General features: G+C 43.2%; 1 pseudogene; it reads right to left on the reverse strand.

The window, feature by feature from the left end:
* Positions 1–51196: 51196 nt before the first annotated feature.
* Positions 51197–60655, reverse strand: LOC148145392 (uncharacterized; annotated as a pseudogene).
* Positions 60656–60948: the final 293 nt, after the last annotated feature.

Here is a 60948-nt window from a genome sequence, read left to right on the forward strand (position 1 = left end):
GCAATACACACAGGGATAGGAATCAACAGCAATATATACAGGGATAGGAATCAGCAGCAATACACACAGGGATAGGAATCATTAGCAATACATACAGGGATAGGAATCAGCAGCAATACACACAGGGATAGGAATCAACAGCAATACATACAGGGATAGGAATCAGCAGCAAAACACACAGGAATAGGAATCAGCAGCAATACACACAGGGATAGGAATCAATAGCAATACATACAGGGATACGAATCAGCAGCAATACACACAGAGATAGGAATCAGCAGCAATACATACAGGGATAGGAATCAGCAGCAATACACAGAGGGATAGGAATCAGCAGCAATACACACAGGGATAGGAATCAGCAGCAATACACACAGGGATAGGAATCAACAGCAATACATACAGGGATAGGAATCAGCAGCAATACATACGGGGATAGGAATCGACAGAAATTCACACAGGGATAGGAATCAACAGCAAAACATACAGGGATAGGAATCAATAGCAATACACACAGGGATAGGAATCAGCAGCAATACACACAGGGATAGGAATCAGCAGCAATACATACAGGGATAGGAATCAAGAGCAATACACACAGGGATTGGAATCAGCAGCAACACATGCAGGGATAGGAATCAGTAGCAATACACACAGGGATCGGAATCAACAGCAATACATACAGGGATAGGAATCAATAGCAATACACACAGGGATAGGAATCAGCAGCAATACACACAGGGATAGGAATCAACAGCAATACATACAGGGATAGGAATCAGCAGCAAGACACACAAGTATAGGAATCAATAGCAATACATACAGGGATAGGAATCGACAGAAATTCACACAGGGATAGAAATCCGAAGCAATACACACAGGGATAGGAATCAATAGCAATACACACAGGGATAGGAATCAGCAGCAATACACACAGGGATAGGAATCAGCAGCAATACATACAGGGATAGGAATCAATAGCAATACACACAGGGATAGGAATCAGCAGCAATACACACAGGGATAGGAAGCAACAGCAATACATACAGGGATAGGAATCAGCAGCAATACACACAGGGATAGGAATCATAAGCAATACATACAGGGATAGGAATCAGCAGCAATACACACAGGGATAGGAATCAACAGCAATACATACAGGGATAGGAATCAGCAGCAAAACACACAGGAATAGGAATCAGCAGCAATACACACAGGGATAGGAATCAATAGCAATACATACAGGGATACGAATCAGCAGCAATACACAAAGGGATAGGAATCAGCAGCAATACATACAGGGATAGGAATCAGCAGCAATACACAGAGGGATAGGAATCAGCAGCAATACACACAGGGATAGAAATCAGCAGCAATACATACAGGGATAGGAATCAGCAGCAATACATACGGGGATAGGAATCGACAGAAATTCACACAGGGATAGGAATCAACAGCAATACATACAGGGAGAGGAATCAGCATCAATACACACAGGGATAGGAATCAACAGCAATACACACAGGGATAGGAATCAGTAGCAATACACACAGGGATAGGAATCAACATCAATACACACAGGGATAGGAATCAAGAGCAATACATTCAGGAATAGGAGTCAGCTGCAATACACACAGGGATAGGAATCAGCAGCAGTACACACAGGGATAGGAATCAGCAGCAATACACACAGGGATAGGATCAGCAGCAATACACACAGGGATAGGAATCAACAGCATTACATACAGGGATAGGAATGAGCAGCAATACACACAGGGATAGGAATAAGCAGCAGTATACACAGGGATAGGAATCAACAGCAATACATACAGGGATAGGAATGAGCAGCAATACATACAGGGATAGGAATCAACAGCAATACATACAGGGATAGGAATCAGCAGCAATACATACAGGGATAGGAATCAGCAGCAATACATACAGGGATAGGAATCAACAGCAATACATGCAGGGATAGGAATGAGGAGCAATACGCACAGGGATAGGAATCAGCAGCAATACATACAGGGATAGAAATCAGAAGCAATACACACAGGGATAGGAATCAAAAGCAATACATACAGGGATCGGAATCAATAGAAATTCACACAGGGATAGGAATCAGCAGCAATACACACAGGGATAGGAATCAGCAGCAATACAAAATGGGATAGAAACCAGAAGCAATGCACACACGGATAGGAATCAGTAGCAATACACACAGGGATCGGAATCAACAGCAATACATACAGGGATAGGAATCAAGAGCAATACACACAGGGATAGGAATCAGCAGCAATACACACAGGGATAGGAATCAACAGCAATACAAACTGGGATAGAAACCAGAAGCAATACACACAGGGATAGGAATCAGCAGCAATACACACACGGATAGGAATCAGCAGCAATACACACAGGGATTGGAATCAGCAGCAACACATGCAGGGATAGGAATCAGTAGCAATACACACAGGGATCGGAATCAACAGCAATACATCCAGGGATAGGAATCAAGAGCAATACACACAGGGATAGGAATCAACAGCAATACATACAGGGATAGGAATCAACAGCAATCCACACAGGGATAGGAATCAGCAGCAATACATACAGGGATAGGAAACGACAGAAATTCACACAGGGATAGGAATCAACAGCAATACATGCAGGGATAGGAATCAATAGCAATACATACAGGGATAGGAATCAATAGCAATACATACAGGGATACGAATCAGCAGCAATACATACAGGGATAGGAATCAACAGCAATACATACAGGGATACGAATCAGCAGCAATACATACAGGGATAGGAATCAACAGCAATACATACAGGGATAGGAATCAGCAGCAATACACACAGGGATAGGAATCAAGAGCAATACATACAGGGATAGGAATCAGCAGGAATACACACAGGGACAGGAATCAACAGCAATACATACAGGGATAGGAATCAGCTGCAAAACACACAGGAATAGGAATCAGCAGGAATACACACAGGGATAGGAATCAATATCAATACATACAGGGATACGAATCAGCAGCAATACACAAAGGGATAGGAATCAGCAGCAATACATACAGCGATAGGAATCAGCAGCAATACACACAGGGATAGGAATCAGCAGCAATACACACAGGGATAGGAATCAGCAGCAATACATACAGGGATAGGAATCAACAGCAATACATACAGGGATAGGAATCGACAGGAATTCACACAGGGATAGGAATCAGCATCAATACACACAGGGATAGGAATCAACAGCAATACATACAGGGATAGGAATCAGTAGCAATACACACAGGGATAGGAATCAGCATCAAAACATACAGGGATAGGAATCAGCAGCAATACACACAGGGATAGGAATCAACAGCAATACACACAGGGATAGGAATCAGCAGCAATACACACAGGGATAGGAATCAGCAGCATTACATACAGGGATAGGAATGAGCAGCAATACACACAGGGATAGGAATCAGCAGCAATACACACAGGGATAGGAATCAAGAGCAATACATTCAGGAATAGGAATCAGCTGCAATACACAAAGCGATAGGAATCAGCAGCAATACACACAGGGATAGGAATCAGCAGCAATACACACAGGGATAGGAATCAGCAGCATTACATACAGGGATAGGAATGAGCAGCAATACACACAGGGATAGGAATCAGCAGCAATACACACAGGGATAGGAATCAGCAGCAATACATACAGGGATAGGAATCAGCAGCAAAACATACAGGGATAGGAATCAGCAGCAATACACACAGGGATAGGAATCAACAGCAATACATACAGGGATAGGAATGAGGAGCAATACGCACAGGGATAGGAATCAGCAGCAATACATACAGGGATAGAAATCAGAAGCAAAACACACAGGGATAGGAATCAAAAGCAATACATACAGGGATCGGAATCAGCAGCAATACATACAGGGATAGGAATCAATAGAAATTCACGCAGGGATAGGAATCAGCAGCAATACATACAGGGATAGGAATCAGCAGCAATACAAACGGGGATAGGAATCGACAGAAATTCACACAGGGATAGAAATCAACAGCAATACATACAGGGATAGGAATCAGCATCAATACACACAGGGATAGGAATCAACAGCAATACATACAGGGATAGGAATCAGTAGCAATACACACAGGGATAGGAATCAACATCAATACACACAGGGATAGGAATCAAGAGCAATACATTCAGGAATAGGAATCAGCTGCAATACACACAGGGATAGGAATCAGCAGCAGTACACACAGGAATAGGAATCAGCAGCAATACATACAGGGATAGGAATCAGCAGCAAGACACACAGGGATAGGAATCAATAGCAATACATACAGGGATAGGAATCGACAGAAATTCACACAGGGATAGAAATCCGAAGCAATACACACAGGGATAGGAATCAATAGCAATACACACAGGGGTAGGAATCAGCAGCAATACATACAGGGATAGGAATCAAGAGCAATACACACAGGGATTGGAATCAGTAGCACCACATGCAGGGATAGGAATCAGTAGCAATACACACAGGGATCGGAGTCAACAGCAATACATACAGTGATAGGAATCAATAGCAATACACACCGGGATAGGAATCAACAGCAATACACACAGGGATAGGAATCAGCAGCAATACACACAGGGATAGGAATCAGTAGCAATACACACAGGGATCGGAATCAGCAGCAATACACACAGGGATAGGAATCAGTAGCAATACACACAGGGATCGGAATCAACAGCAATACATACAGGGATAGGAATCAGCAGCAATACACACAGGGATAGGAATCAACAGCAATACATACAGGGATAGGAATCAGCAGCAAGACACACAGGGATAGGAATCAATAGCAATACACACAGGGATAGGAATCGACAGAAATTCACACAGGGATAGAAATCCGAAGCAATACATACAGGGATAGGAATCAGCAGCAATACAGACAGGGATAGGAATCAGCAGCAATACATACAGGGATAGGAATCAGCAGCAATACACAGAGGGATAGGAATCAGCAGCAATACACACAGGGATAGGAATCAGCAGCAATACACACAGGGATAGGAATCAGCAGCATTTCATACAGGGATAGGAATCAGCAGCAATACATACGGGGATAGGAATCGACAGAAATTCACACAGGGGTAGGAATCAGCAGCAATACATACAGGGATAGGAATCAGCAGCAATACACATAGGGATAGGAATCAAAAGCAATACATACAGGGATACGAATCAGCAGCAATACACACAGGGATAGGAATCAGCAGCAATACATACAGGGATACGAATGAGCAGCAATACACACAGGGATAGGAATCAGCAGCAATACATACAGGGATAGGAATCAGCAGCAATGCACAGAGGGATAGGAATCAGCAGCAATACACACAGGGATAGGAATCAGCAGCAATACACACAGGGATAGGAATCAGCAGCAATACATACAGTGATAGGAATCAGCAGCAATACATACAGGGATAGGAATCGACAGAAATTCACACAGGGATAGGAATCAACAGCAATACATACAGGGATAGGAATCAGCATCAATACACACAGGGATAGGAATCAACAGCAATACATACAGGGATAGGAATCAGTAGCAATACACAAAGGGATAGGAATCAGCAGCATTACATACAGGGATAGGAATCAGCAGCAATACATACGGGGATAGGAATCGACAGAAATTCACACAGGGATAGGAATCAGCAGCAATACATACAGGGATAGGAATCAGCAGCACTACACAGAGGGATAGGAATCAATAGCAATACATACAGGGATACGAATCAGCAGCAATACACACAGGGATAGGAATCAGCAGCAATACATACAGGGATACGAATCAGCAGCAATACACACAGGGATAGGAATCAGCAGCAATACATACAGGGATAGGAATCAGCAGCAATACACAGAGGGATAGGAATCAGCAGCAATACACACAGGGATAGGAATCAGCAGCAATACACACAGGGATAGGAATCAGCAGCAATACATACAGTGATAGGAATCAGCAGCAACACATACGGGGATAGGAATCGACAGAAATTCACGCAGGGATCGGAATCAACAGCAATACATACAGGGATAGGAATCAGCATCAATACACACAGGGATAGGAATCAACAGCAATACATACAGGGATAGGAATCAGTAGCAATACACACAGGGATAGGAATCAGCAGCAATACACACAGGGATAGGAATCAAGAGCAATACATTCAGGAATAGGAAACAGCTGCAATACACACAGGGATAGGAATCAGCAGCAGTACACACAGGGATAGGAATCAGCAGCAATACATACAGGGATCGGAATCAGCAGCAAGACACACAGGGATAGGAATCAATAGCAATACATACAGGGATAGGAATTGACAGAAATTCACACAGGGATAGAAATCCGAAGCAATACACACAGGGATAGGAATCAGCAGCAATACACACAGGGATAGGAATCAGCAGCAATACATACAGGGATAGGAATCAAGAGCAATACACACAGGGATTGGAATCAGCAGCAACACATGCAGGGATAGGAATCAGTAGCAATACACACAGGGATCGGAATCAACAGCAATACATACAGGGATAGGAATCAATAGCAATACACACAGGGATGGGAATCAGCAGCAATACACACAGGGATAGGAATCAACAGCAATACATACAGGGATAGGAATCAGTAGCAATACACACAGGGATAGGAATCAACATCAATACACACAGGGATAGGAATCAAGAGCAATACATTCAGGAATAGGAATCAGCTGCAATACACACAGGGATAGGAATCAGCAGCAGTACACACAGGGATAGGAATCAGCAGCAATACACACAGGGATAGGAATCAGCAGCATTACATACAGGGATAGGAATGAGCAGCAATACACACAGGGATAGGAATAAGCAGCAATATACACAGGGATAGGAATCAACAGCAATACATACAGGGATAGGAATGAGCAGCAATACATACAGGGATAGGAATCAACCGCAATACATACAGGGATAGGAATCAGCAGCAATACATACAGGGATAGGAATCAGCAGCAATACACACAGGGATAGGAATCAACAGCAATATATACAGGGATAGGAATCAGCAGCAATACACACAGGGATAGGAATCATTAGCAATACATACAGGGATAGGAATCAGCAGCAATACACACAGGGATAGGAATCAACAGCAATACATACAGGGATAGGAATCAGCAGCAAAACACACAGGAATAGGAATCAGCAGCAATACACACAGGGATAGGAATCAATAGCAATACATACAGGGATACGAATCAGCAGCAATACACACAGAGATAGGAATCAGCAGCAATACATACAGGGATAGGAATCAGCAGCAATACACAGAGGGATAGGAATCAGCAGCAATACACACAGGGATAGGAATCAGCAGCAATACACACAGGGATAGGAATCAACAGCAATACATACAGGGATAGGAATCAGCAGCAATACATACGGGGATAGGAATCGACAGAAATTCACACAGGGATAGGAATCAACAGCAAAACATACAGGGATAGGAATCAGCATCAATACACACAGGGATAGGATTCAACAACAATACATACAGGGATAGGAATCAGTAGCAATACACAAAGGGATAGGAATCAACATCAATACACACAGGGATAGGAATCAAGAGCAATACATTCAGGAATAGGAATCAGCTGCAATACACACAGGGATAGGAATCAGCAGCAGTACACACAGGGATCGGAATCAGCGGCAATACACACAGGGATAGGAATCAGCAGCAATACACACAGGGATAGGAATCAGCAGCATTACATACAGGGATAGGAATGAGCAGCAATACACACAGGGATAGGAATAAGCAGCAATATACACAGGGATAGGAATCAACAGCAATACATACAGGGATAGGAATGAGCAGCAATACATACAGGGATAGGAATCAGCAGCAAAACATCCAGGGATAGGAATCAGCAGCAATACATACAGGGATTCGAATCAGCAGCAATACACACAGGGATAGGAATCAACAGCAATACATACAGGGATAGGAATGAGGAGCAATACGCACAGGGATAGGAGTCAGCAGCAATACATACAGGGATAGAAATCAGAAGCAATACACACAGGGATAGGAATCAAAAGCAATACACACAGGGATAGGAATCAGCAGCAAAACATACAGGGATAGCAAACAGCAGCAATACACACAGGGATAGGAATCAACAGGAAAACACACTGGTATAGGAATCAATAGCAATACACACAGGGATAGGAATCAGCAGCAATACACACAGGGATAGGAATCAACAGGAAAACACACAGGTATAGGAATCAATAGCAATACACACGGGGATAGGAATCAGCAGCAATACACACGGGGATAGGAATCAAGAGCAATACACACAGGGATAGGAATCAATAGCAATACATACAGGGATAGGAATCAGCAGCAATACACTCAGGGATAAGAATCAATAGCAATACATACAGGGATAGGAATGAACAACAATACATACAGGGATAGGAATCAATAGCAATACACACAGGGATAGGAATCAGTAGCAATACACACAGGGATAGGAATCAGTAGCAATACACACAGGGATTGGAATCAATAGCAATACACACAGGGATAGGAATCAATAGCAATACACACAGGGATGTGAATCAACAGCAATACACACAGGGATCGGAATCAACAGCAATACATACAGGGATAGGAATCATAGCAATACATACAGGGAAAGGAATCAGCATCAATACACACTGGGATAGGAATCAACAGCAATACACACGGGGATAGGAATCAGCAGCAATACACACAGGGATAGGAATCAATAGCAATACACACAGGGATAGGAATCAGCAGCAATACACACAGGGATAGGAATCAATAGCAATACATACAGGGATAGGAATCAGCAGCAAGACACACAGGGATAGGAATCAATAGCAATACATACAGGGATAGGAATCGACAGAAATTCTCACAGGGATAGAAATCCGAAGCAATACACACAGGGATCGGAATCAATAGCAATACACACAGGGATAGGAATCAGCAGCAATACATACAGGGATAGGAATCAGCAGCAATACACACAGGGATAGGAATCAGCAGCAATACACACAGGGATAGGAATCAACAGCAATACATACAGGGATAGGAATCAGCAGCAATACACACAGGGATAGGAATCATGAGCAATACATACAGGGATAGGAATCAGCAGCAATACACACAGGGATAGGAATCAACAGCAATACATACAGGGATAGGAATCAGCAGCAAAACACACAGGAATAGGAATCAGCAGCAATACACACAGGGATAGGAATCAATAGCAATACATACAGGGATACGAATCAGCAGCAATACACACAGGTATAGGAATCAGCAGCAATACATACAGGGATAGGAATCAGCAGCAATACACAGAGGGATAGGAATCAGCAGCAATACACACAGGGATAGGAATCTGCAGCAATACATACAGGGATAGGAATCAGCAGCAATACATACGGGGATAGGAATCGACAGAAATTCACACAGGGATAGGAATCAACAGCAATACATACAGGGATAGGAATCAGCATCAATACACACAGGGAAAGGAATCAACAGCAATACATACAGGGATAGGAATCAGTAGCAATACACACAGGGATAGGAATCAACATCAATACACACAGGGATAGGAATCAACAGCAATACATTCAGGAATAGGAATCAGCTGCAATACACACAGGGATAGGAATCAGCAGCAGTACACACAGGGATAGGAATCAGCAGCAATACACACAGGGATAGGAATCAGCAGCATTACATACAGGGATAGGAATGAGCAGCAATACACACAGGGATAGGAATAAGCAGCAATAGACACAGGGATAGGAATCAACAGCAATACATACAGGGATAGGAATGAGCAGCAATACATACAGGGATAGGAATCAGCAGCAATACATACAGGGATAGGAATCAGCAGCAATACATACAGGGATAGGAATCAGCAGCAATACACACAGGGATAGGAATCAACAGCAATACATACAGGGATAGGAATCAACAGCAATACATACAAGGATAGGAATCAAGAGCAATACATGCAGGGATAGGAATCAGCACCAAACACACAGGTATAGGAATCAACAGCAATACATACAGGGATAGGAATCAAGAGCAATACACGCAGGGATAGGAATCAGCACCAAACACACAGGGATAGGAATCAACGGCAATACATACTGGGATAGAAACCAGAAGCAATACACACAGGGATAGGAATCAGCAGCAATACACACAGGGATAGGAATCAGCAGCAATACATACAGGGATTGGAATCAGCAGCAACACATGCAGGGATAGGAATCAGTAGCAATACACACAGGGATCGGAATCAAAAGCAATACATACAGGGATAGGAATCAAGTGCAATACACACAGGGATAGGAATCAACAGCAATACATACAGGGAATGGAATCAACAGCAATCCACACAGGGATAGGAATCAGCAGCAATACATACAGGGATAGGAATCGACAGAAATTCACACAGGGATAGGAATCAACAGCAATACATACAGGGATAGGAATCAACAGCAATACATACAGGGATAGGAATCAGCAGCAAGACACACAGGGATAGGAATCAATAGCAATACATACAGGGATACGAATCAGCAGCAATACACACAGGGATAGGAATCAGCAGCAATACATACAGGGATAGGAATCAGCAGCAATACACACAGGGATAGGAATCAGCAGCAATACACACAGGGATAGGAATCAGCAGCAATACACACAGCGATAGGAATCAACAGCAATACATTCAGGGATAGGAATCAGCATCAATACACACAGGGATAGGAATCAACAGCAATACATACCGGGATAGGAATCAGTAGCAATACACACAGGGATAGGAATCAACATCAATACACACAGGGATAGGAATCAAGAGCAATACATTCAGGAATAGGAATCAGCTGCAATACATACAGGGATAGGAATCAGCAGCAGTACACACAGGGATAGGAATCAATAGCAATACATACAGGGATAGGAATCAGCAGCAAGACATACAGGGATAGGAATCAATAGCAATACATACAGGGATAGGAATCGACAGAAATTCACACAGGGATAGAAATCCGAAGCAATACACACAGGGATAGGAATCAATAGCAATACACACAGGGATCGGAACCAACAGCAATACATACAGGGATAGAAATCAATAGCAATACACACAGGGATAGGAATCAGCAGCGATACACACAGGGATAGGAATCAACAGCAATACATACAGGGATAGGAATCAGCAGCAAGACACACAAGTATAGGAATCAATAGCAATACATACAGGGATAGGAATCGACAGAAATTCACACAGGGATAGAAATCCGAAGCAATACACACAGGGATAGGAATCAATAGCAATACACACAGGGATAGGAATCAGCAGCAATACACACAGGGATAGGAATCAGCAGCAATACATACAGGGATAGGAATCAGCAGCAATACACACAGGGATAGGAATCAGCAGCAATACACACAGGGATAGGAATCAACAGCAATACATACAGGGATAGGAATCAGCAGCAATACACACAGGGATAGGAATCATAAGCAATACATACAGGGATAGGAATCAGCAGCAATACACACAGGGATAGGAATCAACAGCAATACATACGGGGATAGGAATCAGCAGCAAAACACACAGGAATAGGAATCAGCAGCAATACACACAGGGATAGGAATCAATAGCAATACATACAGGGATACGAATCAGCAGCAATACACACAGGGATAGGAATCAGCAGCAATACATACAGGGATAGGAATCAGCAGCAATACACACAGGGATAGGAATCAGCAGCAATACACACAGGGATAGAAATCAGCAGCAATACATACAGGGATAGGAATCAGCAGCAATACATACGGGGATAGGAATCGACAGAAATTCACACAGGGATAGGAATCAACAGCAATACATACAGGGATAGGAATCAGCATCAATACACACAGGGATAGGAATCAACAGCAATACATACAGGATTAGGAATCAGTAGCAATACACACAGGCATAGGAATCAACATCAATACACACAGGGATAGGAATCAAGAGCAATACATTCAGGAATAGGAGTCAGCTGCAATACACACAGGGATAGGAATCAGCAGCAGTACACACAGGGATAGGAATCAGCAGCAATACACACAGGGATAGGAATCAGCAGCAATACACACAGGGATAGGAATCAGCAGCATTACATACAGGGATAGGAATGAGCAGCAATACACACAGGGATAGGAATAAGCAGCAATATACACAGGGATAGGAATCAACAGCAATACATACAGGGATAGGAATGAGCAGCAATACATACAGGGAAAGAATCAACAGCAATACATACAGGGATAGGAATCAGCAGCAATACATACAGGGAAAGGAATCAGCAGCAATACACACAGGGATAGGAATCAACAGCAATACATACAGGGATAGGAATGAGGAGCAATACGCACAGGGATAGGAATCAGCAGCAATACATACAGGGATAGAAATCAGAAGCAATACACACTGGGATAGGAATCAAAAGCAATACATACAGGGATCGGAATCAATAGAAATTCACACAGGGATAGGAATCAGCAGCAATACACACAGGGATAGGAATCAACAGCAATACAAACTGGGATAGAAACCAGAAGCGATGCACACACGGATAGGAATCAGTAGAAATACACACAGGGATCGGAATCAACAGCAATACATACAGGGATAGGAATCAAGAGCAATACACACAGGGATAGGAATCAGGAGCAATACACACAGGGATAGGAATCAACAGCAATACAAACTGGGATAGAAACCAGAAGCAATACACACAGGGATAGGAATCAACATCAATACACACACGGATAGGAATCAGCAGCAATACACACAGGGATAGGAATCAGTAGCAATACACACAGGGATCGGAATCAACAGCAATACATACAGGGATAGGAATCAACAGCAATACATACAGGGATAGGAATCAACAGCAATCCACACGGGGATAGGAATCAGCAGCAATACATACAGGGATAGGAATCGACAGAAATTCACACAGGGATAGGAATCAACAGCAATACATGCAGGGATAGGAATCAATAGCAATACATACAGGGATAGGAATCAACAGCAATATATACAGGGATAGGAATCAACAGCAATCCACACAGGGATAGGAATCAGCAGCAATACATACAGGGATAGGAATCGACAGAAATTCACACAGGGATAGGAATCAACAGCAATACATACAGGGATAGGAATCAACAGCAATACATAGAGGGATAGGAATCAGCAGCAAGACACACAGGGATAGGAATCAATAGCAATACATACAGGGATACGAATCAGCAGCAATACACACAGGGATAGGAATCAGCAGCAATACATACAGGGATAGGAATCAGCAGCAATACACACAGGGATAGGAATCAGCAGCAATACACACAGGGATAGGAATCAGCAGCAATACACACAGGGATAGGAATCAACAGCAATACATTCAGGGATAGGAATCAGCATCAATACACACAGGGATAGGAATCAACAGCAATACATACCGGGATAGGAATCAGTCGCAATACACACAGGGATAGGAATCAACATCAATACACACAGGGATAGGAATCAAGAGCAATACATTCAGGAATAGGAATCAGCTGCAATACACACAGGGATAGGAATCAGCAGCAATACATACAGGGATAGGAATCAGCAGCAAGACACACAGGGATAGGAATCAATAGCAATACATACAGGGATAGGAATCGACAGAAATTCACACAGGGATAGAAATCCGAAGCAATACACACAGGGATAGGAATGAATGGCAATACACACAGGAATAGGAATCAGCAGCAATACACACAGGGATAGGAATCAGCAGCAATACATACAGGGATAGGAATCAAGAGCAATATCACAGGGATTGGAATCAGCAGCAACACGTGCAGGGATAGGAATCAGTACCAATACACACAGGGATCGGAATCAACAGCAATACATACAGGGATAGGAATCAATAGCAATACACACAGGGATAGGAATCAGCAGCAATACACACAGGGATAGGAATCAACGGCAATACATACAGGGATCGGAATCAGCAGCAAGACACACAAGTATAGGAATCAATAGCAATACATACAGGGATAGGAATCGACAGAAATTCACACAGGTATAGAAATCCGAAGCAATACACACAGGGATAGGAATCAATAGCAATACACACAGGGATAGGAATCAGCAGCAATACACACAGGGATAGGAATCAGCAGCAATACATACAGGGATAGGAATCAGCAGCAATACACACAGGGATAGGAATCAGCAGCAATACACACAGGGATAGGAATCAACAGCAATACATACAGGGATAGGAATCAGCAGCAATACACACAGGGATAGGAATCAACAGCAATACATACAGGGATAGGAATCAGCAGCAAAACACACAGGAATAGGAATCAGCAGCAATACATACAGGGATAGGAATCAATAGCAATACATACAGGGATACGAATCAGCAGCAATACACACAGGGATAGGAATCAGCAGCAATTCATACAGGGATAGGAATCAGCAGCAATACACACAGGGATAGGAATCAGCAGCAATACACACAGGGATAGAAATCAGCAGCAATACATACAGGGATAGGAATCAGCAGCAATACATACGGGGATAGGAATCGACAGAAATTCACACAGGGATAGGAATCAACAGCAATACATACAGGGATAGGAATCAGCATCAATACACACAGGGATAGGAATCAACATCAATACACACAGGGATAGGAATCAAGAGCAATACATTCAGGAATAGGAGTCAGCTGCAATACACACAGGGATAGGAATCAGCAGCAGTACACACAGGGATAGGAATCAGCAGCAATACACACAGGGATAGGAATCAGCAGCAATACACACAGGGATAGGAATCAGCAGCATTACATACAGGGATAGGAATGAGCAGCAATACACACAGGGATAGGAATCAGCAGCATTACATACAGGGATAGGAATCAGCAGCAATACACACAGGGATAGGAATCAACAGCAATACATACAGGGAAAGGAATGAGGAGCAATACGCACAGGGATAGGAATCAGCAGCAATACATAGAGGGATAGAAATCAGAAGCAATATACACAGGGATAGGAATCAAAAGCAATACATACAGGGATCGGAATCAATAGAAATTCACACAGGGATAGGAATCAGCAGCAATACACACAGGGATAGGAATCAGCAGCAATACAAAATGGGATAGAAACCAGAAGCAATGCACACACGGATAGGAATCAGTAGCAATACACACAGGGATCGGAATCAACAGCAATACATACAGGGATAGGAATCAAGAGCAATACACACAGGGATAGGAATCAGCAGCAATACATACAGGGATAGGAATCAACAGCAATACAAACTGGGATAGAAACCAGAAGCAATACACACAGGGATAGGAATCAGCAGCAATACACACACGGATAGGAATCAGCAGCAATACACACAGGGATTGGAATCAGCAGCAACACATGCAGGGATAGAAATCAGTAGCAATACACACAGGGATCGGAATCAACAGCAATACATACAGGGATAGGAATCAAGAGCAATACGCACAGGGATAGGAATCAACAGCAATACATACAGGGATAGGAATCAACAGCAATCCACACAGGGATAGGAATCAGCAGCAATACATACAGGGATAGGAATCGACAGAAATTCACACAGGGATAGGAATCAACAGCAATACATGCAGGGATAGGAATCAATAGCAATACATACAGGGATAGGAATCAAAAGCAATACATACAGGGATCGGAATCAATAGAAATTCACACAGGGATAGGAATCAGCAGCAATACACACAGGGATAGGAATCAGCAGCAATACAAAATGGGATAGAAACCAGAAGCAATGCACACACGGATAGGAATCAGTAGCAATACACACAGGGATCGGAATCAACAGCAATACATACAGGGATAGGAATCAACAGCAATACATACAGGGATAGGAATCAGCAGCAAGACACACAGGGATAGGAATCAATAGCAATACATACAGGGATACGAATCAGCAGCAATACACACAGGGATAGGAATCAGCAGCAATACACACAGGGATAGGAATCAGCAGCAATACATACAGGGATTGGAATCAGCAGCAACACATGCAGGGATAGGAATCAGTAGCAATACACACAGGGATCGGAATCAAAAGCAATACATACAGGGATAGGAATCAAGTGCAATACACACAGGGATAGGAATCAACAGCAATACATACAGGGAATGGAATCAACAGCAATCCACACAGGGATAGGAATCAGCAGCAATACACACAGGGATAGGAATCAGCAGCAATACATACAGGGATAGGAATCAGCAGCAATACACACAGGGATAGGAATCAGCAGCATACACACAGGGATAGGAATCAGCAGCAATACACACAGGGATAGGAATCAACAGCAATACATTCAGGGATAGGAATCAGCATCAATACACACAGGGATAGGAATCAACAGCAATATATACCGGGATAGGAATCAGTAGCAATACACACAGGGATAGGAATCAACATCAATACACACAGGGATAGGAATCAAGAGCAATACATTCAGGAATAGGAATCAGCTGCAATACATACAGGGATAGGAATCAGCAGCAGTACACACAGGGATAGGAATCAGCAGCAATACATACAGGGATAGGAATCAGCAGCAAGACATACAGGGATAGGAATCAATAGCAATACATACAGGGATAGGAATCGACAGAAATTCACACAGGGATAGAAATCCGAAGCAATACACACAGGGATAGGAATCAATAGCAATACACACAGGGATCGGAACCAACAGCAATACATACAGGGATAGAAATCAATAGCAATACACACAGGGATAGGAATCAGCAGCAATACACACAGGGATAGGAATCAACAGCAATACATACAGGGATAGGAATCAGCAGCAAGACACACAAGTATAGGAATCAATAGCAATACATACAGGGATAGGAATCGACAGAAATTCACACAGGGATAGAAATCCGAAGCAATACACACAGGGATAGGAATCAATAGCAATACACACAGGGATAGGAATCAGCAGCAATACACACAGGGATAGGAATCAGCAGCAATACATACAGGGATAGGAATCAGCAGCAATACACACAGGGATAGGAATCAGCAGCAATACACACAGGGATAGGAATCAACAGCAATACATACAGGGATAGGAATCAGCAGCAATACACACAGGGATAGGAATCATAAGCAATACATACAGGGATAGGAATCAGCAGCAATACACACAGGGATAGGAATCAACAGCAATACATACGGGGATAGGAATCAGCAGCAAAACACACAGGAATAGGAATCAGCAGCAATACACACAGGGATAGGAATCAATAGCAATACATACAGGGATACGAATCAGCAGCAATACACACAGGGATAGGAATCAGCAGCAATACATACAGGGATAGGAATCAGCAGCAATACACACAGGGATAGGAATCAGCAGCAATACACACAGGGATAGAAATCAGCAGCAATACACACAGGGATAGAAATCAGCAGCAATACATACAGGGATACGAATCAGCAGCAATACATACAGGGATAGAAATCAGCAGCAATACATACGGGGATAGGAATCGACAGAAATTCACACAGGGATAGGAATCAACAGCAATACATACAGGGATAGGAATCAGCATCAATACACACAGGGATAGGAATCAACAGCAATACATACAGGATTAGGAATCAGTAGCAATACACACAGGCATAGGAATCAACATCAATACACACAGGGATAGGAATCAAGAGCAATACATTCAGGAATAGGAGTCAGCTGCAATACACACAGGGATAGGAATCAGCAGCAGTACACACAGGGATAGGAATCAGCAGCAATACACACAGGGATAGGAATCATAAGCAATACATACAGGGATAGGAATCAGCAGCAATACACACAGGGATAGGAATCAACAGCAATACATACGGGGATAGGAATCAGCAGCAAAACACACAGGAATAGGAATCAGCAGCAATACACACAGGGATAGGAATCAATAGCAATACATACAGGGATACGAATCAGCAGCAATACACACAGGGATAGGAATCAGCAGCAATACATACAGGGATAGGAATCAGCAGCAATACACACAGGGATAGGAATCAGCAGCAATACACACAGGGATAGAAATCAGCAGCAATACATACAGGGATAGAAATCAGCAGCAATACATACGGGGATAGGAATCGACAGAAATTCACACAGGGATAGGAATCAACAGCAATACATACAGGGATAGGAATCAGCATCAATACACACAGGGATAGGAATCAACAGCAATACATACAGGATTAGGAATCAGTAGCAATACACACAGGCATAGGAATCAACATCAATACACACAGGGATAGGAATCAAGAGCAATACATTCAGGAATAGGAGTCAGCTGCAATACACACAGGGATAGGAATCAGCAGCAGTACACACAGGGATAGGAATCAGCAGCAATACACACAGGGATAGGAATCAGCAGCAATACACACAGGGATAGGAATCAGCAGCATTACATACAGGGATAGGAATGAGCAGCAATACACACAGGGATAGGAATAAGCAGCAATATACACAGGGATAGGAATCAACAGCAATACATACAGGGATAGGAATGAGCAGCAATACATACAGGGATAGGAATCAACAGCAATACATACAGGGATAGGAATCAGCAGCAATACATACAGGGAAAGGAATCAGCAGCAATACACACAGGGATAGGAATCAACAGCAATACATACAGGGATAGGAATGAGGAGCAATACGCACAGGGATAGGAATCAGCAGCAATACATACAGGGATAGAAATCAGAAGCAATACACACTGGGATAGGAATCAAAAGCAATACATACAGGGATCGGAATCAATAGAAATTCACACAGGGATAGGAATCAGCAGCAATACACACAGGGATAGGAATCAACAGCAATACAAACTGGGATAGAAACCAGAAGCAATGCACACACGGATAGGAATCAGTAGAAATACACACAGGGATCGGAATCAACAGCAATACATACAGGGATAGGAATCAAGAGCAATACACACAGGGATAGGAATCAGGAGCAATACACACAGGGATAGGAATCAACAGCAATACAAACTGGGATAGAAACCAGAAGCAATACACACAGGGATAGGAATCAACATCAATACACACACGGATAGGAATCAGCAGCAATACACACAGGGATAGGAATCAGTAGCAATACACACAGGGATCGGAATCAACAGCAATACATACAGGGATAGGAATCAAGAGCAATACACACAGGGATAGGAATCAACAGCAATACATACAGGGATAGGAATCAACAGCAATCCACACAGGGATAGGAATCAGCAGCAATACATACAGGGATAGGAATCGACAGAAATTCACACAGGGATAGGAATCAACAGCAATACATGCAGGGATAGGAATCAATAGCAATACATACAGAGATAGGAATCAACAGCAATACATACAGGGATAGGAATCAACAGCAATCCACACAGGGATAGGAATCAGCAGCAATACATACAGGGATAGGAATCGACAGAAATTCACACAGGGATAGGAATCAACAGCAATACATACAGGGATAGGAATCAACAGCAATACATACAGGGATAGGAATCAGCAGCAAGACACACAGGGATAGGAATCAATAGCAATACATACAGGGATACGAATTAGCAGCAATACACACAGGGATAGGAATCAGCAGCAATACATACAGGGATAGGAATCAGCAGCAATACACACAGGGATAGGAATCAGCAGCAATACACACAGGGATAGGAATCAGCAGCAATACACACAGGGATAGGAATCAACAGCAATACATTCAGGGATAGGAATCAGCATCAATACACACAGGGATAGGAATCAACAGCAATACATACCGGGATAGGAATCAGTCGCAATACACACAGGGATAGGAATCAACATCAATACACACAGGGATAGGAATCAAGAGCAATACATTCAGGAATAGGAATCAGCTGCAATACACACAGGGATAGGAATCAGCAGCAATACATACAGGGATAGGAATCAGCAGCAAGACACACAGGGATAGGAATCAATAGCAATACATACAGGGATAGGAATCGACAGAAATTCACACAGGGATAGAAATCCGAAGCAATACACACAGGGATAGGAATGAATAGCAATACACACAGGAATAGGAATCAGCAGCAATACACACAGGGATAGGAATCAGCAGCAATACATACAGGGATAGGAATCAAGAGCAATATCACAGGGATTGGAATCAGCAGCAACACGTGCAGGGATAGGAATCAGTACCAATACACACAGGGATCGGAATCAACAGCAATACATACAGGGATAGGAATCAATAGCAATACACACAGGGATAGGAATCAGCAGCAATACACACAGGGATAGGAATCAGCAGCAATACATACAGGGATAGGAATCAGCAGCAATACACACAGGGATAGGAATCAGCAGCATACACACAGGGATAGGAATCAGCAGCAATACACACAGGGATAGGAATCAACAGCAATACATTCAGGGATAGGAATCAGCATCAATACACACAGGGATAGGAATCAACAGCAATACATACCGGGATAGGAATCAGTAGCAATACACACAGGGATAGGAATCAACATCAATACACACAGGGATAGGAATCAAGAGCAATACATTCAGGAATAGGAATCAGCTGCAATACATACAGGGATAGGAATCAGCAGCAGTACACACAGGGATAGGAATCAGCAGCAATACATACAGGGATAGGAATCAGCAGCAAGACATACAGGGATAGGAATCAATAGCAATACATACAGGGATAGGAATCGACAGAAATTCACACAGGGATAGAAATCCGAAGCAATACACACAGGGATAGGAATCAATAGCAATACACACAGGGATCGGAACCAACAGCAATACATACAGGGATAGAAATCAATAGCAATACACACAGGGATAGGAATCAGCAGCAATACACACAGGGATAGGAATCAACAGCAATACATACAGGGATAGGAATCAGCAGCAAGACACACAAGTATAGGAATCAATAGCAATACATACAGGGATAGGAATCGACAGAAATTCACACAGGGATAGAAATCCGAAGCAATACACACAGGGATAGGAATCAATAGCAATACACACAGGGATAGGAATGAGGAGCAATACGCACAGGGATAGGAATCAGCAGCAATACATACAGGGATAGAAATCAGAAGCAATACACACTGGGATAGGAATCAAAAGCAATACATACAGGGATCGGAATCAATAGAAATTCACACAGGGATAGGAATCAGCAGCAATACACACAGGGATAGGAATCAACAGCAATACAAACTGGGATAGAAACCAGAAGCAATGCACACACGGATAGGAATCAGTAGAAATACACACAGGGATCGGAATCAACAGCAATACATACAGGGATAGGAATCAAGAGCAATACACACAGGGATAGGAATCAGGAGCAATACACACAGGGATAGGAATCAACAGCAATACAAACTGGGATAGAAACCAGAAGCAATACACACAGGGATAGGAATCAACATCAATACACACACGGATAGGAATCAGCAGCAATACACACAGGGATAGGAATCAGTAGCAATACACACAGGGATCGGAATCAACAGCAATACATACAGGGATAGGAATCAAGAGCAATACACACAGGGATAGGAATCAACAGCAATACATACAGGGATAGGAATCAACAGCAATCCACACAGGGATAGGAATCAGCAGCAATACATACAGGGATAGGAATCGACAGAAATTCACACAGGGATAGGAATCAACAGCAATACATGCAGGGATAGGAATCAATAGCAATACATACAGAGATAGGAATCAACAGCAATACATACAGGGATAGGAATCAACAGCAATCCACACAGGGATAGGAATCAGCAGCAATACATACAGGGATAGGAATCGACAGAAATTCACACAGGGATAGGAATCAACAGCAATACATACAGGGATAGGAATCAACAGCAATACATACAGGGATAGGAATCAGCAGCAAGACACACAGGGATAGGAATCAATAGCAATACATACAGGGATACGAATTAGCAGCAATACACACAGGGATAGGAATCAGCAGCAATACATACAGGGATAGGAATCAGCAGCAATACACACAGGGATAGGAATCAGCAGCAATACACACAGGGATAGGAATCAGCAGCAATACACACAGGGATAGGAATCAACAGCAATACATTCAGGGATAGGAATCAGCATCAATACACACAGGGATAGGAATCAACAGCAATACATACCGGGATAGGAATCAGTCGCAATACACACAGGGATAGGAATCAACATCAATACACACAGGGATAGGAATCAAGAGCAATACATTCAGGAATAGGAATCAGCTGCAATACACACAGGGATAGGAATCAGCAGCAATACATACAGGGATAGGAATCAGCAGCAAGACACACAGGGATAGGAATCAATAGCAATACATACAGGGATAGGAATCGACAGAAATTCACACAGGGATAGAAATCCGAAGCAATACACACAGGGATAGGAATGAATAGCAATACACACAGGAATAGGAATCAGCAGCAATACACACAGGGATAGGAATCAGCAGCAATACATACAGGGATAGGAATCAAGAGCAATATCACAGGGATTGGAATCAGCAGCAACACGTGCAGGGATAGGAATCAGTACCAATACACACAGGGATCGGAATCAACAGCAATACATACAGGGATAGGAATCAATAGCAATACACACAGGGATAGGAATCAGCAGCAATACACACAGGGATAGGAATCAGCAGCAATACATACAGGGATAGGAATCAGCAGCAATACACACAGGGATAGGAATCAGCAGCATACACACAGGGATAGGAATCAGCAGCAATACACACAGGGATAGGAATCAACAGCAATACATTCAGGGATAGGAATCAGCATCAATACACACAGGGATAGGAATCAACAGCAATACATACCGGGATAGGAATCAGTAGCAATACACACAGGGATAGGAATCAACATCAATACACACAGGGATAGGAATCAAGAGCAATACATTCAGGAATAGGAATCAGCTGCAATACATACAGGGATAGGAATCAGCAGCAGTACACACAGGGATAGGAATCAGCAGCAATACATACAGGGATAGGAATCAGCAGCAAGACATACAGGGATAGGAATCAATAGCAATACATACAGGGATAGGAATCGACAGAAATTCACACAGGGATAGAAATCCGAAGCAATACACACAGGGATAGGAATCAATAGCAATACACACAGGGATCGGAACCAACAGCAATACATACAGGGATAGAAATCAATAGCAATACACACAGGGATAGGAATCAGCAGCAATACACACAGGGATAGGAATCAACAGCAATACATACAGGGATAGGAATCAGCAGCAAGACACACAAGTATAGGAATCAATAGCAATACATACAGGGATAGGAATCGACAGAAATTCACACAGGGATAGAAATCCGAAGCAATACACACAGGGATAGGAATCAATAGCAATACACACAGGGATAGGAATCAGCAGCAATACACACAGGGATAGGAATCAGCAGCAATACATACAGGGATAGGAATCAGCAGCAATACACACAGGGATAGGAATCAGCAGCAATACACACAGGGATAGGAATCAACAGCAATACATACAGGGATAGGAATCAGCAGCAATACACACAGGGATAGGAATCATAAGCAATACATACAGGGATAGGAATCAGCAGCAATACACACAGGGATAGGAATCAACAGCAATACATACGGGGATAGGAATCAGCAGCAAAACACACAGGAATAGGAATCAGCAGCAATACACACAGGGATAGGAATCAATAGCAATACATACAGGGATACGAATCAGCAGCAATACACACAGGGATAGGAATCAGCAGCAATACATACAGGGATAGGAATCAGCAGCAATACACACAGGGATAGGAATCAGCAGCAATACACACAGGGATAGAAATCAGCAGCAATACATACAGGGATAGAAATCAGCAGCAATACATACGGGGATAGGAATCGACAGAAATTCACACAGGGATAGGAATCAACAGCAATACATACAGGGATAGGAATCAGCATCAATACACACAGGGATAGGAATCAACAGCAATACATACAGGATTAGGAATCAGTAGCAATACACACAGGCATAGGAATCAACATCAATACACACAGGGATAGGAATCAAGAGCAATACATTCAGGAATAGGAGTCAGCTGCAATACACACAGGGATAGGAATCAGCAGCAGTACACACAGGGATAGGAATCAGCAGCAATACACACAGGGATAGGAATCAGCAGCAATACACACAGGGATAGGAATCAGCAGCATTACATACAGGGATAGGAATGAGCAGCAATACACACAGGGATAGGAATAAGCAGCAATATACACAGGGATAGGAATCAACAGCAATACATACAGGGATAGGAATGAGCAGCAATACATACAGGGATAGGAATCAACAGCAATACATACAGGGATAGGAATCAGCAGCAATACATACAGGGAAAGGAATCAGCAGCAATACACACAGGGATAGGAATCAACAGCAATACATACAGGGATAGGAATGAGGAGCAATACGCACAGGGATAGGAATCAGCAGCAATACATACAGGGATAGAAATCAGAAGCAATACACACTGGGATAGGAATCAAAAGCAATACATACAGGGATCGGAATCAATAGAAATTCACACAGGGATAGGAATCAGCAGCAATACACACAGGGATAGGAATCAACAGCAATACAAACTGGGATAGAAACCAGAAGCAATGCACACACGGATAGGAATCAGTAGAAATACACACAGGGATCGGAATCAACAGCAATACATACAGGGATAGGAATCAAGAGCAATACACACAGGGATAGGAATCAGGAGCAATACACACAGGGATAGGAATCAACAGCAATACAAACTGGGATAGAAACCAGAAGCAATACACACAGGGATAGGAATCAACATCAATACACACACGGATAGGAATCAGCAGCAATACACACAGGGATAGGAATCAGTAGCAATACACACAGGGATCGGAATCAACAGCAATACATACAGGGATAGGAATCAAGAGCAATACACACAGGGATAGGAATCAACAGCAATACATACAGGGATAGGAATCAACAGCAATCCACACAGGGATAGGAATCAGCAGCAATACATACAGGGATAGGAATCGACAGAAATTCACACAGGGATAGGAATCAACAGCAATACATGCAGGGATAGGAATCAATAGCAATACATACAGGGATAGGAATCAACAGCAATACATACAGGGATAGGAATCAACAGCAATCCACACAGGGATAGGAATCAGCAGCAATACATACAGGGATAGGAATCGACAGAAATTCACACAGGGATAGGAATCAACAGCAATACTTACAGGGATAGGAATCAACAGCAATACATACAGGGATAGGAATCAGCAGCAAGACACACAGGGATAGGAATCAATAGCAATACATACAGGGATACGAATTAGCAGCAATACACACAGGGATAGGAATCAGCAGCAATACATACAGGGATAGGAATCAGCAGCAATACACACAGGGATAGGAATCAGCAGCAATACACACAGGGATAGGAATCAGCAGCAATACACACAGGGATAGGAATCAACAGCAATACATTCAGGGATAGGAATCAGCATCAATACACACAGGGATAGGAATCAACAGCAATACATACCGGGATAGGAATCAGTCGCAATACACACAGGGATAGGAATCAACATCAATACACACAGGGATAGGAATCAAGAGCAATACATTCAGGAATAGGAATCAGCTGCAATACACACAGGGATAGGAATCAGCAGCAATACATACAGGGATAGGAATCAGCAGCAAGACACACAGGGATAGGAATCAATAGCAATACATACAGGGATAGGAATCGACAGAAATTCACACAGGGATAGAAATCCGAAGCAATACACACAGGGATAGGAATGAATAGCAATACACACAGGAATAGGAATCAGCAGCATTACACACAGGGATAGGAATCAGCAGCAATACATACAGGGATAGGAATCAAGAGCAATATCACAGGGATTGGAATCAGCAGCAACACGTGCAGGGATAGGAATCAGTACCAATACACACAGGGATCGGAATCAACAGCAATACATACAGGGATAGGAATCAATAGCAATACACACAGGGATAGGAATCAGCAGCAATACACACAGGGATAGGAATCAACAGCAATACATACAGGGATAGGAATCAGCAGGAAGACACACAAGTATAGGAATCAATAGCAATACATACAGGGATAGGAATCGACAGAAATTCACACAGGTATAGAAATCCGAAGCAATACACACAGGGATAGGAATCAATAGCAATACACACAGGGATAGGAATCAGCAGCAATACACACAGGGATAGGAATCAGCAGCAATACATACAGGGATAGGAATCAGCAGCAATACACACAGGGATAGGAATCAGCAGCAATACACACAGGGATAGGAATCAACAGCAATACATACAGGGATAGGAATCAGCAGCAATACACACAGGGATAGGAATCAACAGCAATACATACAGGGATAGGAATCAGCAGCAAAACACACAGGAATAGGAATCAGCAGCAATACATACAGGGATAGGAATCAATAGCAATACGTACAGGGATACGAATCAGCAGCAATACACACAGGGATAGGAATCAGCAGCAATTCATACAGGGATAGGAATCAGCAGCAATACACACAGGGATAGGAATCAGCAGCAATACTCACAGGGATAGAAATCAGCAGCAATACATACAGGGATAGGAATCAGCAGCAATACATACGGGGATAGGAATCGACAGTAATTCACACAGGGATAGGAATCAACAGCAATACATACAGGGATAGGAATCAGCATCAATACACACAGGGATAGGAATCAACATCAATACACACAGGGATAGGAATCAAGAGCAATACATTCAGGAATAGGAGTCAGCTGCAATACACACAGGGATAGGAATCAGCAGCAGTACACACAGGGATAGGAATCAGCAGCAATACACACAGGGATAGGAATCAGCAGCAATACACACAGGGATAGGAATCAGCAGCATTACATACAGGGATAGGAATGAGCAGCAATACACACAGGGATAGGAATCAGCAGCATTACATACAGGGATAGGAATCAGCAGCAATACACACAGGGATAGGAATCAACAGCAATACATACAGGGAAAGGAATGAGGAGCAATACGCACAGGGATAGGAATCAGCAGCAATACATACAGGGATAGAAATCAGAAGCAATATACACAGGGATAGGAATCAAAAGCAATACATACAGGGATCGGGATCAATAGAAATTCACACAGGGATAGGAATCAGCAGCAATACACACAGGGATAGGAATCAGCAGCAATACAAAATGGGATAGAAACCAGAAGCAATGCACACACGGATAGGAATCAGTAGCAATACACACAGGGATCGGAATCAACAGCAATACATACAGGGATAGGAATCAAGAGCAATACACACAGGGATAGGAATCAGCAGCAATACATACAGGGATAGGAATCAACAGCAATACAAACTGGGATAGAAACCAGAAGCAATACACACAGGGATAGGAATCAGCAGCAATACACACACGGATAGGAATCAGCAGCAATACACACAGGGATAGGAATCAGCAGCAACACATGCAGGGATAGAAATCAGTAGCAATACACACAGGGATCGGAATCAACAGCAATACATACAGGGATAGGAATCAAGAGCAATACACACAGGGATAGGAATCAGGAGCAATACACACAGGGATAGGAATCAACAGCAATACAAACTGGGATAGAAACCAGAAGCAATACACACAGGGATAGGAATCAACATCAATACACACACGGATAGGAATCAGCAGCAATACACACAGGGATAGGAATCAGTAGCAATACACACAGGGATCGGAATCAACAGCAATACATACAGGGATAGGAATCAAGAGCAATACACACAGGGATAGGAATCAACAGCAATACATACAGGGATAGGAATCAACAGCAATCCACACAGGGATAGGAATCAGCAGCAATACATACAGGGATAGGAATCGACAGAAATTCACACAGGGATAGGAATCAACAGCAATACATGCAGGGATAGGAATCAATAGCAATACATACAGGGATAGGAATCAACAGCAATACATACAGGGATAGGAATCAACAGCAATCCAGACAGGGATAGGAATCAGCAGCAATACATACAGGGATAGGAATCGACAGAAATTCACACAGGGATAGGAATCAACAGCAATACTTACAGGGATAGGAATCAACAGCAATACATACAGGGATAGGAATCAGCAGCAAGACACACAGGGATAGGAATCAATAGCAATACATACAGGGATACGAATTAGCAGCAATACACACAGGGATAGGAATCAGCAGCAATACATACAGGGATAGGAATCAGCAGCAATACACACAGGGATAGGAATCAGCAGCAATACACACAGGGATAGGAATCAGCAGCAATACACACAGGGATAGGAATCAACAGCAATACATTCAGGGATAGGAATCAGCATCAATACACACAGGGATAGGAATCAACAGCAATACATACCGGGATAGGAATCAGTCGCAATACACACAGGGATAGGAATCAACATCAATACACACAGGGATAGGAATCAAGAGCAATACATTCAGGAATAGGAATCAGCTGCAATACACACAGGGATAGGAATCAGCAGCAATACATACAGGGATAGGAATCAGCAGCAAGACACACAGGGATAGGAATCAATAGCAATACATACAGGGATAGGAATCGACAGAAATTCACACAGGGATAGAAATCCGAAGCAATACACACAGGGATAGGAATGAATAGCAATACACACAGGAATAGGAATCAGCAGCAATACACACAGGGATAGGAATCAGCAGCAATACATACAGGGATAGGAATCAAGAGCAATATCACAGGGATTGGAATCAGCAGCAACACGTGCAGGGATAGGAATCAGTACCAATACACACAGGGATCGGAATCAACAGCAATACATACAGGGATAGGAATCAATAGCAATACACACAGGGATAGGAATCAGCAGCAATACACACAGGGATAGGAATCAACAGCAATACATACAGGGATAGGAATCAGCAGGAAGACACACAAGTATAGGAATCAATAGCAATACATACAGGGATAGGAATCGACAGAAATTCACACAGGTATAGAAATCCGAAGCAATACACACAGGGATAGGAATCAATAGCAATACACACAGGGATAGGAATCAGCAGCAATACACACAGGGATAGGAATCAGCAGCAATACATACAGGGATAGGAATCAGCAGCAATACACACAGGGATAGGAATCAGCAGCAATACACACAGGGATAGGAATCAACAGCAATACATACAGGGATAGGAATCAGCAGCAATACACACAGGGATAGGAATCAACAGCAATACATACAGGGATAGGAATCAGCAGCAAAACACACAGGAATAGGAATCAGCAGCAATACATACAGGGATAGGAATCAATAGCAATACGTACAGGGATACTAATCAGCAGCAATACACACAGGGATAGGAATCAGCAGCAATTCATACAGGGATAGGAATCAGCAGCAATACACACAGGGATAGGAATCAGCAGCAATACTCACAGGGATAGAAATCAGCAGCAATACATACAGGGATAGGAATCAGCAGCAATACATACGGGGATAGGAATCGACAGAAATTCACACAGGGATAGGAATCAACAGCAATACATACAGGGATAGGAATCAGCATCAATACACACAGGGATAGGAATCAACATCAATACACACAGGGATAGGAATCAAGAGCAATACATTCAGGAATAGGAGTCAGCTGCAATACACACAGGGATAGGAATCAGCAGCAGTACACACAGGGATAGGAATCAGCAGCAATACACACAGGGATAGGAATCAGCAGCAATACACACAGGGATAGGAATCAGCAGCATTACATACAGGGATAGGAATGAGCAGCAATACACACAGGGATAGGAATCAGCAGCATTACATACAGGGATAGGAATCAGCAGCAATACACACAGGGATAGGAATCAACAGCAATACATACAGGGAAAGGAATGAGGAGCAATACGCACAGGGATAGGAATCAGCAGCAATACATACAGGGATAGAAATCAGAAGCAATATACACAGGGATAGGAATCAAAAGCAATACATACAGGGATCGGGATCAATAGAAATTCACACAGGGATAGGAATCAGCAGCAATACACACAGGGATAGGAATCAGCAGCAATACAAAATGGGATAGAAACCAGAAGCAATGCACACACGGATAGGAATCAGTAGCAATACACACAGGGATCGGAATCAACAGCAATACATACAGGGATAGGAATCAAGAGCAATACACACAGGGATAGGAATCAGCAGCAATACATACAGGGATAGGAATCAACAGCAATACAAACTGGGATAGAAACCAGAAGCAATACACACAGGGATAGGAATCAGCAGCAATACACACACGGATAGGAATCAGCAGCAATACACACAGGGATTGGAATCAGCAGCAACACATGCAGGGATAGAAATCAGTAGCAATACACACAGGGATCGGAATCAACAGCAATACATACAGGGATAGGAATCAAGAGCAATACGCACAGGGATAGGAATCAACAGCAATACATACAGGGATAGGAATCAACAGCAATCCACACAGGGATAGGAATCAGCAGCAATACATACAGGGATAGGAATCGACAGAAATTCACACAGGGATAGGAATCAACAGCAATACATGCAGGGATAGGAATCAATAGCAATACATACAGGGATAGGAATCAACAGCAATACATACAGGGATAGGAATCAGCAGCAATACATACAGGGATAGGAATCAGCAGCAATACACACAGGGATAGGAATCAGCAGCAATACACACAGGGATAGGAATCAACAGCAATACATACAGGGATAGGAATCAGCAGCAATACACACAGGGATAGGAATCAGCAGCAATACACACAGGGATAGGAATCAGCAGGAATACACACAGGGATAGGAATCAACAGCAATACATACAGGGATAGGAATCAGCTGCAAAACACACAGGAATAGGAATCAGCAGCAATACACACAGGGATAGGAATCAATAGCAATACATACAGGGATACGAATCAGCAGCAATACACAAAGGGATAGGAATCAGCAGCAATCCACACAGGGATAGGAATCAACAGCAATACATACAGGGATAGGAATCAGCAGCAATACACACAGGGATAGGAATCAGCAGCAATACACACAGGGATAGGAATCAGCAGCAATCCACACAGGGATAGGAATCAACAGCAATACATACAGGGATAGGAATCAAGAGCAATACATACAGGGATAGGAATCAACAGAAATTCACACAGGGATAGGAATCAACAGCAATACATACAGGGATAGGAATCAGCATCAATACACACAGGGATAGGAATCAGTAGCAATACACACAGGGGTAGGAATCAGCATCAAACACACATGGATAGGAATCAAGAGCAATACATTCAGGAAGAGGAATCAGCTGCAATACACAAAGGGATAGGAATCAGCAGCAGTACACACAGGGATAGGAATCAGCAGCAATACACACAGGGATAGGAATCAGCAGCAATACACACAGGGATAGGAATCAGCAGCATTACATACAGGGATAGGAATGAGCAGCAATACACACAGGGATAGGAATCAGCAGCAATACACACAGGGATAGGAATCAGCAGCAATACATACAGGGATAGGAATCAGCAGCAAAACATACAGGGATAGGAATCAGCAGCAATACACACAGGGATAGGAATCAACAGCAATACATACAGGGATAGGAATGAGGAGCAATACGCACAGGGATAGGAATCAGCAGCAATACATACAGGGATAGAAATCAGAAGCAAAACACACAGGGATAGGAATCAAAAGCAATACATACAGGGATCGGAATCAGCAGCAATACATACAGGGATAGGAATCAATAGAAATTCACGCAGGGAGAGGAATCAGCAGCAATACATACAGGGATAGGAATCAGCAGCAATACATACGGGGATAGGAATCGACAGAAATTCACACAGGGATAGGAATCAACAGCAATACATACAGGGATAGGAATCAGCATCAATACACACAGGGATAGGAATCAACAGCAATACATACAGGGATAGGAATCTGTAGCAATACACACAGGGATAGGAATCAACATCAATACACACAGGGATAGGAATCAAGAGCAATACATTCAGGAATAGGAATCAGCTGCAATACACACGGGGATAGGAATCAGCAGCAAGACACACAGGGATAGGAATCAGCAGCAGTACACACAGGGATAGGAATCAGCAGCAATACATACAGGGATAGGAATCAGCAGCAAGACACACAGGGATAGGAATCAATAGCAATACATACAGGGATAGGAATCGACAGAAATTCACACAGGGATAGAAATCCGAAGCAATCCACACAGGGATAGGAATCAATAGCAATACACACAGCGATTGGAATCAGCAGCACCACATGCAGGGATAGGAATCAGTAGCAACACACACAGGGATCGGAATCAACAGCAATACATACAGGGATAGGAATCAATAGCAATACACACTGGGATAGGAATCAGCAGCAATATACACAGGGATAGGAATCAACAGCAATACATACAGGGATAGGAATCAGCAGCAAGACACACAAGGATAGGAATCAATAGCAATACATACAGGGATAGGAATCGACAGAAATTCACACAGGGATAGAAATCCGAAGCAATACACACAGGGATAGGAATCAATAGCAATACACACAGGGATAGGAATCAGCAGCAATACACACAGGGATAGGAATCAGCAGCAATACAGACAGGGATAGGAATCAGCAGCAATACACACAGGGATAGGAATCAGCAGCAATACATACAGGGATAGGAATCAGCAGCAATACACAGAGGGATAGGAATCAGCAGCAATACACACAGGGATAGGAATCAGCAGCAATACACACAGGGATAGGAATCAGCAGCATTACATACAGGGATAGGAATCAGCAGCAATACATACGGGGATAGGAATCGACAGAAATTCACACAGGGATAGGAATCAGCAGCAATACATACAGGGATAGGAATCAGCAGCAATACACAGAGGGATAGGAATCAATAGCAATACATACAGGGATACGAATCAGCAGCAATACACACAGGGATAGGAATAAGCAGCAATACATACAGGGATACGAATCAGCAGCAATACACACAGGGATAGGAATCAGCAGCAATACATACAGGGATAGGAATCCGCAGCAATACACAGAGGGATAGGAATCAGCAGCATTACACACAGGGATAGGAATCAGCAGCAATACACACAGGGATAGGAATCAGCAGCAATACATACAGGGATAGGAATCAGCAGCAATACATACGGGGATAGGAATCGACAGAAATTCACACAGGGATAGGAATCAACAGCAATACATACAGGGATAGGAATCAGCATCAATACACACAGGGATAGGAATCAACAGCAATACATACAGGGATAGGAATCAGTAGCAATACACACAGGGATAGGAATCAACATCAATACACACAGGGATAGGAATCAAGAGCAATACATTCAGGAATAGGAATCAGCTGCAATACACACAGGGATAGGAATCAGCAGCAGTACACACAGGGATAGGAATCAGCAGCAATACATGCAGGGATAGGAATCAGCAGCAAGACACACAGGGATAGGAATCAATAGCAATACATACAGGGATAGGAATTGACAGAAATTCACACAGGGATAGAAATCCGAAGCAATACACACAGGGATAGGAATCAGCAGCAATACATACAGGGATAGGAATCAAGAGCAATACACACAGGGATTGGAATCAGCAGCAACACATGCAGGGATAGGAATCAGTAGCAATACACACAGGGATCGGAATCAACAGCAATACATACAGGGATAGGAATCAATAGCAATACATACAGGGATAGGAATCAAGAGCAATACACACAGGGATAGGAATCAACAGCAATACATACAGGGATAGGAATCAGCAGCAAGACACACAGGGATAGGAATCAGCAGCAATACATACAGGGATAGGAATCGACAGAAATTCACACAGGGATAGAAATCCGAAGCAATACACACAGGGATAGGAATCAATAGCAATACACACAGGGATAGGAATCAGCAGCAATACACACAGGGATAGGAATCAGCAGCAATACATACAGGGATAGGAATCAGCAGCAATACACACAGGGATAGGAATCAGCAGCAATACACACAGGGATAGGAATCAACAGCAATACATACAGGGATAGGAATAAGCAGCAATACACACAGGGATAGGAATCATTAGCAATACATACAGGGATAGGAATCTGCAGCAATACACACAGGGATAGGAATCAACAGCAATACATACAGGGATAGGAATCAGCAGCAAAACACACAGGAATAGGAATCAGCAGCAATACACACAGGGATAGGAATCAATAGCAATACACACAGGGATAGGAATCAGCAGCAATACACACAGGGATAGGAATCAACAGCAATACATACAGGGATAGGAATCAGCAGCAAGACACACAGGGATAGGAATCAATAGCAATACATACAGGGATAGGAATCGACAGAAATTCACACAGGGATAGAAATCCGAAGCAATACACACAGGGATAGGAATCAACAGCAATACACACAGGGATAGGAATCAGCAGCAATACATACAGGGATAGGAATCAGCAGCAAGACACACAGGGATAGGAATCAATAGCAATACATACAGGGATAGGAATCGACAGAAATTCACACAGGGATAGAAATCCGAAGCAATACACACAGGGATAGGAATCAACAGCAATACACACAGGGATAGGAATCAGCAGCAATACATACAGGGATAGGAATCAGCAGCAATACACACAGGGATAGGAATCAGCAGCAATACACACAGGGATAGGAATCAACAGCAATACATACAGGGATAGGAATCAGCAGCAATACACACAGGGATAGGAATCATTAGCAATACATACAGGGATAGGTATCAGCAGCAATACACACAGGGATAGGAATCAACAGCAATACATACAGGGATAGGAATCGGCAGCAAAACACACTGGAATAGGAATCAGCAGCAATACACACAGGGATAGGAATCAATAGCAATACATACAGGGATACGAATCAGCAGCAATACACACAGGGATAGGAATCAGCAGCAATACATACAGGGATAGGAATCAGCAGCAATACACAGAGGGATAGGAATCAGCAGCAATACACACAGGGATAGGAATCAGCAGCAATACATACAGGGATAGGAATCAGCAGCAATACATCCGGGGATAGGAATCGACAGAAATTCACACAGGGATAGGAATCAACAGCAATACATACAGGTATAGGAATCAGCATCAATACACACAGGGATAGGAATCAACAGCAATACATACAGGGATAGGAATCAGTAGCAATACACACAGGGATAGGAATCAACATCAATACACACAGGGATAGGAATCAAGAGCAATACATTCAGGAATAGGAATCAGCTGCAATACACACAGGGATAGGAATCAGCAGCAGTACACACAGGGATAGGAATCAGCAGCAATACACACAGGGATAGGAATCAGCAGCATTACATACAGGGATAGGAATGAGCAGCAATACACACATGGATAGGAATAAGCAGCAATAGACACAGGGATAGGAATCAACAGCAATACATACAGGGATAGGAATGAGCAGCAATACATACAGGGATAGGAATCAGCAGCAACACATACAGGGATAGGAATCAGCAGCAATACATACAGGGATAGGAATCAGCAGCAATACACACAGGGATAGGAATCAACAGCAATACATACAGGGATAGGAATGAGGAGCAATACGCACAGGGATAGGAATCAGCAGCAATACATACAGGGATAGAAGTCAGTAGTAATACACACATGGATAGGAATCAGCAGCAATACAAAATGGGATAGAAACCAGAAGCAATGCTCACACGGATAGGAATCAGCAGCAATACATACAGGGATAGGAATCAGCAGCAATACATACAGGGATAGGAATCAGCAGCAATACACACAGGGATAGGAATCAAAAGCAATACATACAGGGATCGGAATTAGCAGCAATACATACAGGGATAGGAATCAATAGAAATTCACACAGGGATAGGAATCAGCAGCAATACACACAGGGATAGGAATCAGCAGCAATACAAAATGGGATAGAAACCAGAAGCAATGCACACACGGATAGGAATCAGTAGCAATACACACAGGGATCGGAATCAACAGCAATACACACAGGGATAGGAATCAATAGCAATACATACAGGGATACGAATCAGCAGCAATACACACAGGGATAGGAATCAGCAGCAATACATACAGGGATAGGAATCAGCAGCAATACACACAGGGATAGGAATCAGCAGCAATACACACAGGGATAGGAATCAGCAGCAATACACACAGGGATAGGAATCAACAGCAATACATACAGGGATAGGAATCAGCATCAATACACACAGGGATAGGAATCAACAGCAATACATACCGGGATAGGAATCAGTAGCAATACACACAGGGATAGGAATCAACATTAACACACACAGGGATAGGAATCAAGAGCAATACATTCAGGAATAGGAATGAGCTGCAATACACACAGGGATAGGAATCAGCAGCAGTACACACAGGGATAGGAATCAGCAGCAATACATACAGGGATAGGAATCAGCAGCAAGACACACAGGGATAGGAATCAATAGCACTACATACAGGGATAGGAATCGACAGAAATTCACACAGGGATAGAAATCCGAAGCAATACACACAGGGATAGGAATCAATAGCAATACACACAGGGATAGGAATCAGCAGCAATACATACAGGGATAGGAATCAAGAGCAATACACACAGGGATTGGAATCAGCAGCAACACATGCAGGGATAGGAATCAGTAGCAATACACACAGGGATCGGAATCAACAGCAATACACACAGGGATAGGAATCAACAGCTATACACACAGGGATAGGAATCAGCAGCAATACACACAGGGATAGGAATCAACAGCAATACATACAGGGATAGGAATCAGCAGCAAGACACACAAGTATAGGAATCAATAGCAATACAAACAGGGATAGGAATCAGTAGCAATACACACAGGGATAGGAATCAGCATCAAACACACAGGGATAGGAATCAAGAGTAATACATTCAGGAATAGGAATCAGCTGCAATACACACAGGGATAGGAATCAGCAGAAGTACACACAGGGATAGGAATCAGCAGCAATACACACAGGGATAGGAATCAGTAGCAATACACACAGGGATAGGAATCAGCAGCATTACATACAGGGATAGGAATGAGCAGCAATACACACAGGGATAGGAATCAGCAGCAATACACACAGGGATAGGAATCAGCAGCAATACATACAGGGATAGGAATCAGCAGCAATACATACAGGGATAGGAATCAGCAGCAATACACACAGGGATAGGAATCAACAGCAATACATACAGGGATAGGAATGAGGAGCAATACGCACAGGGATAGGAATCAGCAGCAATACAAACAGGGATAGAAATCAGAAGCAATACACACAGGGATAGGAATCAAAAGCAATACATACAGGGATAGGAATCAGAAGCAATACATACAGGGATAGGAATCAATAGAAATTCACGCAGGGACAGGAATCAGCAGCAAAACACACAGGGATAGGAATCAGCAGCAATACATACTGGGATAGAAACCAGAAGCAATGCACACACGGATAGGAATCAGCAGCAATACACACAGGGATAGGAATCAACAGCAATACATACTGGGATAGAAACCAGAAGCAATACACACAGGGATAGGAATCAGCAGCAATACACACAGGGATTGGAATCAGCAGCAATACACACAGGGATTGGAATCAGGAGCAACACATGCAGGGATAGGAATCAGTAGCATTACACACAGTGATCGGAATCAACAGCAATACATACAGGGATAGGAATCAAGAGCAATACACACAGGGATAGGAATCAACAGCAATATATACAGGGATAGGAATCAACAGCAATCCACACAGGGATAGGAATCAGCAGCAATACATACAGGGATAGGAATCGACAGAAATTCACACAGGGATAGGAATCAACAGCAATACATACAGGGATAGGAATCAAGAGCAACGCATACAGGGATAGGAATCAACAGCAATACATACAGGGATAGGAATCAGCAGCAATTCATACAGGGATAGGAATCAATAGTAATACACACAGCGATAGAAATCAATAGCAATACATACAGGGATAGGAATCAGCAGCAATACATACAGGGATAGGAATCAACAGCAACACATACAGGGATAGGAATCAGCAGCAATACATACAGGGAAAGGAATCAGCATCAATACACACAGGGATAGGAATCAACATCAATACATACAGGGATAGGAATCAGCAGCAATACATACAGTGATAGGAATCAACAGCAATACATACAGGGATAGGAATCAGCAGCAATACATACAGGGAAAGGAATCAGCATCAATACACACAGGGATAGGAATCAGCAGCAATACACACCGGGATAGGAATCAATAGCAATACATACAGGGATAGGAATCAGCAGCAATACACACAGGGATAGGAAAGAACACCAATATATGCAGGGATAGGAATGACCAGCAATACACACAATGAGAGGACTCAACAGCAATACACACAGGGATAGGAATCAATGGCAATAATATACAGGGAAAGGAATCAGCAGCAATACACACAGGGATAGGAATCATTAGCAATACATACAGGGATAGGAATCAGCAGCAATACACACAGGGATAGGAATCAACAGCAATACATACAGGGATAGGAATCAGCAGCAAAACACACAGGAACAGGAATCAGCAGCAAGACACACAGGGATAGGAATCAATAGCAATACATACAGGGATACGAATCAGCAGCAATACACAAAGGGATAGGAATCAGCAGCAATACATACAGGGAAAGGAATCAGCAGCAATACACAGAGGGATAGGAATCAGCAGCAATACACACAGGGATAGGAATCAGCAGCAATACATACAGGGATAGGAATCAGCAGCAATACATACAGTGATAGGAATCGACAGAAATTCACAGAGGGATAGGAATCAACAGCAATACATACAGGGATAGGAATCAGCATCAATACACACAGGGATAGGAATCAACAGCAATACATACAGGGATAGGAATCAGTAGCAATACACACAGGGATAGGAATCAACATCAATACACAGAGGGATAGGAATCAAGAGCAATACAATCAGGAATAGGAATCAGCTGCAATACACACAGGGATAGGAATCAGCAGCAGTACACACAGGGATAGGAATCAGCAGCAATACACACAGGGATAGAAATCAGCAGCAATACACACAGGGATAGGAATCAGCAGCATTACATACAGGGATAGGAATGAGCAGCAATACACACAGGGATAGGAATAAGCAGCAATATACACAGGGATAGGAATCAACAGCAATACATACAGGGATAGGAATGAGCAGCAATACATACAGGGATAGGAATCAACAGCAATACATACAGGGATAGGAATCAGCAGCAATACATACAGGGATAGGAATCAGCAGCAATACACACAGGGATAGGAATCAACAGCAATACATACAGGAATCGGAATCAAGAGCAATACACACAGGGATAGGAATCAGCAGCAATACACACAGGGATAGGAATCAACAGCAATACAAACTGGGATAGAAACCAGAAGCAATCCACACAGGGATAGGAATCAGCAGCAATACACACAGGGATAGGAATCAGCAGCAATACACACAGGGATTGGAATCAGCAGCAACACATGCAGGGATAGGAATCAGTAGCAATACACACAGGGATCGGAATCAACAGCAATACATACAGAGGGATAGGAATCAATAGCAATACATACAGGGATAGGAATCAACAGCAATCCACACAGGGATAGGAATCAGCAGCAATATATACAGGGATAGGAATCGACAGAAATTCACACAGGGATAGGAATCAACAGCGATACATACAGGGATAGGAATCAATAGCAATACATACAGGGATAGGAATCAACAGCAATACATACAGGGATAGGAATCAGCAGCAATACACACAGGGATAGGAATCAGCAGCAATACACACAGGGATAGGAATCAACAGCGATACATACAGGGATAGGAATCAATAGCAATACATACAGGGATAGGAATCAACAGCAATACATACAGGGATAGGAATCAGCAGCAATACACACAGGGATAGGAATCAGCAGCAATACACACAGGGATAGGAATCAACAGCAATACATACAGGGATAGGAATCAGCAGCAATACACACAGGGATAGGAATCAATAGCAATACATACAGGGATAGGAATCAGCAGGAATACACACAGTGGTAGGAATCAACAGCAATACATACAGGGATAGGAATCAGCTGCAAAACACACAGGAATAGGAATCAGCAGCAATACACACAGGGATAGGAATCAATAGCAATACATACAGGGATAGGAATCAGCAGCAATACACACAGGGATAGGAAAGAACACCAATATATGCAGGGATAGGAATGACCAGCAATACACACAATGAGAGGACTCAACAGCAATACACACAGGGATAGGAATCAATGGCAATAATATACAGGGAAAGGAATCAGCAGCAATACACACAGGGATAGGAATCATTAGCAATACATACAGGGATAGGAATCAGCAGCAATACACACAGGGATAGGAATCAACAGCAATACATACAGGGATAGGAATCAGCAGCAAAACACACAGGAACAGGAATCAGCAGCAAGACACACAGGGATAGGAATCAATAGCAATACATACAGGGATACGAATCAGCAGCAATACACAAAGGGATAGGAATCAGCAGCAATACATACAGGGATAGGAATCAGCAGCAATACACAGAGGGATAGGAATCAGCAGCAATACACACAGGGATAGGAATCAGCAGCAATACATACAGGGATAGGAATCAGCAGCAATACATACAGTGATAAGAATCGACAGAAATTCACAGAGGGATAGGAATCAACAGCAATACATACAGGGATAGGAATCAGTAGCAATACACACTGGGATAGGAATCAACATCAATACACACAGGGATAGGAATCAAGAGCAATACATTCAGGAATAGGAATCAGCTGCAATACACACAGGGATAGGAATCAGCAGCAGTACACACAGGGATAGGAATCAGCAGCAATACACACAGGGATAGAAATCAGCAGCAATACACACAGGGATAGGAATCAGCAGCATTACATACAGGGATAGGAATGAGCAGCAATACACACAGGGATAGGAATAAGCAGCAATATACACAGGGATAGGAATCAACAGCAATACATACAGGGATAGGAATGAGCAGCAATACATACAGGGATAGGAATCAACAGCAATACATACAGGGATAGGAATCAGCAGCAATACATACAGGGATAGGAATCAGCAGCAATACACACAGGGATAGGAATCAACAGCAATACATACAGGAATCGGAATCAAGAGCAATACACACAGGGATAGGAATCAGCAGCAAGACACACAGGGATAGGAATCAACAGCAATACAAACTGGGATAGAAACCAGAAGCAATCCACACAGGGATAGGAATCAGCAGCAATACACACAGGGATAGGAATCAGCAGCAATACACACAGGGATTGGAATCAGCAGCAACACATGCAGGGATAGGAATCAGTAGCAATACACACAGGGATCGGAATCAACAGCAATACATACAGGGATAGGAATCAAGAGCAATACACACAGGGATAGGAATCAACAGCAATCCACACAGGGATAGGAATCAGCAGCAATACATACAGGGATAGGAATCGACAGAAATTCACACAGGGATAGGAATCAACAGCGATACATACAGGGATAGGAATCAATAGCAATACATACAGGGATAGGAATCAACAGCAATACATACAGGGATAGGAATCAGCAGCAATACATACAGGGATAGGAATCAGCAGCAATACACACAGGGATAGGAATCAGCAGCAATACACACAGGGATAGGAATCAACAGCAATACATACAGGGATAGGAATCAGCAGCAATACACACAGGGATAGGAATCAATAGCAATACATACAGGGATAGGAATCAGCAGGAATACACACAGGGATAGGAATCAACAGCAATACATTCAGGGATAGGAATCAGCTGCAAAACACACAGGAATAGGAATCAGCAGCAATACACACAGGGATAGGAATCATTAGCAATACATACAGGGATACGAATCAGCAGCAATACACAAAGGGATAGGAATCAGCAGCAATACATACAGGGATAGGAATCAGCAGCAATACACACAGGGATAGGAATCAGCAGCAATACACACAGGGATAGGAATCAGCAGCAATACACACAGGGATAGGAATCAACAGCAATACATACAGGGATAGGAATCAGCTGCAAAACACACAGAAATAGAGATCAGCAGAAATACACACAGGGATAGGAATCAATAGCAATACATACAGGGATACGAATCAGCAGCAATACACAAAGGGATAGGAATCAGCAGCAATACATACAGGGATAGGAATCAGCAGCAATACACAGGGATAGGAATCAGCAGCAATACACACAGGGATAGGAATCAGCAGCAATACACACAGGGATAGGAATCAACAGCAATACATACAGGGATAGGAATCAAGAGCAATACATACAGGGATAGGAAACGACAGAAATTCACACAGGGATAGGAATCAACAGCAATACATACAGGGATAGGAATCAGCATCAATACACACAGGGATAGGAATCAACAGCAATACATACAGGGATAGGAATCAGCAGCAATACACACAGGGATAGGAATCAGCAGAAGTACACACAGGGATAGGAATCAGCAGCAATACACACAGGGATAGGAATCAGCAGCAATACACACAGGGATAGGAATCAGCAGCATTACATACAGGGATAGGAATGAGCAGCAATACACACAGGGATAGGAATCAGCAGCAATACACACAGGGATAGGAATCAGCAGCAATACATACAGGGATAGGAATCAGCTGCAATACATACAGGGATAGGAATCAGCAGCAATACACACAGGGATAGGAATCAACAGCAATACATACAGGGATAGGAATGAGGAGCAATACGCACAGGGATAGGAATCAGCAGCAATACATACAGGGATAGAAATCAGAAGCAATACACACAGGGATAGGAATCAAAAGCAATACATACAGGGATCGGAATCAGCAGCAATACATACAGGGATAGGAATCAATAGAAATTCACGCAGGGATAGGAATCAGCAGCAATACACACAGGGATAGGAATCAGCAGCAATACATACTGGGATAGAAACCAGAAGCAATGCACACACGGATAGGAATCAGTAGCAATACACACAGGGATCGGAATCAACAGCAATACATACAGGGATAGGAATCAAGAGCAATATACACAGGGATAGGAATCAGCAGCAAGACACACAGGGATAGGAATCAACAGCAATACATACTGGGATAGAAACCAGAAGCAATACACACAGGGATAGGAATCAGCAGCAATACACACAGGGATTGGAATCAGCAGCAATACACACAGGGATAGGAATCAACAGCAATACATACTGGGATAGAAACCAGAAGCAATACACACAGGGATAGGAATCAGTAGCAATACACACAGGGATCGGAATCAACAGCAATACATACAGGGATAGGAATCAAGAGCAATACACACAGGGATAGGAATCAACAGCAATATATTCAGGGATAGGAATCAACAGCAATCCACACAGGGATAGCAATCAGCAGCAATACATACAGGGATAGGAATCGACAGAAATTCACACAGGGATAGGAATCAACAGCAATACATACAGGGATAGGAATCAATAGCAATACATACAGGGATAGGAATCAACAGCAATACATACAGGGATAGGAATCAGCAGCAATACATACAGGGATAGGAATCAATAGTAATACACACTGCGACAGAAATCAATAGCAATACATACAGGGATAGGAATCAGCAGCAATACATACAGGGAATGGAATCAGCATCAATACACACAGGGATAGGAATCAGCAGCAATACACACAGGGATAGGAATCAATGGCAATACATACAGGGAAAGGAATCAGCAGCAATACATAAAGGGATAGGAATCAACAGCAATACATACAAGGATAGGAATCAGCAGCAATACACACAGGGATAGGAATGAGCAGCAATACACACAGGGATATGAATCGGCAGCAATACATACAGGGATATGAATCAGCAGCAATACATACAGGGATAGGAATCAGCAGCAATACACATGGGGATAGGAATCACCAGAATTTCACACAGGGATAGGAATCAGCAGCAATTCATACAGGGACAGGAATCAGCAGCAATACACACAGGGATAGGAATCAGGAGCAATACACACAGGGATAGGAATCAGCAGCAAACATACAGGGATAGGAATCAGCAGCAATACACACAGGGATATGAATAAGCAGCAATACACACAGGGATAGGAATCAGCAGCAATACACACAGGGATAGAAATCAATAGCAATACACACAGGGATTGGAATCAGCAGCAATACATACAGGGATAGGAATCAGCAGCAATACACACAGGGATAGGAATCAGCAGCAATACACACAGGGATAGAAATCAATAGCAATACACACAGGGATTGGAATCAGCAGCAATACACACAGGGATAGGAATCAGCAGCAATACACACAGGGATAGGAATCAACAGCAATACATACAGAGATAGGAATCAGCAGCAATACATACAGGGATAGGAATGAGCAGCAATACACACAGGAATAGGAATCAGCAGCAATACATACATGGATAGGAATGAGCAGCAATACATACAGGGATAGGAATCAGCAGCAGTACACAGTGGGATACAAATCTGAAACAATACATACAGGGATAGGAATCAGCAGCAATACGCACAGGGATCGGAATCAGCAGCAATACATTCAGGGATAGGAATCAGCAGCAATACACACAGGGATAGGAATCAGCAGCAATACATACAGGGATAGGAATGAGCAGCAATACACACAGGAATAGGAATCAGCAGCAATACATACAGGGATAGGAATCAGCAGCAATACACACAGGGATAGGAATCAACAGCAATACATAGAGGGGACTCGATAGTTCGTGGCACAGATAGGCGGTTTTGTGGGAACGAGAGAGACTCACGTTTGGTATGTTGCCTCCCAGGTGCAAGGGTACGTGATGTCTCTGATCGTGTTTTCCGGGTCCTGGAGGGGGAGGGGGAGCAACCCGAAGTCGTGGTCCACATTGGCACCAACGACATAGGTAGGAGGAGTGCTGAGGATGTTAGACAGGCTTTCAGGGAGCTAGGTTGGAAGCTTGGAGTTAGAACAAACAGAGTTGTTGTCTCTGGTTTGTTACCCGTGCCACGTGATAGAGATTCGAGGAATAGGGAGAGAGAACAATTAAATGCGTGGCTTCAGGGATGGTGCAGGAGGGAGGGGTTCCAGTTTTTGGATAACTGGGGTTCTTTCTGGGGACGGTGGGACCTCTATAAACAGGATGGTCTACACCTGAACCTGAGGGGAACCAGTATCCTTGGGGGGAGGTTTGCTAGTGCTCTTGGGGGGGGTTTAAACTAACTCGGCAGGGGCATGGGAACCCAGATTGTAGCTTCAGGGTGCAGGGCCTGGAGTGTAGGGAGGTGAGGAACATGGCATCAATTTCCAAGGAGGGTGCCTGTAAACAGGGAAGTTGTTTGAAGTGTGTATAATTCAATGCAAGAAGTATACGAAATAAGGTAGGTGAACTTGCAGCGTGGGTTGGTACCTGGGAACTTCGATGTTGTGGCTATTACGGAGACATGGCTAGAACAGGGACAGGATTGGCTGTTGCAGGTTCCGGGATTTAAATGTTTTAGTAGGTTTAGAGGTGGGGGTAAAAGAGGGGGAGGTGTGGCATTGCTTGTCAAAGATAGTATTACAGCGGTGGAAAGGACGATGGATGAGGACTTGCCATCTGAGGTAGTTTGGGCTGAGGTTAGGAATAGGAAAGGTGAGGTCACCCTGTTAGGAGTCTTTTACAGGCCTCCTAATAGTCCTAGAATCATTGAAGAAAGGATTGGGAAGGTGATTCAGGAGATGAGTGACAGTAATAGGGTGGTTGTTATGGGGGACTTTAACTTTCCTGATATTGATTGGGAAAGCTATAGCTCAAGTTCGTTAGATGGGTCAGTGTTTGTTCAATGTGTGCAGGAGAGTTTCCTGACACAATATGTAGACAGGCCAACAAGAGGTGAGGCCATACTGGATTTGGTTCTGGGTAACGAACCAGGCCAGGTGTTAGAATTAGAGGTAGGTGAGCACTTTGGGGATAGTGACCATAATTCGGTGATTTTTACACTCGTGATGGAGAGGGATAAGTGTGTACTACAGGGCAAGAGTTATAGCTGGGGTCAGGGAAATTATGATGCGGTGAGGCATGACTTAGGATGTGTGGCTTGGAAAAGTAGACTCCAAGGCAAGAGTGTAAATGATATGTGGAACTTGTTCAAGGGGCAACTATTGAGTGTCCTTGATAATTATGTACCTGTCAGGCAGGTAGGAAAGGGTCGTGCGAGGGAGCCGTGGTTTAATAAGGAATTGGAATCCCTTGTTAAATGGAAGAGGGCGGCCTATCTCAAGATGAGACGTGAAGGTTCAATTGGGGCGATTGAGAGTTATAGGGTAGCCAGGAAGGACCTGAAGAGAGAGCTAAAAGCAGCAAGGAGGGGACACGAAAGGTCCTTAGTAGATAGGATTAGGGAAAACCCTAAGGCTTTCTATAGGTATGTTAGGAATAAAAGAATGACTAGGGTAGGAATAGGTCCAGTCAAGGATAGTAGGGGGAAGTTGCGTGTGGAGGCGGAAGAGATTGGGGAGACACTGAATGAATACTTTTCTTCAGTATTCACTCAGGAACAGGGCATTGTTGTCGATGAGAATACTGAGGCACAAATAAGTAGAATGGATGGCTTTGAGGTATGTAGAGAAGAGGTGTTGGAAATCCTGGAAAAGGTGAAAATAGATAAGTCCCCTGGGCCTGATGGCATTTATCCTAGGATTCTCTGGGAAGCAAGGGAGGAGATTGCAGAGCCATTGGCCTTGATTTTTATGTCCTCTTTGTCTACAGGAGTAGTCCCAGAAGACTGGAGGATAGCAAATGTGGTTCCCTTGTTCAAAAAGGGGAGTAGGGATAGCCCTAGTAACTATAGGCCGGTGAGTCTCACTTCTGTTGTGGGCAAAGTCTTAGAGAGAATTGTAAGGGATAGGATTTATGCACATCTAGATAGGAATAATGTGATCAAGGATAGTCAGCATGGTTTTGTGAAGGGCAAGTCGTGCCTCACAAACCTTATTGAATTCTTTGAAAAGGTGACGAAGGAGGTTGATGAGGGGAAAGCGGTAGATGTGGTATATATGGATTTTAGTAAGGCGTTCGATAAGGTTCCCCATGGTAGGCTACTGCAGAAAATACGGAGATATGGCATTGAGGGTGAGTTGGAGGTTTGGATTAGGAATTGGCTGGATGGAAGAAGACAGAGGGTAGTAGTTGATGGCAAAGTTTCTTCATGGAGTGCCGTCACTAGCGGTGTTCCGCAAGGATCTGTTTTGGGACCATTGCTGTTTGTCATTTTTATAAATGACCTGGAAGAGGGGTTAGAAGGTTGGGTGAGCAAGTTTGCGGATGATACGAAAGTCGGAGGAGTTGTTGACAGTGAGGAAGCATGTGGCAGGTTACAGCAGGATATAGAGAAGCTGCAGAGCTGGGCAGAAAGGTGGCAGATGGAATTCAATGTAGCTAAGTGCGAGGTGATTCACTTTGGGAAGAATAACAAAAAGATGGGGTACTGGGCTAATGGTCGGATACTTGGTAGTGTGGATGAGCAGAGGGATCTTGGTGTCCATGTACACAGATCTCTGAAAGTTGCCACCCAGGTAAATAGTGCGGTGAGGAAGGCATATGGCGTACTGGCTTTTATTGGTAGAGGAATTGAGTTCCGGAGTCCTGAGGTCATGATGCAGTTGTATAAGACTCTGGTACGGCCGCATCTGGAATATTGTGTGCAGTTTTGGTCGCCATACTATAGGAAGGATGTGGAGGCATTGGAACGGGTGCAGAGGAGGTTTACCAGGATGTTGCCTGGTATGAAAGGAAAATCGTATGAGGAAAGACTGAGGCACTTGGGGCTGTTTTCACTAGAGAAAAGAAGGTTTAGGGGTGACTTGATTGAGGTGTACAAGATGATTAGGGGGTTAGATAGGGTCGACAGTATGAACCTTTTCCCGCGTATTGAGTCGGGTATTACAAGGGGGCATAGCTTTAAATTAAGGGGGGGTAGATATAGGACTGATGTTAGGGGTAGGTTCTTCACTCAGCGAGTCGTTAGTTCATGGAATGCCCTGCCAGTAACAGTGGTGGACTCTCCCTCTTTATGGGCATTTAAGAGGGCATTGGATAGGTATATGGAGGATAGTGGGTTAGTGTAGTTTAGGTGGGCTTGGATCGGCGCAACATCGAGGGCCCAAGGGCCTGTACTGCGCTGTATTCTTCTATGTTCTATCTATGTTCTATAGAGGGATAGGAATCAGCAGCAATACACACAGGGATAGGAATCAACAACAATACATAGAGGGATAGGAATCAGCAGCAATACACACAGGGATAGGAATCAATAGCAATACACACAGAGATAGAAATCAGCAGCAATACACACAGGGATAGAAATCAATAGCAATACACACAGAGATAGAAATCAGCAGCAATACGCACAGGGATTGGAATCAGCAGCAATACACACAGGGATAGGAATCAGCAGCAATACATAGAGGGATAGGAATCAGCAGCAATACACACATGGATAGTAATCAACAGCAATACATAGAGGGATAGGAATCAGCAGCAATACACACAGGGATAGGAATCAACAGCAAGACACACAGGGGATAGGAATCAGCAGCAATACACACAGGGATAGGAATCAACAGCAATACACACAGGGGATAGGAATCAGCAGCAATACACACAGGGATAGGAATCAATAGCAATACACACAGAGATAGAAATCAGCAGCAATACACACAGGGATAGGAATCAATAGCAAGACCACACAGAGATAGAAATCAGCAGCAATACACACAGGGATAGGAATCAACAGCAAGACACACAGGGATAGGAATGAGCAGCAATACACACAGGAATAGGAATCAGCAGCAATACATACAGGAATAGGAATCAGCAGCAATACATACAGGGATAGGAATCAGCAGCAGTACACAGTGGGATACAAATCTGAAACAATACATACAGGGATAGGAATCAGCAGCAATACGCACAGGGATCGGAATCAGCAGCAATACATTCAGAGATAGGAATCAGCAGCAATACACACAGGGATAGGAATCAGCAGCAATACATACAGGGATAGGAATGAGCAGCAATACACACAGGAATAGGAATCAGCAGCAATACATACAGGGATAGGAATCAGCAGCAATACACACAGGGATAGGAATCAACAGCAATACATAGAGGGATAGGAATCAGCAGCAATACACACAGGGATAGGAATCAACAACAATACATAGAGGGATAGGAATCAGCAGCAATACACACAGGGATAGGAATCAATAGCAATACACACAGAGATAGAAATCAGCAGCAATACACACAGGGATAGAAATCAATAGCAATACACACAGAGATAGAAATCAGCAGCAATACACACAGGGATTGGAATCAGCAGCAATACACACAGGGATAGGAATCAGCAGCAATACATAGAGGGATAGGAATCAGCAGCAATACACACATGGATAGTAATCAACAGCAATACATAGAGGGATAGGAATCAGCAGCAATACACACAGGGATAGGAATCAACAGCAAGACACACAGGGGATAGGAATCAGCAGCAATACACACAGGGATAGGAATCAACAGCAATACACACAGGGGATAGGAATCAGCAGCAATACACACAGGGATAGGAATCAATAGCAATACACACAGAGATAGAAATCAGCAGCAATACACACAGGGATAGGAATCAATAGCAAGACCACACAGAGATAGAAATCAGCAGCAATACACACAGGGATAGGAATCAACAGCAAGACACACAGGGGATAGGATTCTTCAGCAATACACACAGGTATAGGAATCAATAGCAATACACACAGAGATAGAAATCAGCAGCAATACACACAGGGATAGGAATCAGCAGCAATACACACAGGGATAGGAATCAGCAGCAACACATGCAGGGATAGGAATCGGCAGCAATACACTTTTGGATAGGAATCAGCAGCAATACACACAGAAATAGGATTCAGCAGCAATACATACAGGGATAGGAATCAGCAGCAATACATACAGGGATAGGAATCAGCAGCAACACACACAGGGATAGGAATCAGAACCAAAATACACACGGATACGAATCAGCAGCAATACATACAGGGATAGGAATCAGCAGTAACACACACAGGGTGAGGAATCAGCACCAATTCACACAGGGATAGGAATCAGCAACAATACACACAGGGCTAGGAATCAGCAGCAATACACACAGGGATAGGAATAAGCAGCAATATACACAGGGATACGAAAGAGCAGCATTACATACATGGATAGGAATGAGCAGCAATACATACAGGGATAGGAATCAGCAGCTGTACACAGTGGGATACAAATCTGAAACAATACAAACAGGGATAGGAATCAGCAGCAATACGCACAGGGATCGGAATCAGCAGCAATACATTCAGAGATAGGAATCAGCAGCAATACACACAGGGATAGGAATCAGCAGCAATACATACAGGGATAGGAATGAGCAGCAATACACACAGGAATAGGAATCAGCAGCAATACATACAGGGATAGGAATCAGCAGCAATACACACAGGGATAGGAATCAACAGCAATACATAGAGGGATAGGAATCAGCAGCAATACACACAGGGATAGGAATCAACAACAATACATAGAGGGATAGGAATCAGCAGCAATACACACAGGGATAGGAATCAATAGCAATACACACAGAGATAGAAATCAGCAGCAATACACACAGGGATAGAAATCAATAGCAATACACACAGAGATAGAAATCAGCAGCAATACACACAGGGATTGGAATCAGCAGCAATACACACAGGGATAGGAATCAGTAGCAATACATAGAGGGATAGGAATCAGCAGCAATACACACATGGATAGTAATCAACAGCAATACATAGAGGGATAGGAATCAGCAGCAATACACACAGGGATAGGAATCAACAGCAATACACACAGGGGATAGGAATCAGCAGCAATACACACAGGGATAGGAATCAACAGCAAGACACACAGGGGATAGGAATCAGCAGCAATACACACAGGGATAGGAATCAATAGCAATACACACAGAGATAGAAATCAGCAGCAATACACACAGGGATAGGAATCAATAGCAAGACCACACAGAGATAGAAATCAGCAGCAATACACACAGGGATAGGAATCAACAGCAAGACACACAGGGGATAGGATTCTTCAGCAATACACACAGGTATAGGAATCAATAGCAATACACACAGAGATAGAAATCAGCAGCAAAACACACAGGGATAGAAATCAATAGCAATACATACAGGGATAGGAATCAATAGCAATACACGCAGTGATAGGAATCAGCAGCAATACACACAGGGATTGGAATCAGCAGCAATACACACAGGGATTGGAATCAGCAGCAATACACACAGTGATTGGAATCAGCAGCAATACACACAGGGATTGGAATCAGCAGCAATACACACAGGGATCGGAATCAGCAGCAATACACACAGGGATAGGAATCAGCAGTAATACACACAGGGATAGGAATCATTAGCAATACATACAGGGATAGGAATCAGCAGCAATACACACAGGGATAGAAATCAATAGCAATACACACAGGTATAGGAATCAGTAGCAATACATACAGGGATAGGAATCAGCAGCAATACACACAGGGATAGGAATCAGTAGCAATACATACAGGGATAGGAATCAGCAGCAATACACACAGGGATAGAAATCAGCAGCAATACACACAGGGATAGGAATCAGTAGCAATACATACAGGGATTGGAAACAGCAGCAATACACACAGGGATAGGAATCAATAGCAATACACAAAGGGATTAGAATCAGCAGCAATACACACAGGGATAGGAATCAGCAGCAATACACACAGGGATAGGAATCAGCAGCAATACACACAGGGATAGAAATCAAAAGCAATACACACAGGGATTGGAATCAGCAGCAATACACACAGGGATCGGAATCAGCAGCAATACACACAGGGATTGGAATCAGCAGCAAAACACACAGGGATTGGAATCAGCAGCAAGACACACAGGGATTGGAATCAGCAGCAATACACACAGGGATAGGAATCAGTAGCAATACACACAGGGATCGGAATCAACAGCAATACATACAGGGATAGGAATCAACAGCAATACATACAGGGATAGGAATCAACAGCAATCCACACAGGGATAGGAATTAGCAGCAACACATACAGGGATAGGAATCGACAGAAATTCACACAGGGATAGGAATCAACAGCAATACATAGAGGGATAGGAATCAATAGCAATACATACAGGGATAGGAATCAGCAGCAATACATACAGGGATAGGAATCAACAGCAATACATACAGGGATAGGAATCGACAGAAATTCACACAGGGATAGGAATCAACAGCAATACACACAGGGATCGGAATCAACAGCAAAACATACAGGGATAGGAATCAATAGCAATACATACAGGGATAGCAATCAACAGCAATACATACAGGTATAGGATTCAGCAGCAATACACACAGGGATAGGAATCAACAGCAATACATACAGAGATAGGAATCAGCAGCAATACATACAGGGATAGGAATCAACAGCAATACATACAGGGATAGGAATCAACAGCAATACATACAGGTATAGAATTCAGCAGCAATACACACAGGGATAGGAATCAGTAGCAATACATACAGGGATAGGAATCAGCAGCAATACACACAGGGATAGAAATCAACAGCAATACATACAGGTATAGAATTCAGCAGCAATACACACAGGGATAGGAATCAGCAGCAATACATACAGGGAAAGGAATCAGCATCAATACACACAGGGATAGGAATCAGCAGCAATACACACAGGGATAGGAATCAATAGCAATACATACAGGGATAGGAATGAGCAGCAATACACATAGGGATAGGAATCAGCAGCAATACATATAGGGATAGGAATCAGCAGCAATACACGCAGGGATAGGAATCAACAGCAATACATAGAGGGATAGGAATCAGCAGCAATACACACAGGGATAGGAATCAACAGCAATACATAGAGGGATAGGAATCAGCAGCAATACACACAGGGATAGGAATCAATAGCAATACACACAGAGATAGAAATCAGCAGCAATACACACAGGGATTGGAATCAGCAGCAATACACACGGGAATAGGAATCAGCAGCAATACATAGAGGGATAGGAATCAGCAGCAATACACACATGGATAGTAATCAACAGCAATACATAGAGGGATAGGAATCAGCAGCAATACACACAGGGATAGGAATCAACAGCAATACACACAGGGGATAGGAATCAGCAGCAATACACACAGGGATAGGAATCAATCGCAATACACACAGAGATAGAAATCAGCAGCAATACACACAGGGATAGGAATCAATAGCAATACACACAGAGATAGAAATCAGCAGCAATACACACAGGGATCGGAATCAACAGCAATACACACAGGGGATAGGAATCTTCAGCAAGACACACAGGTATAGGAATCAATGGCAATACACACAGAGATAGAAATCAGCAGCAATACACACAGGGATAGAAATCAATAGCAATACATACAGGGATAGGAATCAATAGCAATACACGCAGTGATAGGAATCAGCAGCAATACACACAGGGATTGGAATCAGCAGCAATACACACAGGGATTGGAATCAGCAGCAGTACACACAGGGATCGGAATCAGCAGCAATACACACAGGGATCGGAATCAGCAGCAATACACACAGGGATAGAAATCAATAGCAATACACACAGGGATTGGAATCAGCAGCAATACACACAGGGATCGGAATCAGCAGCAATACACACAGGGATAGAAATCAGTAGCAATACACACAGGGATTGGAATCAGCAGCAATACACACAGGGATTGGAATCAGCAGCAATACACACAGGGATTAGAATCAGCAGCAATACAAACAGGGATAGGAATCAGTAGCAATACATACAGGGATAGGAATCAACAGCAATACATACAGGGATAGGAATCAGCAATAATACACACAGGGATAGGAATCAGTAGCAATACATACAGGGATAGGAATCAGCAGCAATACACACAGGGATAGAAATCAATAGCAATACACACAGGTATAGGAATCAGTAGCAATACATACAGGGATAGGAATCAGCAGCAATACACACAGGGATAGGAATCAGTAGCAATACATACAGGGATAGGAATCAGCAGCAATACACACAGGGATAGAAATCAGCAGCAATACACACAGGGATAGGAATCAGTAGCAATACATACAGGGATTGGAATCAGCAGCAATACACACAGGGATAGGAATCAATAGCAATACACAAAGGGATTAGAATCAGCAGCAATACACACAGGGATAGGAATCAGCAGCAATACACACAGGGATAGGAATCAGCAGCAATACACACAGGGATAGAAATCAATAGCAATACAGACAGGGATTGGAATCAGCAGCAATACAAACAGGGATCGGAGTCAGCAGCAATACACACAGGGATTGGAATCAGCAGCAAAACACACAGGGATTGGAATCAGCAGCAAGACACAAAGGGATTGGAATCAGCAGCAATACACACAGGGATCGGAATCAGTAGCAATACACACAGGGATCGGAATCAACAGCAATACATACAGGGATAGGAATCAACAGCAATACATACAGGGATAGGAATCAACAGCAATCCACACAGGGATAGGAATCAGCAGCAATACATACAGGGATAGGAATCAATAGCAATACATACAGGGATAGGAATCAGCAGCAATACATACAGGGATAGGAATCAACAGCAATACATACAGGGATAGGAATCGACAGAAATTCACACAGGGATAGGAATCAACAGCAATACATACAGGGATAGGAATCAACAGCAATACATACAGGGATAGGAATCAATAGCAATACATACAGGGATAGGAATCAACAGCAATACATACAGGTATAGGATTCAGCAGCAATACACACAGGGATAGGAATCAACAGCAATACATACAGAGATAGGAATCAGCAGCAATACATACAGGGATAGGAATCAACAGCAATACATACAGGGATAGGAATCAACAGCAATACATACAGGTATAGGATTCAGCAGCAATACACACAGGGATAGGAATCAACAGCAATACATACAGAGATAGGAATCAGCAGCAATACATACAGGGATAGGAATCAACAGCAATACATACAGGGATAGGAATCAGCAGCAATACACACAGGGATAGGAATCAGCAGCAATACACACAGGGATAGGAATCAATAGCAATACATACAGGGATAGGAAAGAACACCAATATATGCAGGGATAGGAATCGGCAGCAATGCACACATTGATAGGAATCAGCAGCAATGCATACAGGGATAGGAATCTGCAGCAATACATACAGGGATAGGAATCAGCAACAATACATACAGGGATAGGAATCAATAGCAATACACACAGGGATAGGAAAGAACACCAATATATGCAGGGATAGGAATCGGCAGCAATGCACACATTGATAGGAATCAGCAGCAATGCATACAGGGATAGGAATCTGCAGCAATACATACAGGGATAGGAATCAGCAACAATACATACAGGGATAGGAATCAGTAGCAATACACACAGGGATAGGAATCAGTAGCAATACACACAGGGATAGGAATCAGCAGCAATACATTCAGGGATTGGAATCAGCAGCAATACACACAGGGATAGGAATCAGCATCAATACACACGGGGATAGGAGTCAGCAGCAATACACACAGGGATAGCAATCAGCAGCAATGCATACAGGGTTAGGAAGCAACAGCAATACACATTGGAATAGGAATCAGCAGCTATACATACAGGGATAGGATTCAGCAGCAATACACACAGGGATAGGAATCAGCAGCAATACACACAGGGATAGAAATCAATAGCAATACACACAGGGATTGGAATCAGCTGCAATACACACAGGGATCGAAATCAATAGCAATACACACAGGGATTGGAAGCAGCAGCAATACACACAGGGATCGGAATCAGCAGCAATACATGCAGGGATTGGAATCAGCAGCAATACACACAGGGATTGGAATCAGCAGCAAGACACACAGGGATAGAAATCAGCAGCAATACACACAGGGATAGGAATCAGTAGCAATACACACAGGGATCGGAATCAACAGCAATACATACAGGGATAGGAATCAACAGCCATCCACACAGGGATAGGAATCAGCAGCAATACATACAGGGATAGGAATCGACAGAAATTCACACAGGGATAGGAATCAACAGCAATACATACAGGGATAGGAATCAATAGCAATACATACAGGGATAGGAATCAGCAGCAATACATACAGGGATAGGAATCAAGAGCAATACATACAGGGATAGGAATCGACAGAAATTCACACAGGGATAGGAATCAACAGCAATACATACAGGGATAGGGATCAACAGCAATACATACAGGGATAGGAATCAATAGCAATACATACAGGGATAGGAATCAACAGCAATACATACAGGTATAGGATTCAGCAGCAATACACACAGGGATAGGAATCAACAGCAATACATACAGAGATAGGAATCAGCAGCAATACATACAGGGATAGGAATCAACAGCAATACATACAGGGATAGGAATCAGCAGCAATACATACAGGGATAGGAATCAACAGCAATACATACAGGGATAGGAATCGACAGAAATTCACACAGGGATAGGAATCAGCAGCAATACATACAGGGATAGGAATCAACAGCAATACATACAGGGAAAGGAATCAGCATCAATACACACAGGGATAGGAATCAACAGCAATACACACAGGGATAGGAATCAACAGCAATACATACAGAGATAGGAATCAGCAGCAATACATACAGGGATTGGAATCAGCAGCAATACACACAGGGATAGGAATCAACAGCAATACATACAGAGATAGGAATCAGCAGCAATACATACAGGGATAGGAATCAACAGCAATACATACAGGGATAGGAACCAACAGCAATACATACAGGGAAAGGAATCAGCATCAATACACACAGGGATAGGAATCAGCAGCAATACACACAGGGATAGGAATCAATAGCAATACATACAGGGATAGGAATCAGCAGCAATACACACAGGGATAGGAAAGAACACCAATATATGCAGGAATAGGAATCGGCAGCAATGCACACATTGATAGGAATCAGCAGCAATGCATACAGGGATAGGAATCAGCAGCAATACATACAGGGATAGGAATCAGCAGCAATACACACAGGGATAGGAAACAGCAGCAATACACACTGGGATAGGAATCAGCAACAATACATACAGGGATAGGAATCAGTAGCAATACACACAGGGATAGGAATCAGCAGCAATACACACAGGGATAGGAATCAACAGCAATACATACAGGGATAGGAATCAGCAACAATACACACAGGGATAGGAATCAGTAGCAATACACACAGGGATAGGAATCAGCAGCAATACATTCAGTGATAGGAATCAGCAGCAATACATACAGGGATAGGAATCAGTAGCAATACACACAGGGATAGGAATCAGCAGCAATACATTCAGTGATAGGAATCAGCAGCAATACACACAGGGATAGGAATCAGCAGCAATACATTCAGTGATAGGAATCAGCAGCAATACACACAGGGATAGGAGTCAGCAGCAATACACACAGGGATAGCAATCAGCAGCAATGCATACAGGGATAGGAAGCAACAGCAATACACATTGGAATAGGAATCAGCAGCTATACATACAGGGATAGGATTCTGCAGCAATACAGACAGGGAGACGAATCAGCAGTAATACACACAGGGAATAGGAATCAGCAGCAATACACACAGTGATACAAATCTAAAAATCACACAACACCAGATTATAATCCAACTGGTTTAATTGGAAGTACACTAGTTTTCGGAGCGACGCTCCTTCATCAGGTGATTGTGGAGGGCTTGATCGTAACAGAATTTATAGCAAAAATTTTCGGTGTGATGTAACTGAAATTATACATTGAAAAATTGATTGTCTGTTAAGCCTTTCATCTGTTAGAATACAGTGATAGTTTCACTTCTTTCATGTGTAAATCACAAAACCCTTTTTTTAAAGTTGCATTCTTGGGTTAGCTGTTAACAATGGTGATAGCTAGACAATATGTTGAAGGTGTTAGCCCCCTGTGTGCTCTGTCTATGCCATGATGTTTAGATTGATTCTAATCTAAAAAGTGAGATAACAGAGTTTTACATAAATTCATGCAGTTTTTGAGCTCTGAATTCTCCATGAATGTATGCAGTTTTTGAGCAAAGTGCAATGTGTCTCTGCAAGTACAAATTCACCACACAAAATATATGTGTGCATGTAGGTCTTTGTCTGTCTGTGTGTGTCTGTCTGGGATGGGGTGTGTCTGTGTGTGTGTGTGTAGTGAGTGCAGAGTGTCTTAAGTCTGTGAGGGGATGCATGTGTGAGTGTGGGAGTGTGTGTGTCTATAAGGGTGTGTGTGGGTGTCTGTGTGCACGTCTGCGTGTATGTGAGTCTGTGTGTGTGTAGGAATATCTGCGTGTAGTGCAATGGTGATCACCTGTAATGTGACATGAACCCAAGGTCCCGGTTGAGGCCCTCCCTATGGGTACTGAACTTAGCTATCAACCTCTGCTCGGCCACTTTCCTCTGCTGCCTGTCCCGAAGTCCACCTTGGAAGATGGTCACCCGAAGGTCCGAGGCTGAATGTCGTGGACCACTGAAGTGTTCCCCAACTGGTAGGGAACCCTCCTGTCTGTTGATTGTTGTGCGGTGCCCATTCATCCGTTGTCGTAGCCTTTGCTCGGTTTCCCCAATGTACCATGCCTCTGGGCATCCTTGCCTGCAACGTATAAGATAGACAACGTTGGCTGAGTTACATGAGTACCTTGCCATGTACAAGGTGGGAGGTGTTCACAGGCGTAATAGTGGTATCTATGTCCACAATCTGACACGTCTTGCAGCGTCCACCGTGACAGGGTGGTATGGACTTGTCCTGAGAGCCGGGCAGTTTGCTACGAACAATTATCTGTTTGAGGTTTGGTGGTTGTTTAAAGGCAAGTAGTGGAGGTGTGGGGAAGGTCTTGGTGAGGTACTCATCCTCATTGATAATGTGTTGCAGGTCACGAAGAACATGGCGTAATTTTTCAGCCCCTGGAAAGTACTGAACAACGAAGGGTACCCTGTCAGTTGCAGCACGTGTCTATCTCCTGAGGAGGTCATTACGGATCCTTGCTGTAGCACGTCCGAACTGGTGGTCAATGAGTTAAGCATCGTACCCCGTTGTTGTGAGGGCATCCTTGAGTACTTCCAGGTGTCTGTCATGTTCCTCCTCATCTGAGCAGATCCTGTGTATGCATAGGGCTTGTCCATAGGGAATGGCTGTTTTAATATGTTTTGGGTGGAAGCTGGAGAAGTGTAGCATTGTGAGGTTGTCTGTGGGTTTGCGGTAGAGTGTGGTGCTGAGGTGTCCGTCCTTGATGGAGACGCACGTATCCAAGAATGAGACAGACAGTTGAGAGTAGTCCATGGTGAGTTTGATGGTGGGATGAAACTTGTTGATGTCACTGTGTAGTTTTATCAGTGACTCCTCGCCATGGGTCCAGAGGAAGAAAATGTCATCAATGTACCTGGTGTACAATGTTGGTTGGAGATCCTGCAGAGAGAAGAAATCTTGTTCGAACCTGTGCATAAAAATGTTGGCATATTGGGGTGCAAATTTGGTCCCCATGGCTGTTCCGTGTATCTGGATGAAGAACTGGTTGCCAAAGGTGAAGACGTTGTGATCGAGGATAAAGCGGATGAGTTGTAGGATGGTGTTTGGAGACTGGCAGTTGTTGGTGTTGAGTACTGAGGCTGTTGCCACGATGCCATCCTTGTGGGGGATGCTGGTGTAGAGTGCGGAAACGTCCATTGTGACGAAGAATGTTCCCGGTTCGACTGGTCCATGGGTGCTGAATTTCTGTAAGAAATCCGTAGTGTCGCGACAGAAGCTGGGGATCCCCTGTACAATAGGTTTCAAGA

The sequence above is a fragment of the Chiloscyllium plagiosum genome, unplaced genomic scaffold (genome assembly GCF_037043375.1).
Source record: "Chiloscyllium plagiosum isolate Xiang-an unplaced genomic scaffold, Cpla_swu_hap1 HiC_scaffold_24, whole genome shotgun sequence".
Taxonomy (NCBI): Eukaryota; Metazoa; Chordata; class Chondrichthyes; order Orectolobiformes; family Hemiscylliidae; genus Chiloscyllium; species Chiloscyllium plagiosum.